We start from the raw sequence: 72,089 nt of genomic DNA on the forward strand, positions 1-72,089 counted from the left end.
CCACTAGATGTTGGGAACTTGACAAGCAAATGCCTAACAGACGACATTGCCCCCAGCCTAATTAGGTCTGATCTCCTGAGCAATACATTGTAGGCTGGCAGGGTGTCCACCACCACAAACTCCATCATCTTAGTAACCGAGATGTGATAGTCTCCCAAGGTTATAGTGAGCTCGATGGAACCCGTACAAGAAATCCCTTCCCTTGAAAATCCATACAACGTTGTTGCATAGGCTTTCAAATCTAGAAGTGCGAGTCCCATCTTTTCTAAAGTGGCTTTATAAAGGATATTTACAGAGCTCCCATTATCTATCAGGACTCTGCGCACCCTTTTGTTTGCGAGCTGAAGTGTGATGACCAGGGGATCATTATGGGGAAAATGGACATGTGAGGCATCCTCTTCTATAAAAGTAATGGGTTTACATTCAACCCTTTGTTGCTTTGGAGCTCATGGTTGAGGCTCGTAGGGAGAATAGTCTCCAGTTTTGAGCTCATTTACATATCTCTTCTGGGCATTTATGCTCGATCTAGCAAGGTGTAGTCCCCTGGAGATGGTTACCATATCCTTCCCATCTATTGGGGGAGGTCAATCATCCTCCATTGCTCAGGAATTGTTATTCTATTGGGCAGGTTGCGTAGAGGCTGCCCTTTATTCAAATGATGCTTGATTGGTATTCCAGTTTCTTACATATTGTCCGAAATATCCTCTTGAGATCAAGTCTTCGATCTCGTCTTTCAATTGTTGGCAGTCATTAGTGGTATCTCCGATGTCCCGATGGAATCTGCAGTACTTGTTAGAGTCTCTCTTTGACTTCTGATTTCGCATTGGGTCAGGTTGTCTAAATGGGACCTGATATTCATTGGCAAGAAAGATATTTTCTCGAGTCTCATTGAGATCGGTGTAAACCATATAAACGGAGAAATACTTATCTCATTTCTTCTTTTACCCCCCATCTTCCTCTGAATTATTCCCTTCATTTTTCTTCCTTTTTGAAGGGTTATCTTCTGAGGTCATGACGTTGATGGGGTAGCCAAGGTCAAGGCTGAGTTAACATTCGTCGTTGTAGTTATTGTGGGCTGAGGGGTCAGTTTTAATGCTAACCTCGCCTCCTCTACATTGATGAATCTCGGAGCCCTTTTTTTGAATTTGGTTATTTTTCTTATCGGTTTTTTCTGCATATCATCCCAAAGAGGACTTCCTGATAATATACCAGCTCGAACAACCATAAGATGACCACTGTCATCGATGTTGCGGGCTCACGTCACCTCTATGTTAAACCTCGCGAGGTAACTTTTTAATGATTCTACCGGATGTTATCTGACATTGGTCAATGTTGAGGTCTCGGGCTTGACGCCTACCATGGCTTTGAACTGGTTTTTGAATTCCTTTGCCAATTGATCCCAAGACGAGATCGAATGTCTTCTGAATATTTTGAACCAGGGTTTTGCTGGTCATATCAAAGTGGTTGGGAATAACATGCACCTAAGCTCGTAGCCAACGTTGTTGGCTCGCATGATGGTATTAAATGTGGTCAAGTGGTTGTATGGGTCTGAGTTCCCATCAAATGGAGTTGTGTGGAGTATCTTGAACCCATGAGGGAATGGCGTGTTTGAAATATGTGGAGCGAAAGGCTTGAGCTCCTCATCGAAGTCATCATCCTTGTCTCTGTTCCTTTCATCCTTAAGGAGCCTAAACACTCTTTCGAGCTAATTAATTCTCTCCTAGACTAAGGCCACTGGAGGCTAAGCTTGTGCTTGGGGTAGCTGGTTATTATTTATAAAACTCCAGCTCCCTACCCCGACATATGGTTATATTGATTCCCATATATTGGCTGCACAGGTTGTTTTTGGTTGTTCAAATGATCGCATAAATCAGGGTTTGCGAGATCGGCCTGCCCCGGTTCTGGTTCAGATGATCTTGAAGATCAGGATTATGGCCATAATTCCTAGTATTCCTGGGTTTGGTTTCATATATGCTTACAGACCTAGGGAGGTCTAAGCTCCCACTCATAAAACTAACATTTCTTTCTGGTTGTTGAGCTCGATGATTACGAGGTGGATCTTCCACCAGCCCATTGCTCTAGTTGTTTACGACCTTGACATGTGGCTTCCCGTTGGTTGGGCAGCCCTATGTCCTCAGATCACCTCTCTCGCTCACCCCCATGTCCAGGTCGAGTTCGACTGTTTCTGCCTTGGCTGCCACTGCGAGATGGCCTTTATGGTGCAGGCTCCCCTACCCAATTCCTATGAGGAGCTGGCTGGGGTGCCTCTCAGAGTTGTGAGGGGTGTCTTATAGGAGATGGAAAATACCTTATAGGCGATGGTTGTGGCCTCCCATTGTTGGGCCTAGACGGGCCAGAATTGGCCCGGACTTGTTTCGGGTTATTCCTGACAAATTCAGGGTTAAAGCTCTAAGTTGCTGGGGGAGCTCGGTTATTCCCTGTTTCTGCAGTTACATCCACAGTTGGGTTGCCAATAGTATTGGCTTGAGTATTCCTTCTAGGGCCTTCATCGCCAGTGTTTCCCTTGGGCCTCGGCTGGGCCTGCTGAGCCCCTTGTTCAGCCTTCCTGGCGGTCGTGCTCCCGTAGGGACGTCCTTTGGGCCTTCGGGGTGGTGCCTTAACCTCAACACCCTGCCTGGCCAATTCTTCACTGCACCTTGTGGCCTCTGCCAATTATTGATGCAGTTGGAAATTCTCTAGTTTCACGATGGGAATATACCTCTTAGGATTATAATAGAGGTCATCGTCAGGCCTAGGAGTAGGCGGCCCCCGGTAGTCAGATGATGCACTTCCCACGTTTGGGTCGTGGTCTGTCATTGGTTGCTTGCCTCCATGGGTAATCTTCAATGTGAGGAGTTTGCTCCTCAGGTATTTAGGGAAATGTTCTCCCACTAGCTCCTGGGTTGTTCACGGCGGCCATTGATAATGCAGGGAGATTTTGACTAAATAATCCAAAGATTTGCTTGATGCTCTCAATGAAAGCACCAAACTATTGACGCCGTTTTTCGTCAACTTAAATATGAAGAACACTAAACAAAGATTTAGAAAATAAGAAAAGAACAGTAGGATTTTTACGTGGTTTAGCAGTTAAGATCTGCCTAGTCCACGAGTCAATATTATTGATTTGTAATACTCTCTCAAAGCTTTTTTAGATCAATTCAACAGAGTATTCCTAGTACAATATTGTGCATGAGTACAAATGAAAAATACCAGGCTACTTATAGACCTAGTTAGGAGAATATCTTCCATTAATTCAGGGAATTACAATCAATTATACAGATTTGAAATAAATGTAAATAAATACATTAAATGTATAATATCCCATGATAATTGGGGATTTAATACCAGATAACAACAAATCCCCAAGGAATAGGGATCTCCTAACAGTTTTCGGATGCAAAACGCATTGTTGACCTCAAACGTAAGGTTAACGTGCTTTCGAGATCGACCAACACTTTGAGCTCATTATTCTAGTCAGCCTCCCCCTTAGCCAGTGATTTCATAGAGCTCAATCTTCAGAGACCAACATCTTTGAGATTGCAACTAAGGCTCGAATAACACCCATATACTTCGGAGAATATTTGCTCCTTCGATCTTAATGCTTAAGCTCGAGCCTTTTAAACTTATGCTCAATCGCAAACAAGAACAAGTCAGGAACATGCACATTTGTACAAGTGTCCAGCTACTGCTTGTCATTTTTCGAGCTTACGCTTAACAAGCCTTCATTTTGAGGCTCATTTATGACTGTGTCAAAATTTGGGTGTAACAGAAACGTCCAAAAAGGCTTTTGATTGACCAATGTATGATTTTTAAAAAAATTGGTGTGCAATCTCGAAAATGGTTTTTCAAAAACTAGGTAAACAACCAAATTTGGAAAATGATTTCCATGGGAAAATTATTGAATTTTTTGCTGAATTGGAATTAACATTATTTGGATATTTTCAATTCAATTGATAATGTTTCAAAGAAAAATGTTAAAAAGGTTGAGAGTTATAAATTTGCAAATTTAGACAAAAAATTTTGGAAGCTCAAAATAGTATCTAGACATCCAAGTTTGGGAAACTGTTTCAATAAGTAAAAATGGTTCAAATGACCTAATATTTAGTATGAATAATTTTTACATATCCTAGTATAGTACTAAGAAATTTCATATCCAAATAATGAACCAAAAGGATTTTATGATTTTCCAAAGTTCACTAAAAATGTTAGTCTTTTCTTAGACAGTTTTAAAGTGGGACTTTTGAAATAGTTTTCACCAAGTAAAAAGGGTAAGTTTTGTATGAAATTAGGCAAGAAACTTCTTGGACTATCCAAGTTTAGTTCTGAAATTTTTTGAGAGTTTTTGGAGCTATAGTCTTCAAAATATAATTTTCTAAACTAGGCTACATATAACTTAAAATTTACAAAGTTTACACTTAGGAAAAGAATGGGAATATTTCTAAGTATCTGGCTAAGAAAATATGTCTTAATCTTAGTAATTTTAAAATTGAGTTTAACACACTAAATAATTATTGAGTTTAATCTTAATATTAAGAATTTCATATTTTATCAATTAATATTTTATTAATTTAGTTTAAGAAAATTAGAAAGGGTCCAAAACCCTAATTTTTCAAAGTAATGAATTAAACAATCCTTTTCAAGATAAAATAAAATTTTACCTTAATTTCACCTAAATAATATAAACCTAATCATTATTTCTTATAATTGTTTCTTAATTAATTAATTCTACTAATATATATGAAAGTTTATAATTTGAGTAATTTTACTACAAAATGTGGGATTATTGGTAAAATCAAAACAAAGGGTAAAATTTGAAAAGTTGTAATGTCCCAAAATTCCCTAATGTGGCTTAGAGTCTGGATTAGGGGGCCAGGAGGGCCATAATTGATTTATTATGCAATTAAATGATTATATGCATGATTATGTGAGTTATATATTATATCATGATAAATGCATGCATGTGGGTCCACTTTTCATTGTAAGGGTATTTTGGTAATTTGGCCCGTTGAGGGCATAATTGTATATTTTCATGCATGTTTATGATTTATGGGTGAGGCCACATTATTATGTGGATATGTTCAAGCTATTCGGCATGAGACGATCTTAGAATGCAAATTAGCGGTTTGGTCATAACGGGGTTAATTTCCGGGCTCGGGTTGAGTCTCGGGGTAATTTGATGATTAGTGCATTACTGGGAATTAAAAGGGTAATGGGATATGATTTATTAATATTTGAGAATATTTGGAATATTGGGAATTGGAGGATGTTAATTATGATTAACGGGATTAGACGGGAAAGGACGATTTTACCCTTGGTGGCTGTTAAGGAAATAAATTAGACATGGGGGAATTTTGGTCATTTGACCTTAGGATATATTTAAACTAAATTGGATGGTTGTAGAAGGGTAAAAATCTGAAGCAAAAATAGAGTAGTTCTCTCCTCCTCCACGATCATCTTTTCTCTTCTTTCTTTTGGAATTTTGAAGCTGAGATTGAGGGTTCAAGCTAGGAGATCAAGGCTTGAGGTTCTAGGCTAGTGTTCAGCCATTGAAGGGGGTTCAAACCTGAGTTGTAGGTAAGGTTTCAGCCATGGTTTTGCTGGTTTGCTCTATTTTTCAGCTGGTTTTTAGTTGTTATTTTGGATTGAATAGATGGGAATTTGATGAGGTTTTAAATGGTTTAAAGCTTAGGTTTTGTTGGTTGAATGTTGGGTAAGTTGTGGTAATGCTTGGGTGTGATTTATGGGTTGATTTGATGAAGGTTTGATGAGGTTTGAATTGAGAAAATGGTAGGGGTGCTGTGTTCGTGGGGTCAAGTCGCAACTTGGTCCAGGCAAGTCGCGACCCACCCCTGGTACCCTGCTAGAGTGCTCTCTGACTTGGGGGCGCGCCGCGAGTCACTAGGCCAAGTCGCGGCCCGCCCTTTCCTTTTGTGTCAGGAAGGAGTTTTCAAGGGTTGAGGCTTGGGGGTTCAATTCCTAAGGCTCGAGATCGAATCTACTAACCGTTTTAGTACGATTCAAGATCCTGGGAGCGATGTTTAGACCATGAACCTTTTATGATTTATTTTATAAATGGAATTCCATATTTGGTTATGACTAGGTGACCGCTAAGGGACCAAACGATTGATCATTCTCAAAGGGTCGTTCTTTTATTATTTCACGCTCGAACCAGAGGTAAGAAAACTACACCCAATATGTGACATGCATGGTTATTGATGAGGCATGTTGAGTGCTCTATATGTGGACATTGATTGCATATTAAATGCTTAGCAGTCTTGCTTACTTGTGAGTGGTACTGACTTAATAGTCAGAACCAACAATGGTATCAGTATTGACTGTGAAGCTGTGACTTTTAGTCAAGTTTTGCAGTGGTATTGAGCACTGGTCGTGTGGAATTGACCTATGAGTCAAGAACGATATTAGCAAGTTTAATGCAAGCCGAAAAGATTAGATCTAATCGACATAAGCATTATCAAGATAAGTATAAAATGCTTGACCGACCTCAAGTTTGATGAAAGCAAAAGCGCTTGTCTAGTCTAAAGGCTAGTTACTTAGAGCCAGAGCCAAAAGGCTAAGGTGACTGATATGTCACTTGGATTAGGGAGAAGATCCCCAACAATGGACTTATTAGCCATCTATTTAAGGAGCAAAACCCTAGAGATGGACTTATTAGTCATCTATACAGGGAATAGATCCTTAGAGGTTGAGTTATTAGTCACCTGCACAGTGTGTGACTCAATAGTCACTTATCTGATTAGGGCTACAAGCCCCAGCATGATTACCAGAATCATCATTGATATTCACTTATCTAATTGGGCTGCAAGCCCCCGAATGATTACCATAATCATTTATTGATATTGTATACATGCAATAGTAATTTTTCTTGTTGAGCCTTGGCTCACGGGTGCTATGTGGTGCAGGTAAAGGGAAAGAAAAGCTCACCCAGCCTTGAGTGGAGAGCTTAGGTGGCGATGTGTACATATGCGACTGCTTGACCACCACGACCAAGGTGTTAATCATAGGAACTAGGGGTCAACCCTATTTTTTCCACTTAGGTCGGCGGGTTCTAAATTTTACACTGTAATGACCATTTTGGATTGTAAATAACATTGTAAACACTTTTGTGGGCCCATGTATAGTTTTATGTTTTAAATAAAATATATCCATTCCTTTTTAATCTAGATTTGTCACCTTAGCCTATTAATTACACTTAGATGCACGTTTATAACCAAATGATTGTTTAGCGAGTTAAGCACTGTTTAAAGTCCACAGTAACAGTCTTGGAGTAACCAGGGCGTTACAACTTGGTATCAAAGCGTGCCAAGGTTTAGGGTTCCTGTAGACTAGCTGGGCATGTACACTCACCACTGAAGACAAGCTTGACTTATGGTTTGGTAACTATTTATGTGGTTATGTGTTTAACTGCTTAAATAGAATATAAATGATTTATCGACTTACATGAGTGTTGACGGTAAGAACTCGTCAACGAAGTTAAGTTGGAAAAATTATCAAATTAAAATCGCTAATTGGAAAGCTATGAAAACTTGAACAATAACTCAAGAACAATGGAATAACAACAATGGAGAATTCAGTATCTCATTCACACTAATGTCTCTGCTACAGTAAAATTTTCAACCCCCTTTCAGGTGGCCTTGGAATTCATTTTATAGTAGGCTCTAATGGCCTTAGGTACATAGTGGTCCAGGGGACCAGGTGGTACAAACGTACTGTATTAGGGGTACGGTTTCAGTGGTAGTGGTTGTACATCCCGTACAGGAGCAGGTGTCAGGGGGATGTTTCCACTACTTGTCTGTACCCCTTCCTGAGGTGTGGCAGCAGGTGTATTGGTGCAGAGGGTAGTGGTGTCGGTTCTGACCCATGGCCATAGACGTACGGACCATGATCCTTACCCCAGCAACCTCACTGGCACTGGTATCCGTACCTAGTACTTGGTCGTACAAATATGTCGCATTCGACCCGTACGGGACCTCCTAAACATGGGGATCCCGAGGTGTAGAGAACGGGACCTTTGGTACAGGATGCCTGGAGCATCCTAAGGTTACCCACGGGCATGGGCGATAAGCGCTTGGCCTCGCTCTACGTCTTAGCGTACGAGGCAAAACGCCTCTGGGCCATACGTGTCAAGTTACGGGGCGTCGGCGTCCCGAGAAGATGGTGGGTTGATAGACTTTCAGGGATGCGCGTGCGGGGCCTTGCGCGGCCCCGCGTACAGGGCGCTGCTTATGGCCTCGCGCGGTTGGAGTGGCCTAAGGGCCCCGTGAGATAGGGGGACCTCGCCCACGCGACGGCTCCGTGAGATGGCCTCGCGAGGTGGAGAGGTTTTGCCCATGCGACGGCCCCGCGAAATGGCCTCGCGGGATGGGCCTCGCGAGATGAATTAACATCTCGCAGCCTCCCTCGGCCCCACGCATGGGCATGGTAGGAGTGGCCCAGGGGCTTCACGGAACGGGACGGCTTCGCCATATGAGGGCCTCGCCATATGATGGCCTCGCGGAATAGGGCGCCTCGCCCCTAGGATGGCCTCGCGGATCAGGAGGGCCTCGCCCCTAGGGTGGCCTCGCGGAATAGGGCACCTCGCCATAGGATGGCCTCGCGGATCAGGAGGGTCTCGCCCCTAGGGTGGCCTCGCGGAATAGGGCGCCTCGCCATAGGATGGCCTCGCGGATCAGGAGGGCCTCGCCCCTAGGGTGGCCTCGCGGAATAGGGCGCCTCGCCATAGGATGGCCTTGCGGAATAGGGCGCCTCGCCCCTAGGATGGCCTCGCGGATCAGGAGGGCCTCGCGCATTTGATGGCCACGCGACATGGCGCCTCGTGACTTGGTGGCCTCGCGGATCAAGAGGGCCTCGCCCATTTGATGGCCATGCGACATGGCGCCTCGCGACTTGGTGGCCTCACGGATCAGGAGGGCCTCGCGGATCAGGAGGGCCTCGCCCATTTGATGGCCATGCGAAATGGGGGGGCGGGGGGAGGAGTACGCCCAGGTGACGACCTTGCATTTTCCCTTGATGAGATTATGAGCATCAACACTTGCCCCCCTAGTCTAGGAGAGGGCCTTAAGGTGCTCTTGTAGACTATTCATCTTGGTTCCTATAAATAGGCCTTCATGCATGGCTTAATATTTACATCTTACCTCCTTGGCTTAGTGGTAGTTAGACCCTTGCTCCTTTCAAGAGGTAAAGGGTTCAATCCCCCACAACCACACTTTCTCTATTATTTTATCACTTTTCCATTTTTTCATCATTATTTTCATTTTTTTTTTTTTTAGCTAGTTTCTTGGTGTGTATATTTTTGGACTAACACACATTTCTGATTAATTCTTGCAGACGCGCATTTTCAACACTTTGGTGCTTTTCGCCTCCCGACCTTCCGTGGACTCCGACTTCGTTCTTTCAATCGCTTGAGGTAGATTTTCTTTTCTTCTCCCGTTTATTTACTTATTTTATCGGATTCAGACCAACAACACTTGGGATGGGGTACATTAGCCCGAGCTTGTTTTGACCATATGCGCGCCCCTCCTCTTTTTTTTATACATACACCTTGTAGTAGTCCATTTAGGGCGTTTGCACCTAGGGGTATTAAGCCTGTTCCTTTGTGTTTTGTAGTCTTCCCCTTGTTTAAACGTGACCCCCTCTTCGCTGTTGGGACGTGGCTTCATGGCCAGTGAGGGCCCGTCCGACATACCCTCGAGGGCTGAGTTTATCGACCTGTCTTCAGACCCCGAGTCCTCTGAGGGCAACCCTTATCAGGACTATGATTCTTTGAGGTAGGCCCGCATTCGCCACCTCGAGTGCATGGCTGATCTTAGGCATAAAATTTGGGTGGTAGAGAGCGAAATCGACTCGGCGTCGAGGGGAGACGGAGGACCTTCACCCCCGGGCCTTAGTGACCATATAGCGCGTCTTAGGACGGCTCTTTTTGAATTGCGGTGGGAGTTAGAGTTTATGGAGGGACACATTCCGCCAGAACCTCCCACTCCCCCTTCGCCTGATGACGGTCACGGGGCTATCAACTCCTCTCCTCAGCCCCTAGTCTCCGTTGATCCTGGCTTAGCGCTTCCGCCATCGCTCCCCCGATGGAAAACCCTTGCTAGGAGGAGAAAATGGAGGGTTAAGTGCTCTGCCTCTTTCTCACATGCTTCTTTTGATTTTGCAGATATGTCGAAGGCACGCAGACAGGTGTCCTTCCAGGAAGAAGACGACACCCCTCTATTGGCGTCCAGCCTAGTGTCTCACGTGTCTCCGAATAAATTGAAGGCAATCGTGAAACATTACCGAGCTCCTCCGGAATATGCCCTGCACGCTCCTCAAGAGACTTGCCGGGCTGACCGCCCTAAACGGGGCTTTGTGGCTTTGAGCGAACAAATTCTGAAGGCGGGTGGCACCATTCCTCTGCATCCATTCTTCGTGGCGGTTCTCAATTATTTTGATTTGGCCCCTCTCCAACTGTCGCCCAACAGTTGGCTGACCTTAAGTTGCCTCTTCGTCTGGTTTAAGGACAATGAGAAACGTGCCCCGACGGCGCAGGAGGTGCATACTTTGTATAACCTTATAGCATTGCCCAGGTGTAAAGGCTTCTACTACTTGCAAAAGGCCAACAGTGAGCTCCCCTTAATAGAGGGCTCGGTATCCAATACCGGACCATGGAAGCAAGATTTTTTTTGGGTAGAGGGGCCTCTCTCGGTTCGTGAAGGCTTCCGTGCTAATCCCAGTAAGTATCCTGATCCTTCCTTCTCTCTTACTAGAACTTACTGTTTTGCACTCTCGCTTGTATTGACATTGACGTGGTTCTTGTAGGGTACTTTGCGGATCCTTCGGTCATCGGGTCTGAGGCGGAGGCCATAGCCAAACTCATTGCTGCAGATTCCGCTCAGAAGAAGGTGACGGTCCTTTTTACGGTGGAAAATCTCACCCGCCACCAATTGTCCCCGGTCATTAACTCTAAGTTCCTATGGTCGATCACCGGGTCTAAGAAGGTTGTGGCTACGTCGGCTGGGCTATCACTGCACGAGGATGCGGTTGAGGTGGAGATGGAGGATGCCCCCCTGTCCCCAGGGGGATGTCCTCCTCATGACCCCCACGTCCAGGACACGGCCTTTCTCCATCTGGACCCGCAGGCCATGGCAGGATGCTATGCCCCTCCTGGCCATGATGGCGGCGATGCCTTCCCTCCGACCCCTCATGACCTCGGCGTACCGGATGCTGATTTTTTCGGGCTCGCGGAGCTCCCCGCTGATGCACCAGAATCTCAATTTTTCTCTTCTGCTGTGCCTCCTCCTGCCTCAGCGAGTGGGTCGTCTGTTCCGGTCCAACCAGATATTCCTAGCGTGGAGGCAGAGGCTTGGGTGACCAGGATGGCCTCAGTTTATGGGCAGCGTTTCGTTCCAATAGCTGCGAGTCTCCCTGTCTCCGACTGGAGGGGCCTGGGGAACGTGACTCAATCAGACCTCGGGGAGATGCTAAGGCGTGCCGCGGCTTGGGTGAGGCTTTGCACCTTGCGTTGATTAGCATTATGCACAGATGCACCTGCGTTCTTCTTTTTGTTACTTATTGTTGATGCCATTTGTTTTCTTGTGCAGGTCTATATCGTGTCTCTTCGACATGCTGACTCGACTGGCATCCTTTCCGCATCTACCACTGAAAGGGACGGCCTCATAGTCCAGGTCCAGGAGCTCGAAAATGAGCTTAGCGCAACTAAGGTCCAATTGTCAAAAGCCCAGACTAAGTATGCCAAGTCGGACTCGAGGAATGGTAAGCTGAAGACTAAGATCAAGGAGCTGAGGGGCAAGGCCAAATGCTTGGAGCGCGAGCTCAAGGGGGCCAAGGCCGCTGCATCCGGGTCGCATGAGATGGTTATCCAAATGGGGACTGAAGTTGAGGCCCTTAGGGCTGAACTACAGTCGGCTCAGGAAAAGGTCGCTTCCTTGGAGGCGGAGAGGGTCATAACCGAGCGCAAGTCTATAGACCGGGCTCTTTACAATGTGTGGAGGCAGGATCCCAACTTTGACTTCTCCTCTTTCGGCGAGCAAGCTGTTGCCCGAGCGGCCTGGTGGAGTGCCCACTACAGGAGGCCTTGAAATAGTCTCGCTCCTTTCTTGTTTTTTATTATGCCGCGTCATTACTAGTGCTACTTTTCCATTAGTAACCCTTGTATTATCTTGAGAACTCCTTTTTTTCTTTTAATGTATGAGTACACGTGATGTTGTTGTTTATTTCTTGTTCTATTGCATTTGAGGCCCTTTTATGCCTGTATGACGCGGTTTGGTTGGTTCCCTTCTTTTATTTGTCAGGCTGGAGGTCCTTTGGATCCCATGTGAGAGGGTTCACTGGGACCTCTTTTGGTGCCTCTTGGTGGTTTCTGTAAGGATATTTTGACCCCTTGGGTCTTAGTTATCCTTTTAAGTTTTTCTTGCGCGCGCTTATTATTTCTTTGCGAGAGGCGTCCCTCTCGTCCTTTTGCATAGTACTATTTCGACAAGGGTCTCTTTTGGGACCCTTTTTGGCTAGGCGGCTTGGTGGCCGCTCTAGACTTATTAGCGTTGTCACTATATATATATATTTTTCTTTCGTAAGGCCTTTTGGCCTCCTTGATGTTCACGAGGGTAGCTAATCCTCGTAAACTCAGGGGAGGCCTTGCAAGGTCTTTTTACTACTTTCTATGTTTAGGGGCTTCGTCTAGGGCCCCGATAAAAGGGGTCCTTCTCGGGTCCTCCTAATGCATAGGGGGTCGTTTTTAGGCCCCTCCTAATTGAGGGCCCTTTTCAAGATCCCTTATCAGGGGGTCTTTTTTAGGAGCCTCTTTTTTAGGAGGGCGAGGGGTCCTCTCCAAGACCCTCCGTTAGAGGGTCCTTTTCAGGCTTCCCTTGCTAGCTGTGTTACCGCCCCCTGTCCTGCCCCCCAAGTGTTTGGTGAAATTTATTTCGGCGGACACTTTGGCTGATGCCCGGGTACTGAAGAAAAAATAACACACGAAGAGGCTAACAGTTTTACTTATAATACGTGGTTTCATTCATTATATTCGTAACGTAATGGTCTCATACACGCAGTTGCAACGGTACATAGGTGATTTTCACATAAAACAAAATAAAAAGGCTCACGCCTACTTAGGAGGTTATCTAGGTAACCTCTTTGATTTCTTCCTACCATATCAAGGCAGCGCGCTACACTTGTGCTTTTATCCGTGGGCATGGGCGCCTTACTGGTAGTACTTCCTCAGGTGTTCCGCGTTCCATGCCCGGGGTACGATGGTGTCGTCCATGCGCGCCAGCTTGTAAGTGTTTGGGTGGATGCACTGAGCAACTTGGTAGGGTCCCTCCCAATTTGCCCCCAGCACTCCTGCACCTGGGTCTCGTGTGTTTGGGAGCACCTTCCTCAGCACCAGGTCACCGACTCTGAAAGTTCTCTCTCGCACCCTCGAATTGTAGTACCTTGCGGCGCGTTGCTGGTATACCGCCACCCTCATCTGCGCTTTTTCTCTCTTTTCCTCCAGGAGGCCTAAGCTTTCGGTCAGGGCTGTGTGGTTGGCTTCGTCTTCATACGCCTGCACCCTGCGGGACACGACTCGCATTTCGACTGGGAGCACAGCCTCGCATCCATAAGCCAAGGAGAATGGGGACTCCCCAGTTGTCGTGCGTGGGGTGGTTCTGCAAGCCCACAGCACATTTGGTAGCTCATCTGCCCAGGCTCCTTTCATCTTCTCCAGCTTTGTCTTTAGGTTCTTCTTTAGGACCCTGTTGATGGCCTCCACCTGCCCATTGGCCTGGGGGTGTACCACCGCGGAGAAGCTCCTCCTTATACCTCTTTCCTTACAGTATTCATCGAAGGCCCCTCCTTCAAATTGGGTGCCATTGTCGGAAATAATTTTGTAGGGTACCCCATACCGGCACACGATGAATTTGTTGACAAAAGAGGTGATGTGCTTAGCGGTTATCTTCACAAGGGGTTCCGCTTCTACCCACTTGGTGAAATAATCCACTGCCACCACCGCGTACTTCGCTCCACCTCTGCCTGTAGGAAGAGCGCCGATTAAGTCTATCCCCCAGATAGCGAAGGGCCAGGGGCTGGGCATGCTGGTCAGTTCGCTTGGGGGTCTTCGAGGGTAATTGGAGTGCCTCTGGCACTTGTCGCATTTCGTGGCAAAGTCCTGTGCGTCTTTCTCCATGGAAGGCCAGTAGTATCCTTGTCTTATGGCCTTCCTAGCCGTGGAGGGTCCACTTTCGTGGTTACCACATTCTCCCTCATGGATCTCTTGTAACACCTTCCACGCCTCCTCTTCTTCTACACACCGCAGGAGAGGCATGGAGAATCCTCTTTTGTAAAGGACCCCATCTATCAAGGCGTACCTTGCGGCCTTGTACACCAACCTCCGAGATTCGTTTTTATCCGCAGGCAAGACTCCTTCCTCCAGGTACCTCTTGATTGGCTCGGTCCATAATTTCTTTGGGACGTCGATCATGTGCACATCTGCGCCTTCGATGCTGGGCTTTGGCAAGTACTCCACGAGTATTGATTCCAAGACATCACCATCCTTGGTAGATGCCAGCTTTGCAAGTGCATCAGCATGGGTGTTCTTTTCTCTGGGGATTTGCTCTATAGTATATGCCCCCATTCGTCCCAGGTAGCCCTTCACCTTCTCCAAATATGCTGCCATCTTGGGCCCCCTGGCCTGGTATTCCCCCTTTATTTGGCATACCACCAATTGCGAGTCACTGAAAATATGAAGGCGCGTTACTTTCAATTCCTGGGCTAGGCGCAGGCCAGCTAAGAGCGCCTCGTACTCCGCCTCATTATTGGAGGCTTCGAACCCAAATCGGATCGCGCAGTACATTCTGTGTCCCTCGGGCCCAGTCATCATGATGCCCGCTCCTGATCCTCCTTCATTTGACGCCCCATCAACATGCAAACTCCACTCCTCTACATCTCCCAGTTCATCCTTCACAACAGGCTGGGCCCCTCCTTCACTCTGTCCTTCATTCGGCTGATGGGTGAATTCTACTATAAAATCTGCCAGCACATGTCCGTTGATGGTGGCCCTTGGGGTGTAGACAATATCAAACTGACTTAGCTCAATCGACCATTTCATTAGCCTCCCTGAGGTCTCTGGCTTATGTAGGACTTGTCTCAAAGGACTATCTGTTAAGACATCAATCGTATGCGCATGGAAGTAAGGCTTCAACTTCCTTGACGCCACTACTAGCGCATAGGCCAGTTTTTCGATCTCTGGATACCGGCTCTCCGCGTCCACCAGACGCTTGCTGATATAGTATACGGGCTGTTGTTGCTTCTTCTCTCCCTTAACTAAGGCTGCACTGATGGCATGCTCCGACACCGCCAAGTATAGGTACAGCTTCTTGCCCTTCTCTGGCTTTGCTAACAGGGGCGGCTTCCCCAGGTGCTCTTTCAACCTGACAAAGGCTTCCTCACATTTTTCATCCCAAGCGAACTTTTTGCTCCCTTTGAGGATGTCAAAGAATGGGAGGCACTTGTCGGTGGATCTTGAGATGAACCTATTAAGGGCCGCCACCCTTCTTGTTAGGCATTGTACCTCCTTCTTATTCTTCGGCAGGCTCATTTCTATGAGTGCCTTTATCTTGTCGGGGTTGGCCTCGATTCCTCTGGAATTGACCATGAAGCCCAAGAATTTTCCTGAGGATACCCCGAAGGTGCATTTGGCTGGGTTCAGTTTCATCCGATATTTCCTGAGCGTGCCAAACATCTCACCAAGGTCTTTGTTGAGCTCTGCTGCTACTTTGGTCTTCACTAGCATGTCATCCACATACACTTCCATATTCCTTCCTATCTGATTTGCGAACATTTTATTCACCAGCCTTTGATAGGTGGCTCCCGCGTTTTTGAGCCCGAAGGGCATCACCTTATAACAGTAGAGCCCTTTGTCTGTAATGAATGACGTGTGTTCCTCATCTGCAGGGTTCATTGGGATTTGGTTGTATCCCGAGTAGGCGTCCCTAAAACTTAGTAACTCATGCCCCGCTGTTGCGTCTACTAACTGATCTATCCTGGGGAGTGGGAAGCTGTCCTTGGGACAAGCCTTATTCAAATTCGTGAAATCAACGCAAGTCCTCCACTTCCCGTTTGGCTTCGGCACGAGTACTGGGTTTGATACCCACACAGGATAGAAGGACTCACGGATGAACCCGTTGGCCTTCAACTTGTCAACCTCCTCCTTTAACGCTGCGTACCTTGTTGGATCGAGTGCCCGCCTCTTCTGCCTGACAGGCCTTGCTCCTGGGGAGATGTTCAGGTGGTGGCACATTACGCTGGGGTCTATGCCCACCATGTCCTCATGACTCCATGCAAACACGTCTAGATTATCCTTCAAAAATCTTATCAATTCTTCCTTCACGTCACCTTGTAAGCTTCTCCCTATCTTCAATTTCCTTAAGGGCTCTTCTGTCACCGTAGCCTCCTCTACTTCTTCTACCGGTTCTGCTCTTGCCTCATCCACGACCCGAGGGTCCAGCTCCTGCGGACCCCCTGTGGGCAAGCTTATCGCCTCATGCACCACCATGGCCATCGGCTCACGTGGCTTTGCAGGCGCGCGAAGTGAGGTATTATAACACTCCCTTGCTTCCTTCTGTTCTCCTTTCATACTCGCGATCCCCCCTGGAGTCGGGAACTTGACAACTAAGTGATATATTGAAGTTATGGCTTTCAATTCTCTCAGGGAGGGCCTCCCTAATACCGCGTTGAAAGCTGATGCGCAATCTACAACAACAAAGTTAGACATGACTGTGGTTTGGCGGGGTTGTTCCCCCATGGTAAGTGTCAACTCAATCATCCCAAGGGGTTGCACTGAATCCCCTGTGAATCCGTATAGTGACGACTGGCAAGGCTTTAGGTGACGAATGCCCAGTCCCATTTTTTCCAAAGCTGGGCGATATAGGATGTCCACTGAGCTCCCGTTGTCCACCAGGACTCGATGTACACGCATATTTTCCAACTGGACTGTCAGCACCAGCGGATCATTGTGGGGGAAGTGTACCCCTCGTGCATCTTCCTCAGTGAACGTTATCGAGTCGTTTTCCCCCTTGAAACTTTTCGGGGGTCGCTGTTCTAAACTCATGACGCAGGGGGGCGGACTTCGTCGAGCCTCTCTTGCATATTTATCTCGTCCCTTCCTAGAATCTCCTCCAAATCCTGGGCCCCCAAAAATGGTGCGGACCTCCCCTTGTATCTCTGGGGCTCGCTCCTGTGCCTGGGGCGCTGTGGGCTCGTTTTCTGGCCTTTGCCTTTCTCTCTTGACATAGCGGCCTAAGTGCCCCCGGCGGATGAGCTCCTCAATTTCCTCCTTCAAGTGGATACACTCTGCCGTGGTGTGTCCAATGTCCTTGTGGTATTGGCAGTATTTACTGGGGTCCCTCTTGGACCGATCCTTTCTCATTGGTGGGGGCTTCTTGAAGGGCACTCGATCTTCGTTGGTGACGTAAATATGCTCTCTGGTGTCAGTGAGGTTCGTATAGTAAGTATAGGCCGTTGGCCTATGATCACCCCCTCGCTTGGTCTTCCTCTGTGGGTCGTCTCTCGACCCCCCATACGTCCTCTTCTTCTTAGCTATATTCGGCCCGTCGTTAATTGGGGGCTTTGCGTGGGGCTCCTCCTTTCCGGCCTTCAGGTTCGCGTGGCCATCCTCCACACGGATGTACTTCTGTGCTCTTTGATAGAAGTCATCCAAGTCGGTGACTTCCCTCTTTAGCATGTTGTCCCATAACTTGCTCCCTGGGAGCACCCCAGCAGAAATGGCCATTTTTAACTCCCGGCGCGTTAGGCTCCCCACTTTTGCGGCCTCCATATTGAACCGGTGAATGTAGCTTTTTAGGCTCTCCTTCTCCCCTTGCTTCACATTGGCCAAGCTGGTACCTGGCATCGTGTAGTCCCGCACGGCATGGTGCTGCTGGAGGAACTCGTCAGAGAACTGCTGCCAGGACCTGATGGACCCTGGCCTTAGCCTTTTGAACCATTTGTATGCGGGTCCTTTCAGGGTAACAGCGAAGCAATGACACCTGGCACCACTTCTAATCCCCCTCAATTTCATGAGATCGTTAAACGCATCCAGGTGGTACTTTGGATCCGTGTTCCCTTCGTAAGGGGTCATATTGGGCTCCTTAAAATTGGTAGGGAGCCGGATCGCCTGAATTTCTCGCACGAAGGGTGACTCATGGTCGAAGTCTTCCTCAAAGGCCTGGCCACGCGACGCGGTGACAATCTTGCTCCGCAAGCTCCGCATCTCCGTGTCTAAGTCCTGCCTCCTTTTGCTGAGGGAGTCCCTTAGAGTGGATGGGCTAGGATCTGCCTTTCCCTTGCCTTCTCGAGGCGCCTCAGGGGGTGTGGTCCCTTTGCCTGCCCTCTTCTTGTTGATCTCCTCCCGCAAGTCTGGGGGCGTTCTTTTGGAGGTGACCTCATCCTCACGTCGAGGGGCAGCGGTGGTTCTCGGCGCTGGCCTTTGGGCCTGCTTAGGCGGTTCGGGGTGATCATGTTGCTTCGCGTGGGGGGTGTTGCTAGTTGAGTGTCGGGTTCTTCCATCATCCACTGGCACAGTGGTCTCCACCCCACCTTTGCCTTTCTCTTTTCTCTTAGGCAAGGTTATGCTGGACTTACCCTGCAGTAAGCCGTTAAGGACCTCTTGCATGTTTTCCAAGGTAGTTTCTAACCTTTGGTTTTTACAGTGGAGCTCACGTATCTCCTCTTCGTAAAATCGGGACTTTGAACTCGAGCTCACGGAGTGGACCCAGGGATGTTTGTCAGGCCTATGGGCAGAAGGGCCCGGGTCTTGCCGGCCGGAGTTCGATGCCCGCGGTGGTTTTGGAGGAGGGAACTCATCAGCGTGCACCGGTGGTGCTCTGGGAGGACTCCCCCAGGTGGAGCAGCCGGTGATGAGGCCACCCTGTCTCCTCCTTGAACCTCAGGGTCTTTCGGGGGCTCCACGTCCCTGGGTGGAGGAGCGTCCTTCATGGAGGCCTTCAGCTGGACTCCGTTTAAGTGAACTTCGACCTCCTGCGTCTCCCTTAGTCGCTTCGAGCGTCTCGGCATCTTCTTCTTGTCGGAAATAATGGTGGAACAGTAGCTTAAAACTAACGTTCCCACAGACGGCGCCAAACTGTTGACAGTAAGAACTCGTCAACGAAGTTAAGTTGGAAAAATTATCAAATTAAAATCGCTAATTGGAAAGCTATGAAAACTTGAACAATAACTCAAGAACAATGGAATAACAACAATGGAGAATTCAGTATCTCATTCACACTAATGTCTCTGCTACAGTAAAATTTTCAACCCCCTTTCAGGTGGCCTTGGAATTCATTTTATAGTAGGCTCTAATGGCCTTAGGTACATAGTGGTCCAGGGGACCAGGTGGTACAAACGTACTGTATTAGGGGTACGGTTTCAGTGGTAGTGGTTGTACATCCCGTACAGGAGCAGGTGTCAGGGGGATATTTCCACTACTTGTCTGTACCCCTTCCTGAGGTGTGGCAGCAGGTGTATTGGTGCAGAGGGTAGTGGTGTTGGTTCTGACCCATGGCCGTAGACGTACGGACCATGATCCTTACCCCAGAAACCTCACTGGCACTGGTATCCGTACCTAGTACTTGGTCGTACAAATATGTCGCATTCGACCCGTACGGGACCTCCTAAACATGGGGATCCCGAGGTGTAGAGAACGGGACCTTTGGTACAGGATGCCTGGAGCATCCTAAGGTTACCCACGGGCATGGGCGATAAGCGCTTGGCCTCGCTCTACGTCTTAGCGTACGAGGCAAAACGCCTCTGGGCCATACGTGTCAAGTTACGGGGCGTCGGCGTCCCGAAAAGATGGTGGGTTGATAGACTTTCAAGGATGCACGTGCGGGGCCTTGCGCGGCCCCACGTACGGGGCGCTGCTGATGGCCTCGCGCGGTTGGAGTGGCCTAAGGGCCCCGTGAGATAGGGGGACCTCGCCCACGCGACGGCTCCGTGAGATGGCCTCGCGAGGTGGAGAGGTTTTGCCCATGCGACGGCCCCGCGAAATGGCCTCGCGGGATGGGCCTCGCGAGATGAATTAACGTCTCGCAGCCTCCCTCGGCCCCACGCATGGGCATGGTAGGAGTGGCCCAGGGGCTTCACGGAACGGGACGGCTTCGCCATATGAGGGCCTCGCCATATGATGGCCTCGCCCTTGTGATGGCCTCGCGGAATAGGGCGCCTCGCCCCTAGGATGGCCTCGCGGATCAGGAGGGCCTCGCCCCTAGGGTGGCCTCGCGGAATAGGGTGCCTCGCCATAGGATGGCCTCGCGGATCAGGAGGGCCTCGCCCCTAGGGTGGCCTCGCGGAATAGGGCGCCTCGCCATAGGATGGCCTCGCGGATCAGGAGGGCCTCGCCCCTAGGGTGGCCTCGCAGAATAGGGCGCCTCGCCATAGGATGGCCTCGCGGAATAGGGCGCCTCGCCCCTAGGATGGCCTCACGGATCAGGAGGGCCTCGCCCATTTGATGGCCACGCGACATGGCGCCTCGTGACTTGGTGGCCTCGCGAATCAAGAGGGCCTCGCCCATTTGATGGCCATGCGACATGGCGCCTCGCGACTTGGTGGCCTCGCGGATCAGGAGGGCCTCGCGGATCAGGAGGGCCTCGCCGATTTGATGGCCATGCGAAATGGGGGGGGGGGGGAGTACGCCCAGGTGACGACCTTGCATTTTCCCTTGATGAGATTATGAGCATCAACAATGAGATATATTGATAAGGCTGGGCCTTGACTACTGCATCATAAGCAAGAACGTGCTTATTAGTACTGATATTGCTTAAACATGCTTATTAGTATTGTTAATCGTTGAACTATTAATGGATAAGTGTTAAATGTTAAATGTTATGATCATGTATCCATTTGTTTATCTTCATGATTGTGGAACATGGGTGATTATCTGTTTGATCTTGGACCGTGAGGCGGCAAGAGGTTTAGTTATCACTGCCTAACTGACCGCATTGATTATTTCAGCACAGTACAAGCTGTAGTTATGCTTCTAAGATAGATGATGGACCCAAAATGGGTATGTTTTAAATATTTATAACTCGCAAGCACACGAATCGTATTTATAGAATAGTGTTCGTGTAAGCACGAGGTCGAACCCAAAGGAGTTGTCTAAAATCGAAAAGGAAACTATTTTAAACCAAAATTAACAAATTCTAACCTAGCTCCAAAGATTGAAGAGATTTTTTAATAATGAAAATACAATAAAAGACAATAATATAGAAATTAAAGACAATATATATATAAATATAAATTAAAAGTAAAAATCAAGATAGTAAAAGAAAGATTATTAAGGATTAGAATCCACAAAATACAAGTTCAATAATATATATAAGTACATTGATTCCCAAGTTTTAGTGATAGTTAAAATAAATCAAACTATCATTTTCCAAATATATTTATAATTTTAAGCACAAATTACTTCTAAAAATATAAGATTTTTCTTCACTTTTCAAAATTATAATTTCAAAGCATTTAGTGTAAATCAATCTAATGAAATAACAAATAAATCAATGAACATTATTTATAAGGAAAAACATAATATTTTTGTTCTAAGCATGGATGTGTACAATTTAATGACACATCTTACAAAAGCATATTATGTTCTTGCACTAATGAAGAACAAAGTGTAAATATGTGCTAACAATCCAAAATACATGATATTAAGAGAATAGAGAGGTTTTGAAATGTGTAGAATTTTTGGTATGGTAACCTCCCCCAAAAATTGACCCTAAACTCCCTTATTTATAGCCAAAAAATTAGCATTAAAATAATCAATTTAAAATAATTAAATTGATTAAATTAATTTAATTAATTATAATATGACAAATAAGGGTAAAGTATAGGGTGTAATAATGCTGTTTTGGGGTAAAATGTGTAGAAAATGGGGTAAAAAGTGGCATTTTTTAACATAGGGGACAAGAGTACATTGTGGCATTTTTATGGGCTCAAGAAAAAAAATTCTTTGTGGCTGCTTTGCTGAGGGGCAGCTGTGAGGTGCTGGGTTGAAATGGCATTGGGCCTTAGTGGTTTGGCTGGCAGTTGGGCGGGCTTGCTGCTGGGCAGAGGAGAAATGGTATGTCTCGGCTGGGAGGAGACAGGGAGCTGCTAAAGGCTTTGTTGATGGCAGGAGCTTAGGGGAGGTGCACGACTGGGGACAGCTTGGGTGAAGGAGTGTGATGGCTACGGCTGGAGGCACAGCTGGGCTTCTGGCGGTTTGGGCCTGGCATTGGGCTTGCTGGAGGCTTGGGTGTGATTGCAAAAATACCACTTTTATTTCTTCTTTTCCTCACTTTTCAAAGCCCAAAAATACCATAAATTCCCTACAAAATAAATATAAAATAAATCATAATAAAATATTTTCAACTATAAAATAAATAAATTTAATTCTTTGAAATATTAATTATCACTTAATTTATATTTAACATTTAAGTTCAATAAAACAACATTTTTTTTACCTCAAACTAAACAACAATAATTCAAATAATTAACTACAACATTTTACAACAAAATAACTATAAAAATACACAAAAATCTATAAAATTAAAATAAACCTAATAAATTCAAAATTACTTAAAAACTTAATAAATCAATTAAAAACTCAAGATCTAAGCAACAATTAGCACATAAAAAGTGGTAAAATAACTCTATTTTGTAGAGTTATCAAAAGATAGATTCATCAGTTGGCCAGGAAGATCAGGGCCAGAATAACAGACAAGGTCAAGAGAATGACTAGAATCAGATTCCACAGCCAGCTCTTGATAACTGATAGCAGTTGTTTGTTGATTTGCAAGCAAGATTTATGAGGCAGGAAGAAGAAATCTGCCTCCTGAGACAACAACAAGTTCTTGCAGGGAACGTTTTACCTGAGGCACCACCTGCAGCAATGCTAGTAGTTGAGTAGCTGCCAGAGGCTGGAAGAAAATGGGAAACTCTTTATGAAAGGTTCAGGAAATAGCAACCTCCAGTTTTTTAGGGTAGTGCAGATCCAGCTAAGGCATAGCAGTGGATGAGCATGATTACCACCATCCTTGACTTTATGAGGGTGTTTGGTAATGAGAGGGTGGCCTGTGCCACATACATGTTGCAGGAGGATGCCCAAATTTGGTGGGAAGTGCTATCCCAGACCAGAAACATCAATGCCCTAAGTTGGAAAGAGTTTCAGACTCTGTTTAATGAAAATTATTACAATGATGCAATTAGGGATGCAAAGGTTGAAGAGTTTCTCAGATTACTTGAGGGGAGTCTGTCAGTGACTAAATATGCTCTAAAGTTTGACAAATTGGCAAAGTTTTCCATGGAGATGGTGCCCACTGATGGGACCAGGAGGGAGAGGTTTCTCCAAGAGTTATAGCTTAGATTAGCCCGGGATGTTTGTATCACCACCGTGGCTGGAGTTATTACTTATGTACAGGTGGTGGAGAAGGCGCTCACAGCTGAGAGCGCAGAGAACAACATCTGGCGGGACAATGCAGCCAAAAGAGAGTTGAGGAGGATAGGTCCCCCATTTGTGGGTTCAGGTAAGGGCGGAGGCCCTAATGATCAGAAGAGGAAGCACTACAAGAAAAAATACTTTCAATAAGACCGAAAAAGTATTATCAAATATATACCATAACACTTTTTGATGTGTTAAGGAAAGCGGTGTTATTGTAGGTCGGAGCACTTTGCATAACACTTTTCCGTAGTTATAGACATGTGTTATGGTATAGCCTACAATAACACTTTTGTTGTGTTATTTTAATAGTTAGATAAGTCTTTCATTATGTTATATATAAATAGATTATCTAACACTTTTTTGTACTTATAAAGTAGTGTTATAATACACTTTATAACAACACACTTTCTGCATTATAAAAAATAGTTTGCATAACATAATTTTATGCTTATAAACCAGTGTTATTGTAAAAGATACAATAACACATTTTTTGTATTATTCTAATATTTGGATAAGCTTGAATTATTATTATATAAACCTGTACATTATAATTATTTTTTATTGCTTTAATTCAAGCCCGCTTCATTTAATATACTTAAGAGACCCTTAACATTGTGCAAATATATTTTTTAGTACCAATTATATGGTTCATAACACATATAACAAAATAATTGTGTCAAAATACATTCAAGATTGTCTAAAAAACAATCCAAAAGTCTTAAGATATTCAACACTGCCTATTAACATAAACCAAACATTGTCACAATAGTAAAAAAAAATGGTCTTAAACAGTTGCATATTCAAAAGTAAAGGTAGGAATTCATGATCTTCCAAATGTCAGCACACTGAAGCCTTCCAAATCAGTTTTTCTTTTGCACTTCACTTGTTGAATCTAGTAAATAAAACATAAAAGAAAAACTAATGAGGTCATGAAATATCATATCATTCATCTAAAATAGTCAATAATATCATGACACATAACCAAATTTACAATAATTGAGTTTGAATAATAAACAAGTTATTATATTACACACAACAGATTTAATCTAAATCAAATTTAAACTCTAAAAAAATCAAATTTAATCTAAAACATCATCCCATGCCCCACAACAAAGAAATGACAAAATAGTCGTACCTACTTCTACGCTAAAAATATTCATATCTAGAACTTATATACCCATAAAAACCCCATAAATCAATCGTCCCTGACATAAAAAAAAAACATATAGATAAATATACATATCCAATCAAAATGACTAAGACACACAGAAATCTCAGATTTATACACAAAAAGAAGTAAGCCTTAGATAGAACACAACAGTAAAACTCAAATCTCAAACCCATATATATCAATATCGACTCATGCTGACCCATATCATAAAGTAGATTCTTGCTGAACAATGTGTAATTTAACTAAAATCAACTAACATTTATGATTAGAAATTATACCCAATGGTGATGTTTGGAGCTCGAAATAAGTTTCCATAGCCCTTGGAAAGACACTATATTTTTTAGGAGCGTAAGACTTATCAAAGGTTGGCTTAGAAACAATCAATCCATAACAAACTAGCATTGCGAGTCCTAAAAAAGTTTTTACGACTCACGGGGCATGAGTCCTCTATTTGAGAGCCTTAAAAACTGAGGTAGGGGATTGTTAAATGTAGGTAATTTTAATAGGAACTAAATTCATTTGAACATTGGTGTAGCGCCTTAAGGTACTGAGTAGTTAACGAGGATTTGTCTTCAAGTCCCTTCTCACCAACGACCTCTAGTGTTGAGATTGGACTGTTTAATGTTTATTACTTTGTTTTAGTGTTAGTTCTATGTAATTTCATTGATAGCATTTGCACACTTACCCTAGAACATCTTATATGGTGGGTTGTAAATAAACTCTCAATTACAATTGATTATGTATATTATAACAACTGTTGTTCAGTTGCATGGTGTGAGAAGATAAGAAATTTAGTTTCTGTATTTGTTTTTCCCTCACAAAGTTTAAATAGTTATACAGTTGCCTTTTTCAAGCTTTAATGGTGTGTGTTAGCATAATTTTAAAGGCTACTAAAGAAAATTTCTGTGCAGATAGGTTTTGGCTTTGCGGGTATGTTTCTATAAATCACTTATAAAAATAAAATAAAACTAAACAACACACACAACAGAAAAAAAAACAAACAGGAAAGAAAAAATTACTTTGCGCTGAATTGTAGTAATGTGCCAATGGTTGCAAGTGATTAGAAGTTGAGGGTCAGTTATTTTTTAAATTCAACATCTGGGTGGAAGTTGAATGATATAGATTAATCCTTTTCACAAGGAATTATACTTGAATAATGTAAAGCTTGTTAAAAAAAAGTTCTTTATCTTATACTTCGATGTTAACAGAAGTTGTTCAGTTTGATGTAAAATAGAAATAGTCATAGATGATAATGCAAGAGAAAATGTACTTTCACTTTTAATTTTCTTTTCCAATTAGTTTTCTCTCCTAACCATATTGAGCATTTTCTTTCATTAATTGTTTGTCTTGCAAAACTTCTGGTGGAAATAAAGGTTGAACACGTGATATGTATTCTTTTCTGTAGAGGTTAAATGTTAGGTTAGGCAATATGATCTTGTAGAGAACAAATAGCCAGCTTTGTGACATAAACCTTACCACTAGGTAGGACAATCTAAACTTAGACATTTAGCTAAGAGTCACCTTTGCAATCCCACCTTGGATTCAATAAAAAGCAAATATGTATGTTTTTATTTTCTTCTATGTAACCTCTAAATCTATGAGAAATTATATAAACAAATTACAAATAAAAGAAGATGAAATTTAAATGGAGGGGGTTACAAAAAACCAAAAAGAATGGGGTTCACCTCCCTTCTTGAAAATATGATGGGTGCCTAATAATGCCAACAAGTTTTGTTGGAGTTATTAGAAGTCCACCTGGGCATCACTCATTAATCAATGCTCTGGCTGACCACTCTGAGAAAGAAATGACCGCAGACAGAAAGGGTTCTAACTTGAAGATAACAATAGTTCAAAAGAATAAAATCTTTAAAAGTATTTATAACAGAAGCATAATGCCATTGTGTTTTTGGCATTATAGTTTGTTATTTGGAATTAGTAGTTGAAATTCTCTTGTAGTCTGTGACAGGTTCTCAGTTGGGATTAGAAAGAAATGGATGATTAAATGTTAGTAAATTGTCAGAAATATGGTGGGGAAAGTTAGTTATGGAGTTGTAATAAATAGTGAGGGAGGGTGTGGATTGTTTGTTAAATTTGGGAGGCTTAAGGGATCCTCGAATTTCCCTTACTATCTTTCATTACCTATATTTTCTTGGAATGAACATCAAGGGAGAAGGCTCAATAGCCATTTTCATATTTTGTCTCTTATTCAACTGTGAGCAAAGCAAATAGATTTTTTGTGGTTTAAGAGGCAATACAGTAGTGAATATCATTTTCATGAAATCTATCTGTTGTGACTAAGATTTGACAACAATACTTATAGAACAAAGAAAACTTAGCTAGATGAATGAAATGAAATTATCACAGAAAACCAAAACATCATAAAAATCTCTAAAACTATAGTTGTATTGGATTGTGAAGAAGCTGCCCTTTTTCATTTAGACACAACATGTTTAAACAATACATTACATTTTTTTGCGTCAATTCCAGTGTTTGAAACAGAAAAGTTGATGTGCATTACTTTCTTTTTTGTATTAGCAGGCGACTAATTTGGTCTGAAGATAAATGGGCAAAGAGAAGAACAGTTGGGTTTTAACTACATTGCTCAATGGTTTTAACTAGGATTGTTAAATTATTATTATTTGTAAACATTGAAGTTGATTTTGGTTTACTATAAAGGAAGATTATTTTCCTTAAATCAATTACCTACTAATATAAATTGGCTAACATTTTACATATAGTATAACTTGCTTAGATATATTAGTGATTTTATATAATCTGAAGGATTTTACTTTTTGAGGCCACTACAAATAAACTGTTTTAATATAGCAATCTTAAAAGAAAAAAGAGCGCATAAATTGATTCAAATGTCAATCCTAATTTAGTCCTAATATATGATATCAATCTCCCCTTTAAAAATATACCATAGTGTAGATTTTCATTGCCTTTTCCCTTCACAAATTGCATTCAAATCAAATAGTTTTGATAAATTAAGCATCTTTTAAGAGACCCTTTTAATCATAATTCACCTCTTAATCTCTAATTTCGTTAAAACTTTAATGTCGACTTATTATTTATTATGATGTTATGGTTCAAGTGGGAATGAGTTTAAGTGATAAGACATTAGTACTACTTAATTACTTGATTAATTAAGAAAGAAACATCACTAATTTGAATCCTTTCTTGGATGTATAGTGGGTTTCAACTAAATATAATTTTTGTAGCCTATTCTAGTAATTAAAAATTTATCTCAGATCTAAGTATGTATTTAAAATTCTATAATCAACTTAATTATTAATTAGACCGTTAAATGTTAAATATCGGGATCACAAATTTATCATTGTGGCAGTCATCTTTTTCATATTTCCACACAAAACTAAGTACAAAAATATTTATAGAAAATCAGACAGCATATCCCCTAATTTACTAGCCTAGCCATCTGTCACAATCAACACCAACATGTCAATCAAATCAAACAGCACAGGTTTTCATCCATATATCACCGCAGCACACAAAATTCTCATAACCTACTTCACTAAGACATGAAAGTTCTCAATCTTCTGTTATCACCGCAGCACACAGAATTCCCATAACCTACTTCACTACGGATGAATATCTAAGATATTCAAACTCCACTAAAGTAATACAGTTATCATTCAAATTTGTAAAATATTGAAATTTTTTAAAACTAAATCAAATACGACACACCTCTTGCAATTAGCTACCAATCCAATGCTTTAAGACCAATCAAAATCCCCAAATGTGTGCCGTCGAGCGCCATTCACCTAGCCGCCGCCATTCAAAGCAAACCATCCCTAAATGGTGTGATTGAATAAATCCCCAAATGTGTAGTGCTGATGGGTTTTCTCTTGTGTTTTAACCGTATAATTTCGGGAAAAAAATGATAGTTTTTTAAGTGTTTTACTTAACAATTTTAAGGACTTTCTTTGGGAGTCCTTAATACTCATTAAGTCCTAAATAATGTCTTAAATACCAATAATACTCTCAATGATTGTCCTAAAAACTCCATAAATATTTTTAAGGACTTGCATTTAGGTGCATGTCCTAAAAAAGTGTCTCGTAAATTGTATTTTGTGTAAGTGCTATTATGCTAGGTACATCTAAGTTCTAGAAAAAAAAAACCAACAACTTTATCTGAGCAGTAAGAATAGAGAAACTCCATGCCAACGAAAAAGTTTTTTTTCTTAAATCTATTATACTCCTTACCATATACATATGTCGGAATCTACCACCCAATGTTGAAGTGAAATAATAATATTTAAAGTTATAAATCAAGTATTTACATAAAAAAAATAGAGGGAAAAGACCCCAAATTTAGGAAATCCAAAAATAGAAATCACCAAATCCAGAGTAGGGAGACAATTGTAGAGAAGGCCATTAAACAAAATAAAACATGAAAAGATGATATAGATGACAATTGTGAGCTGCTATTTCAAATAAATAGCTTATGCAAGCAATAATGACAACCTACACTAACCTATACAAAATCCAAATTTCTATTGAAATCCAAGACTTGTCAAAACTGATTAAGCTATTGAAATCCTAAAAGAATCAGACATGACAAATAATGACAATACATAGATACTTGAAGGTAGAAAGTTCAACAACTTTAGAAGACAAATATATATAGTGAGCCAAACATGGAATGAGTCACAGATAAAGAAACAGAGGCATATATAAAAGATTGGTATCACCACAATATATATATATAATTTTACCTTCTCCTTTTGTGTGAATGCATTATCGTGCATCTCTCTTGGGGACTCATCCTTCAAAATCTACAATGTGACAATTAAATTTCAATTGTCAGCCACAAAAGGCATAAATTTAAATTATTAGTCATTCAACATGTTACTTCATAAAGAGTCATTGTGCACATAACTAAAGCCTTTTGCCAGGTGCAAGTCTTTCTCAATCATTTATTTCAAAAAATATGACAGCCAGTTCTATATTTTCAACCTTCATATTTTTTTGTCTCTTGTTAGTTCAGTGGCAAAGATACAATACAGCAAAAACAGATACAATACAGCAAAAATAATGTAATTAAAGATACAATATATTTTCACCCTTCTTAATTTTGGCCTCTTCATATTTATTTTTTATTATATTATTGTAGTGACAAAATTCTATATGGTATGGTATCTAATTATAAACAAGTATTTCCCTTTTACAAATAAAGATAAACAAGTAGTTCCAAGTATTGGGAACATCCCTCATCTCATTTTATTTGCTACTATATATTTACATAATAGAAATAAATGATAGAAATATGTTGCAATCACATAAAAACATATATATATATATGTTATATGCTATATTTTCCAAAATGGCTAATTGTAGAGCTACAAATAAAATGAAGAATGTCAAAATGAAAGAATAATGATTTTAGCTCAGATTTTTCCTCAAACAGATGGTATGTTAAAAAAAGTTGAGTACACTTAAATGAATTAATCCATGCTATAATACACACCTAGAAAGCACTAGCCGTGTCCACTCAATAATTTAGCAAGCAAACAAAGATCTAAAGACAATATACAAATATAAGTTCATAAATATAGCTCTGCCATCATTTGATTAAATAATACCACTTTATTAATTTATTTTGTTCAAATATCACTCATAATGTAGAGCAATAAATGGAAACAGTAAAATACCTGCAATGAAAAGGAACAAGTTTCACACTCACAAAATGCATTATGTATCCATCCATGACACTCGAGTCATCTTCCAAGCATTTGAGGTAAAATGGCTTTTTATTGCAATGCAATATATCATATTTTTTTAACTTGAGTCATCCCACCTGTAAGATACATGTGGGCTACATTACAATTTAATATGGAAAAAAGAAAAGAAAAGAATAAGCTGTGCATGGGGGAAACCTATATCAACAAAATAAGTGGCCCATCTTGGCCCATAGGAGAGTTTGACATACAACTTAGGGCCAACTTTAACCTGGAGCAGCCAAAAATAATAATTATTTAGTACTGGAAATGTGAGAACTGAAATTTACTTTACCCACGTTTTAAAAGAAAAAGAAAAAAAATAAAAAATAAGGCGTACAACTTATTGAGTACAAATTTTACATGTTAAACCATATATATCGCCGTTAGCTTTTGAGAAATTATTACTGTCAAACTAGATGTCTTAAATTAGATATTTATCATCTAAATTTATTGTCCTAATTTATTTTCTTCACTTTTCTCGAGCATTTTCCTTGTATGAACAGCATACAAAGTAAAAGTGTGAATAACTGATAAAATCAATTCTTACCTGATTAGAACCAAGATTGGTTAAGATGGCTACATTCCCCTCAGGGAATAAAATTTGCATGCTACAAGACCCTTCACTGACATTGCATTTGTAATTGGCTTCACTTGTATCATATTGGGAAGCCCTCATTCTTATTTTTAGTTTCACCTGTTAAGTTCAGATGTAAATATATATGGACCAAGAAATCTAGATTAAATAAATTCCTACATTAAAATAGTAAAACTAAGAAAAGAAACTAGCTTCTATTTCATAAAAATAGAGTCAATGAGATTTAAAGTGTTGTGATTAGTACTCATTATAACTACCCTTAAATCAATTTGGAGATGCACTGATACTAATTGATAGGCCCCAAGTAGGGATCCTCTAATTAATAGACAAAAAACAGAGATAAACTAAATGATGAAGAAAGTGGAAAATAGGCAAATCTGATCATTGCTATAGAATGATTAAAGAGATAAGAAGACATTAGAAGACCTCAACTCTCCCTAGACACATATGAGAGACATCAACTCTCCCTAGAGCAAAGCTCTCTACATCATATCACTCAATATCCTCTCCTCATTCTTCTTAGTTCTGACCCATCTATATATACTACTCTATTCTAGCTCATTTACTGCCTCTCTCTACAATGACCCATATACCCTTTAATTTCCTATATCCTACCAATATCTAATGTCTATCATACACGTGCATATATTACATGAGCTTTGGCAATTATCATTCCACCTCCCATGAAAAACAATATGTTGATATTACAATTTCAATGTCATTGATAAGTTCTTATGTTGAAATAACAGAACTGTTGGAGTCTAACTATAAGACAATTGATGTAATAGATACAAATGAACAGATTGTGAGAACATAAGATAACAGATCCTTTATTTTATTTACTTTAAATCAATTCTCTATTCCCATAATGAACTAGAAAGGAAAAAAATTCACTGCAATGAAAATTCATGCAAAATAAACAAACATTCAGCTGCACCTCCCAGGAAAATATATACATATATAAATGTATAATATAAATATCAGATATAGGTATATAAATTTTCCTTCCATTTTTGTGGCATTCATCATTATAACAGTTATAAGATATTAATTTCATAGGGCTTTACTTGTTAGAACTGATCATGCTGATGAAGTTGGAGAGCATTTAAAACTTAGTCATTTTCAAAAGACTTAGCACTTTTAAGCAACAAACTTTTAATTCATTAACCACAAGTTAGAAATGCTTATAATTCTCATAACTGTAATCGACTAGTAAACAAATTATTTTTGAGATTATAGAAATATCAAACAAGAACTTGTGCAAGTAGATTACGCGGCCAGGCCTTGTAGGTTTGATTCTTAAGGGGTCTTACTTAGCAATATGCTAGAGTTTCTTGTCTCCACAAATTTTACGGCTTAGCAAGAGACCAAAGAAACAACTATGAAATATTTACATGTTCGAAGAAATACCTCCACATCTTCTGAATTCAAGTTACCCATTGCAATATAATAACTAGAAGACTTTGAGATATCTTGGCTAATCATACCACTTCCTATAAGAAAATAATTGGTCATATAAGGACATAATAATATATACATAACAGACATACGTGTTGTATAAAATACTAAAATTTGGATTTGAATCCAACTATGAATGATATTCCATGATAATGTAGAATTGACATATGTTGGCTACAATTAGGAGTTCTGGGTTGATTATTCTAGAATTGAGGATTAAACTGAGGAGTCGAAACCGAAAAATACAAAGTAAAACCCAAAGTTGACAAAACATGTAATTCAAAACAACAAAATATATAAATAACATAAATAAACTAATAAAATTTAAGAATAGTTAAGAGAGAGAGCTAAATACCACACGAAAATTTGTTTATAGTTACCAAAAAATCACAAAAGAAAAAGAAAAATAATGAAAGAAATAATTCATAAATGAGAGAGTGATTACCAAATCTGCTCTTCACCCGTCGAAGATTGCTGATGCTTGACCCTGCAGCATCTTCTCCCTGGCTGAGATCCCGAGTCCCTTATCGTCGAGGTGAGGGAGAGGCGCATGATGTCGTCGGTGTGAGGGAGAGAGGCCAACGACTGGAAACGGAGTGACTGAGAGAGGAGATTTGAGGGATGGAGGAGATTTGAAGCCGAAGCAAGGATTGACTTTGGAGACACCGTGGCCGAAGAAGAAAAAAGATGGCAGAAGCTGAAGTAGGGGATTGACTTCTTCTTCTGAAAAACGAAGAAGGAATTAGTCTGAAAAAATATAACTTTTACAAGTGGCGGGCAACCAAAATAAATTACCGCCCTTTTTCACATATATATATATAAGTATATCATAATACTTTTTCATTAGTATTATATTCATATGTTATGAAAATGGGTATTTGGTGTAGTGAAGGTTCCTGATACCTTCCTAGCTCCAGGTCCTGATAGGCGACCACGTGGTATTCCAATGGGCCACCAGGGTGGCAGTGAGGCTTGGAGGACTTATCCAGACTGCCCTAGGTGCAAGAGATGCCATTTGGGGGAGTGTAGGGAAAAGGCTTGCTTTTTATGTGAGGCAGTGGAACATCTCAAGAAAGATTGCCCAAAACCAAGAAAGGAAGAACCCAGGAAGGTGGACAGCTCGGCCTCAGCTCGAGTGTTCGCATTGACTCAAGCAGAAGCTAAGGCTTCACCCTCAGTAGTTACAGGTCAGTTTTTTAGTGCTAGAACACCTTATACTATTTTGATTGATTCTGGTGCTACACATTCTTTTGTTGCTAGTAGAATTATTGATAGACTGTGTAGACCATGTGATTACTATGTTGTGGAGTTCAGAACCTTATTACCCACTGGGGAGTTAGTAGTATCTAGGAGGTGGGTAAGATCTTTGTCAGTGATAGTGGAGGGCAGAATGTTGTCAGTTGATTTGATAGAGTTAGTTATGACTGACTTTGACATGATTCTGGGTATGGATTGGTTAGTGAAGTATGGGGCAACCATAGATTACAGAAGGAAGATGGTAACCTTTAAGCCTGAAGGTGAGGATCATTTTGTATTTGTTGGCACTGTGCATGGACCCCATATACCTATGATATATGTTTTGAGGGCAAGAGATCTATTGCAAGGAGGTTGCATAGGATTCTTAGCCAGTGTGGTGGTACCACTCAGGCCATGCCAATGGGACCAGAGGACACCAGATTAGTGTGTAAGTTTCATGATGTGTTTCCAGAAGATTTATCAGGGTTGCCACCACACAGAGAGATTGAATTTGTGATAGAACTGGCACCATGGACGGAGCCAATGTCTAGAGCACCTTACAAAATGGCCCTAGCAGAGTTAAAAGAATTGAAAGTACAGTTGCAGGAGCTGTTAGATTTGGTTTTTATCAGACCTGGTTTCTCACATTGGGGTGACCTAGTTTTGTTTGTGAAGAAGAAGGATTGTTCTCTGAGGATGAGCATTGATTACAAAGAACTGAATAAGTTAACAATTAAGAACAAGTATCCTCTACCAAGGATAGATGACCTGTTTGATTAGTTGCAAGGTAAAAGGGTATTGTCAAAGATAGACCTTCGATCTGGTTATGATCAGCTGAGGGTCAAGGAGGGAGATATACCGAAGACTGCTTTTCGCACTAGATATGTTCATTATGAATTCTTAGTCATGTCTTTTGGATTGACTAACTCCCTAGCTGCTTTTATGGATTTTATGAACAGAGTGTTCAAGGATTATTTGGACCAGTTTGTGATCGACTTCATCGATGAACTTCTGGTTTATTCTTAGCTAGAGTCAGAGCATGAGCAACATCTGAGGTTGGTTCTACAGAGACTGAGGGAAGACACACTGTTTGCAATGTTTTAGAAGTGTGAGTTCTAGTTATCTCAAGTATCTTTCCTTGAGCACATTGTCAGTAAGGAGGGGATTAAAGTGGATCTAGCCAAGATTGAGGCTGTCAGAGATTGGCAAAGGCCAAAGAATGTTTCTGAAGTTAGGAGTTGTAATGCCCCAAATTTCCTAATAAGGTTTAGGACCTTGATTAGGAGGCCGGGAGGGCCATAATTGCTATATTGTGTTATTAAATGATAATATGCATGTTTAGGTGTATTAAATATGCATGTGAACCCATTTCTGAGTAATTGAGTGATTTTCATATTTTGGCCATTTCGGGCATATTTGACATATATGTGATATGTGTGTGGTGCTTTATTATTATTTGGTTATGCCAGGGTTACCCAGCACAAGACGATCTTAGGAGGTAAGTTAGTGGGAAAGTCACAACGGGATTTATTCTTGACTCGTAGTGAGTCAAGGGGTATTTAGAGAATTACCGGGTTATTGGGTAATGGGAATGAATATTTGGTGATAAACTGGGAGTTAGTAAGATCAAGGGGAAATTCTGGAGGTTTTGACTATTTTGTCCCCGGGGGTATTTTCGGGACCCCGAGTGTTAGGATTTGGTTGAGACTACTTAAGCTTGAAGTAACCTTTTAAAAGAATAAAAAGAGCGTTCTGTACGTTCTCTCTCCCTCTAAGTTTCCTTTTCGTCTCCCAATCGTATTTTCGAAGGTAACTTAAGTTCTAGGACTCGGGTTTAAGCGAGGATCGAAGCATAGCGATCCTAGGAAAGATTAGAAGCCTATTAGCTGGAGGATTTAGTTGGAAACAACTCAATTGGAGGTAATACAAGTTTTAAGTTTTAAGCTCTTAAAAGTTTTTAAGCTTGAATTGGACTTTGTGTTTTGATGAGTTTTTGGGTGATTTGAGACTTGGGTTTTGTTGGTTTTGGATGATGGGAATGTTTGGGAACTTTGATTTTTGAGTTTGGATATGTTTTTGGGAGGTTTTAAAAGGTTGAAAATGGGGAAAATGGCTGGTTCGAGGTAGGGCCACAGCCCTGTTCTTGGGCATCGCGGCCCAGGCTTGAAGAAGCAGGTGGAGGTTCTGTTTTGCCTAAGGGCTACGGCGCTTGGTGATGTTTATGGGAAAATTGATGTTTTGAGCAGGGGAACTTAACTCTAAGGGCCTGGGATCGATCCTACTACCTAGTTTAGTGGGATTTGTTGTCCCGGAGGCTTGGGTTGGGTTTGGAAGTATTTATTTACCCATTTTGATGAGGTTTTATATCATGGTTGTGACTAGGTTATCACTAGGGGCTTGGAATCAGGGTTGTGCTTGTAGCTCATTTATTGGTAACCTGTGCTTGGACCAAAGGTAAGAAAATTGCACCTTGTGTATATGTGACATGCATGGTTATTATTGATGCATGTTGGATTATTAAATGTGGCATGCATGATTATTGTTGAGGCATGTCAAGTGGTTAAATATGATGTATATGATGCACGAGAAACATGTGATTAGGACATGCCTTGTATACTGAGTATGATATTGTTCAGAGCTTGAGCCTCTGTGTTTATGCATGATCCTAATTGTGCTAGTAATTATTGAGTAAGCATGTTGAATGCCCTTTATTTGGATATTTGACATATGACACATGTTTGGTGGCATGGCTTACTTGTGTATGGCACTGACTTATTAGTCAGAATCGGCAATGGTGTTATATCCATCTGTGAAGCTGTGATTTACTAGTCAAGTTCACAATGGGTTGAACACTGGTCGTGTTTTACTAACCTAAGAGTCAGAAATGGCATAGCGTCATGGACGCTGAGCCAAATGAAGATTAGATCTAATCGATATCAGCGTTGAATGACTCATATGGGGTATTAATGCTGGACCGACCTGAAGGTCGATGAAAATTATAAGCACTTGCCTAGTCTAAGACTAGTTACTAGAGTCAGGGCCTAAGGCCTAGGTGACTACTTGTCACATGGCTAGGAGAGTATGGGACCTCCGAGATGGACTTATTAGTCATCTAATCGAGATGGACTTATCAGTCATCTAATCGAGATGGACTTATCAGTCATCTAATCGAGATGGACTTATCAGTCATCTGACCAAGATGGAATTATCAGTCATCTGACCGGGATAGACTTATCAATCATCTAACCGAGATGGACTTATCAGTCATCTATCTTTTATCCAGGGCTATCAGCCCGATATGGTTACCGGAACCACCAGTGTTAAATCACTTATCTGATTAAGACTGACTTGATAGTCGTCCATTCAGGAGGGCAGGGTTCTTTATCCTGGATACCCATTGCTACGTGGTTTTTCTTGCCTGCTTGGCTAGGGCTATATCTATTAGGCGTGTGCCTTATGATTTGATGGCATGTTATTACTGTTCATGAGCATATTGAGTTTTCTTGCTGGGCTTCGGCTCACGGGTGCTATGTGGTGCAGGTAAAGGCAAAAGGAAGCTGGACCATCCTTGAGTTGGAGAGCTTAGGTGATGATGTGTACATATGCAGCTACTCGACCACCACGGCCGAGGTTTGAAGGAGAACTAGGGTCTAACCCTGTTTTGCCGCTTAGATCGGCCTGTTGTAAATATTCTCTTGTAATAGACCTTTAAATGATATTTTCGGGATCCCAATGTATAGAATAAACGTTCTAATGAAACGTTATATCTTAACCAAAAATTTTAAATCCCTAAACCGCTAATCATACTTAGTTACACTATTTTGGCCAAATGACTCGATTAGCGAGTTTAGCACTGTTTACAAGGCACACCGTAACGGTCCCTGGAGTTTAGGGCGTTACAGGAGTTTCCTTGGATTGGAAATTTATTACAGACGTTTTGTGAAAGGATTCTCAAAGATTGCCACTTCATTGACTGAGCTGACACGCAAGAATCAGAAGTTTGTATGGTCAGACAGGTGTGAAAATAGCTTCCAGGAACTGAAGCAGAGGTTGATTGCCGCTCCAGTTCTGAGTCTTCCTACAGATCAGGAGAAGTTTATGATATACTATGATTCCACACATCAGGGTTTGGGTTGTGTTCTGATGCAGTCAGGGAAGGTAATTGCCTATGCCTCACGTCAGCTGAAGGAGTATGAGTAGAGATATCCCACTCATGATTTAGAGTTGGCGGCTATGGTCTTTGCATTAAAGGTACGGAGACATTACCTTTATGGAGAGAAGTGTGAGATTTATACTGACCACAAGAGCCTGAAGTACTTCTTCACATAGAATGACTTGAATATGAGAGAAAGGAGTTGGATGGAGTTAGTAAAAGATTATGATTGTGAGATCTTGTATCATCCAGGAAAGGCCAACGTGGTAGCTAATGCTTTAAGCCGAAAGGGTCCGGGACAGATTTTCAGTGTGAGGCTGATATCCAGCGAACTAGCAGAGGATATGACCAGAGTTGGTATAGAGTTACTGGTGGGCCAGTTGGCCAACATTACGCTGCAGTCTACGCTGTTGGAGAGAATCAAGGAAGGTCAGTTGGGTGATCCATAGTTGACCAAGATTATAGAGGATGTTTTAGCTTGAGTGTCCAGAGATTACACAGTGTCTGAGATGGGCTTGTTTGGATACAAGGGTCGGATATGTGTTCTGTTAGACACTGCTATGAGGCAAGAGATTCTGGATGAATCTCATACTACTCCTTATTCTTTGCCTCCAGGCATCACGAAGATGTATCAGGATGTGAGATCATTGTATTGGTGGCCTGGGATGAAGAAGGATGTAGTGGAGTATGTGGCTAAGTGCTTGACTCGTCAATAGGTCAAGGCAGAGCATCAGAGGCCAGTAGGGTTACTGCAGCCTCTAGATATCCCAGAGTGGAAATGGGAAGACATCACAATGGATTTCATGGTGGGGTTACCCAGGACTGTTGGTCAACATGATTCAGTATGGGTTATTATGGATCGATATACCAAATCAACTCACTTTATTCCAGTGAGGACTACTTATATAGTTGACCAGTATGCAGATTTCTATGTGAGAGATATCGTGTGCCTCCATGGAGCACCAAGGTCGATCGTGTCAGATCGGGACCCCACTTTCACTTCCAATTTTTGGGGAAGTTTACAGAAGGCCATGGGAACATAGTTAAAGTTCAGTAGTGCTTATCATCCTCAGACAAATGGACAATCTGAGAGGACGATTCAGATATTAGAGGACATGCTGCAAGCATGTGTGCTGGACTTTGGTGGATCCTGGAGTAAGTATCTACCTTTGATGGAGTTTTCCAACAACAATAGTTATCAGTCTACCATTGGGGTGGCACCTTATGAGATGTTGTATGGTAGGAAATGCAGATCTCCCATTCATTGGGATGAGACAGGAGAACGGAGATACTTGGGTCCTGAGGTAGTTCAGAGCACCAGTGAGGCCATTGAGAAGATTAGAGCACGAATGCTTGCTTCTCAAAGTAGACAGAAGAGTTATGTTGATCCCAAACATAGGAATGTGGAGTTCCAGGTAGGAGACTATGTTTTCCTTACAGTCTCTCCATGGAAAGGGGTGAGAAGGTTTGGGAAGAAGGGCAAGTTGAGCCCTAGACTTGTAGGTCCATTTGACATCCTGGAAAGGATTGGTCAGGTGGCTTACAGGTTGGCCTTACCACCGACATTGTCGACCGTGCATAACATGTTTCATGTTTCGGCTCTTCAGAGGTATGTATCTCATGTGACTGATGTTTTGAGTTACAAGGATCTGGAGCTTGAGGTAAATCTCTCCTATGAGGAACAGCCAATCTAGATGCTAGACAAAAAGGAGAAGGTCCCCAGGAATAAAACTATACCTTTGGTTAAGGTATTATGGAGGAATAACAAGGTCGAGGAAGCGATCTTGGAGCTGGAGTAAGATATGCATAATCAGTATCCCGAGTTGTTCAGATAAATTTCGAGGACAATATTTCTGTAAGGAGGGGATAGTTGTAATGTCCCAAAATTCCCTAATATGGCTTAGAACCTGGATTAGGGGGCTAGGAGGGCCATAATTGATTTATTATGCAATTAAATTATTATATGCATGATTATGTGAGTTATATTATTGTATGATGATAAATTCATGCATGTTGGTCCACTTTTCATTGTAAGGGTATTTTGGTAATTTGGCCCATTGAGGGCATAATTGTATATTTTCATCCATGTTTATGATTTATGGATGAGGCCACATTTCAAGCTATTCGGCATGAGACGATCTTAGAATGTAAATTAGCGGTTTGGTCATAACAGGGTTAATTTCCAGGCTCGGGTTGAGTCTCGGGGTAATTTGATGATTAGTGCATTACTGGGAATTAAAAGGGTAATGGGATATGATTTGTTAATATTTGAGAATATTGGGAATATTGGGAATTGGATTGACGGGATTAGATGGGAAATGACGATTTTGCCCTTGGTTGCTGTTAAGGAAATAAATTAAACATGGGGGCATTTTGGTCATTTGACCTTAGGATATATTTAAACTAAATTGGATGGCTATAGAAGGGTAAAAAGTTGAAGCAAAAATAGAGTAGTTCTCTCCTCCTCCACGATCATATTTTCTCTTCTTTCCTTTGAATTTTTGAAGCTGAGATTGAGGGTTCAAGCTAGAAGATCAAGGCTTGAGGTTCGAGGCTAGTGTTCATCCATTGAAGGGGGTTCAAACCTGAGTTGGAGGTAAGGTCTCAGCCATGGTTTTTTTGGTTTATGCTCTATTTTTCAACTGATTTTTAGTTGATATTTTTGATTGAATACATGGGAATTTGATGAGGTTTTAAATGGTTTAAAGCTTAGGTTTTGTTGGTTGAATGTTGGGTAAGTTGTGGTAATTCTTGGGTGTGATTTCTTGGTTGATTTGGTAAAGGTTTGATGAGGTTTGAATTGAGAAAATGGCAGGGGGTATTGTGTTCGTGTGGTCAAGTCGCAACTTAGACCAGGCAATTCGCGACCCGCCCCTGGTACCCAGCCAGAGTGATCTCTGACTTGGGGGCGCGTCGTGAGTCACTAGGCCAAGTCGCGGCCCACCCCTTCCTTTTGTGCCAAGGAGGAGTTTTCAAGGGTTTAGGCTCAGGGGTTCAATTCCTAAGGCTCGGGATTGAATCTACTAACCACTTTAGTACGATTCGAGGTCCCGGGAGCGATGATTAGACCATGAACCTTTTACGATTTACTTTATTAATGGAATTCCATATTTGGTTATGACTAGGTGACCGCTAAGGTACCAAAGGATTGATCATTCTCAAAGGTCGTTCTTTTATTATTTCACGATCGAACCAGAGGTAAGAAAACTGCACCTAGTATGTGACATGCCTTGTTATTGATGAGGCATGTTGAGTGCTCTATATGTGGACATTGATTGCATATTAAATGCTTAGAAATCTTGCTTACTTTTGAGTGGTACTGACTTATTATTCATAATCGGCAATGGTTTCGGAATTGACTGTGACTTATTAGTCAAGTTCGGCAGTGGTATTGAGCACTGGTCTTATGGAATTGACGTATGAGTCAAGAACGATATTAGCGTGTTTAACACAAGCTAAAAAGATTAGATCTAATCGACATAAGCATTATCAAGATAAGTTTGAAATGCTTGAGTGACCTTAAGTTTGATGAAAACAAAAGCACTTGTGTAGTATCAAGGCTAGTTACTTAGAGCTAGAGCCAAAAGGCTAAGGTGACTGATATGTCACATGGCTTAGGGAGCGGATCCCCAAAAATGGACTTATTAGCCATCTATTTAAGGAGAAAACCCCTAGAGATGGACTTATTAGTCATCTATACAGGGAACAGATCCTTAGAGGTTGACTTATTAGTCACCTGCACAGTGTGTGACTCAATAGTCACTTATCTGATTTGGGCTACAAGCCCCAGCATGATTACCATAATCAATATTGATATTCACTTATCTGATTGGGCTGCAAGCCCCAGGATGATTACCATAATCGTTTATTGATATTGTATACATGCAGTAATAAGTTTTCTTGCTGAGCCTTGGCTCACGGGTGCTATGTGGTGCAGGTAAAGGGAAAGAAAAGCTCACCTAGCCTTGAGTGGAGAGCTTAGGTGGCGATGTGTACATATGCAACCGCTAGACCACCATAACCAAGGTGTTTCTCAGAGGAACTAGTGGTTAACCCTATTTTTTCCACTTAGGTCGGCGGGTTGTAACTTTTACACTGTAATGACCATTTTGGATTGTAAATAACTTTGTAAACACTTTTATGGGCCCATGTACATTTTTATGTTTTAAATAAGATATATCCATTCCTTTTGAATCAACATTTTTCACCTTAGCCTATTGATAACACTTAGATGCACGTTTATAACCAAATGACTCATTTAGCGAGTTAAGCACTGTTTAAAGTCCACAGTAACCGTCTTGGAGAAACCAGGGTGTTATAAAAGCTTTCAAGCTTCTGATACTATATTTTCTCAGCTAGGCTCAGTAGTGAGAATGGAGTGGGAAATGTTTTAAAAAGCCGACGTTCAAACAACTAGACCCGTCGAGGGCAGTTTTCTGAAAATTTTAATCGTTGTTATGGCTTAAAACGTGTGAGGATGAAAATACCCTTGGTAGGTATTTTGTAGTGACCTTAATGCATAAAGTACAGTGCTAATCTACAATAATGCCATAATTAATCCTGGTACACTGTATGTTAGTTACATTGGCCTTCTTTTTTAGTTACAGGACTAGCCTGCTGAGTTTGATCGGTTGGGGCCGGTGGAGATGGTGTCGACCCGGCAGGAGTAGGGGGAGTCTGCTGCTTGAGAGGAGAAGTAGGTGGTGTTGCATTTGCTGAGGGTCTGTCGGCCGGAGGGCCTATAGTGCGGGCTTTCTTGGCTTGAGGCATTTTACTGCCTTCCCGGGATGCCTCTTGATCGTTTTCTTTTTGCTCAAGGGAGCTTCAGGAGCCTCAGGGGCACTGTATATGTCAAACACGTACTCGGATTCCATGTCTGAAAGAGAAGCAAATACACGAACAGTGAGATAGTATAAACGATTGAGTATGTTACGTCAGGAAAAGAAACAAAGAAAATTGTAAGTGAAATACCCGAGCTATCATTACTGGTCGCTACATTATACACTCTACTAGTGTTACACTCACTCTCTAGCATGAAGAAGTCTGAATCTAAATTGGGAGCATACTTAAAATTGCCGTCCCCATCAAATAAGTGACAGGGAATTGGAAAACTATCTAAAATCGAGAAATCAGTACCGTTCTCGTCCGACGATTCATCAAGGGGCTCGAGAGGGACAGTGGCCTTCTTTTTTCCCTTTCCTTGAGGGGCGGGGGGAGCAGTAGCTCGTGGGATGTTGGAGGGTTCCCTGATTGTCCCTCCGGTTATCCTCCTCTGAGGTTGTGACACATCTGGGTGCTGCTCGGGAATCTCCTCGCCAGTGGCACTTCCCGCTGTTGACTCCCTCATGTCTTGATGGGGAGCTAAAAGCCCGACCAGCCTCAAGTTAGCCTCTGTGACCAGGTGTTTGACACTTTTCTCTATGTCGGTCATGCTTGCTAGGAGGGCTGATCGTATCTCCATGTCTGGAGTAGGGTTTGGTCGCAACCATGGGCCTGAAATGCACTAAATTTCTAAGGAAATGCAGCAAAAATTTGAAGAAAGATTGGCGACCAGTGGTACAAAGACTTTACCTCCTTGAGTGAAGGCCAGGTTGTTCGCGACCATATCTGTTGTCAGGAAATACTCCAGATGGTACCTCCCCACGTTCGAGATGTAGGTGGTGTCAGTCAGGAAAGTGTGACCTGTTTCCTGGTGACAAAAGTGGAAAAACCCCGTGTTTTCTTGGTTGGGGTTAGATTTTAGGTCGAACAGATAGCTGACCTCGTGTGGAGTGGGGACGGGCCATTTTTTGTGGCTGTAAAGGATATAGAGTGCAGTGAGCATTCTATATCTGTTGGGAGTTATTTGAAAAGGGGCGACCCCGACGTAATTGGGCACCCCCTGGAAAGAAGGATGAAGAGGCAGAGTCGCTCCTGTCTCAATATGGTACCTCGACCAGGTGCTACAGGCAAGTTCGCCTGTTGGTCTTGAGTGGGTTGAACTAATGTCACCCTAGGGAGTCCATATTTTTTTATGTAATTAGCAATCATCCTAATCGTTACCTGGCTGACAGGTGCGATGTACCATTCAACATCTAGTTGAACGGTGTTTCGGGGCTAAGCATGAGTTTGAATGTTTAGGTCGAGGGAATTTCTTTCCCGACCACTGGTCGAGGGAATACCAGCCTGAGGAGCAGGCTGGTCTGAAGGTTTGGAAGATTTCTTTTTATGGGCAGTGGATTTTACTCTACCCATGGCTGGAAGGTTTATCTGAGATCTATTGGGTGGGGTTCGAGAAAAAGGAATCTCTGGCACCAGCTGCGACGGATGTTCCTCATCTTTAAGTAATTGGGCAAGCAAGTCGTCATTGATAGGTTTCTCACCTCCCCAAGGATCTTGCATGAAGAGCTGCGAACAGAGAAAGAGGGAGGTGAGAACGTAAAGCCTAAAAATCTGTGTTGAAAGTTAGAATAACGTTGCTCGCGTATAAAAGTTAAGCTTTTATACGACCAGCAGCATTCTAGCAAAAACACTAAGTTTTATACGAGCAGTTTGAAAAACAGATTGAAAAGCGGAAGTAAAAAAAATTTCGGGAAAAAGCTTTTTCGACTCCGAAGGGGCGGGAAAAACTCAGTTTTTCAACTAGCCTAAAAATCAAATTTTTACTTCGATTTTACGCCCTAAATCTACAATATCGATGACCAAACTGGCTCCTAACTCCTATAAGATGTTGTTTCATCACCCTTTCAAGCATCGATTAACATTCCCAATTTCCCCAAAACAATTTCAGCCAAGAATAGTAAAAAACTCCAAGAACTCAGAAATCAGGAATAGATACAAATAAGTGTTGCATGGCCTATTAACAATGGAAAGGTTCGAGGAAACGTATTTTTATGAAAGATGGAGTGAAGTTCTGAGGCACTAAGTTTATTCGGCTGGGTAAGAGCTTCGTGATCCGTATGAATTTCTGGGTTTCTAGAAGTATAGCTCCTGGTTCTTCAGTTTCTTGAAGACAAAGTTAGAGTGTAAAAAGTAAAAACTGATTCTGGAGGGTTATTTATGTTAGCCGAGGAGTGGTTACCGAGGTAATCAAAAAGGGTAACTTTCCAAGGCATGGGGAAATGTGCTAGCCATCAGACAAGTTATTGAGAAGCCGAAAAGACTTGATTGGACATAATGGATCACCTTTTTTCGAGAAAGCATGGGCGGCTCTGACAGATTTCGTGGATTATTTGAAGAGTCAGCTTCCTAAGTTTACTTATTGCTGGTCGCAATAAATAAACTTGGGGGGAAAATGTTTACCCTAAAAACGGCTGCAGATGATGTGGCAAGGATTTCTCATACGTGGTTGACACGTGGCAGAAGTACTGCTCAACTATCAGAAGTACTGCTCGACTATCGACCAGAAGCATATCGCTTCGCCAGGGGTTAATTTTTAGATACGACCAGGCTAGTCATATAACCTGACTTATTTCCTTCTTAAACTATAACCTTATAATAATTGTGTGGAATATTTCTTCATTATTATCTTGATACGCGATTATTAAGGAAAGATAAGGCACGTTGGCATATGTAACCCTCCTTGAGCCTATAAATATACATGAAATAGCTCAAGGAAGAGACTTTTGACTCCTGAATCTTTTTGCTGAAATAGAGAAAAAGAGAGAGAGATATAGTGCAATTATCCATCGTTTTATTATATTTCTTCCAAGGTTTGTGAAACTCAAGAACCCTAGTTCTTTGATCACTGCTTTGAGATTCAATCTAATAATAGCACTAAGTGGACGTAGGTCATTACCATCTTTTGGGGCGGAACCACTATAAATCCTTGGTGTTTTCTTCTCTTCCATTAGATCATCTTTCTTACTTGCCGTTTTATCCTTTGTCGTATATTTGACTCCGTGTCGTTGGCCAAATCGTGGGTCAACAACGAATATAAAATTGTGTCATGTGGATACTTAACAAACAGTTAACGGTGAGTACTAACGGTTATACCAAAATTGTAGATTTATGTATTATTACCGCCAACAAAAAAAAAATTGAGTAATAAAGTGTAACTTTTGAAAAAATTTGGACATTATCGCCACCAATATCCCTTCTTCTTCTTCTTCTTCTTCTTCTTCTTCTTATTATTATTATTATTATTATTATTATTATTATTATATGTTTTGTGTGGTTTTTTTTATAAAATTTAAATTATGTATATGAAAATTATATTTTGTGTAAGACTTTTTTGGATGATTACCCGTTTGACCCCTTTATTTTTAAAAATTAACTTTAGATCTCATGTTTTGTCAAAAGGTTAAAAATAGGAATGGATAGGTCGATTATTTAAACACTATATTTTGACCGAGTACCCGTTTGGACACTTTATTTTTAAAAATTATATTTTGGACCATGTATGTATTTATTTAAAAGGTTCAAACTTTTATAAAAATTAAATTATATATATGTTTATATAATTTATGTTTTCTGTAAGGGTTCACACCATTTTGAACCTTGTATTTTAGCTGATTATCCATTGTGACCTTTATTTTTAAAAATTAACTTGTGGACCATTAGTTTTGTCAAAATGTTAAAATAGGAATAGATAGATTGATTATTTGAACGCTATATTTTGGTCGATTACTAGTTTTGATTATTTATTTTTTAAAATTAACATTTGGATCATGTAAATATTCAAAAGGTTAAAAATTCTTTATAAAAAGTCAATTATATAAATATATTTATAATTTATGTTTTCTATAAGGGTTCACACCATTTTGAACCTTGTATTTTAGCTTATTACCCATTTAGACCCTTTATTTTTTAAAATTAACTTGCGGACCTTATGTGTTTGTCAAAGTGTTAAAAATATGAATATAAAGATAGATTATTTGAACCACATGTATTTTGGTTGATTACCGTTTGGATAATTTATTGTTAAAAACTAACAGTTGGATCCCGTGTTTTATCAAAATGTTAAAAATATAAATAGATAGATTTTATTATTATTATATATAGATATTTTAATTCACATCTATTATAATTATTATTAAACTAAAAAAGCGAAAATAGATAGAGTTTTTTCCTTAATTGATTAATAGTCATAAATTAGAAAAGTAAAATAAAAAATGAGAAAAAATAATGTTTATTTATATTTATAATTTAATTAAATAGTTGTCATAATTAAATATCTAATTGAATTTGAATTCAAATTATATATCGTTTAAATCAATTAAATTTAAATTATATATGTTGTTAAGATATATTTTTATAAAACTATTACATTTAAATAAAAAAACATAAATAATTTAAATAAATATTTATTATTATTATTATTGCTCATAAATTAGAAAAATTAGAATAGAAAAATGAGAAGAAAAAAAACAACAACAAAAATGTTTTCATTTGTTTAAGCACATAAATATGTATAACTTGAAAATAATTTATTCATTTTTAAAAATTTTAAATTAATTAATTTATTTATTTTTATTAATATTCTTTTTAATTCATAATGAGTTCGTTGTTTCTAAAGGGATTTTTCTTGCTTCACATCAACCTCCACATCTTTTGTTGCTGCTAGAATGTCCACTAAAATTACATTCTAGAAATAACATTTATTTACTATAGAAAATAAATCACAAATCCAAACAATATTGTTGTACCATAATTTTAGCACGAGTTCACTCACTCAGATCAGGTACAGCTGGCATGTAAATACGTGGAAAAGATAATCAAGTAGAATATCTAATCATTAACCACCTGAGTTGCTTGAAGTTCATGGTGGTCAAACCCGATATTGGGCGTCCTGGACCATTACAAGCTAGAAGTCAGATAGCTGCCAAGCTTGAGCTCGTATGAGATATTCAGCTCATGAGGACCCAGATATAATGCATACTAAAGGATCCCAAGAGACTTGGGGATTCTTTATACTTTCATTAATGACCAGGCTGCATCATATTTATGTCATTTATCACCCAAGATAGCAGGAACGTGTTTATTATGTTATTTGATCATATCCCAATGTACATGGGAATAATCTGTATTAATTATATACCATATATGTAATTACGTGGTTTGTTTACACGGTTACCCAAACATGTCCATGGAATTCCCCTATAAATACTGGGAATATTGGCCAGGAAGGGAGACCATTATTCTGTATTACCGAAACTCTGCCAAAATAGAGAGAGAAACAACAATAATATTGACTCGTGGACTAGGTGGAATTTAACCACGGAACCACGTAAAAGTTTGGTGCTTTTGAGTGAGTTCTTATTATTTCATTACATTTTATTACTAAGCACTAATCTGCCCTTTTTACTTCTTAATTTCTCATTGGCGAAAAACCACGTCAACAGTTTGGTGCTTTCATTGAGAGCTCATTAGTGCTACTCAAATTCCAGCCCATTTTCATCATGGTGGACACTCGCTCAATGCAGGACAATGAGGCAGAACAGCCTAGTGGGCAGGAGGCCCATCATACTGCTATTCCCAATGAAGGAGGTCCGGATGTTCAGCAACGTCCGTGAAAACAACCAGTAGGTCAAGGCGATACTAGGAGTTCGGCGTCGTTACAGCCAAATCCTAATCCAGGTTATCTGACGACCATCGAGATTGAAAATATGCAGCTGAGGAGCATCTTGCTAGGGAAAATAAGCAGATTGAGGAGGTCTTGGCTTGGTTACCCTCTCTTGTAACCGACGTTAATGTCGGAAAGAGGCAAAGTAGGTCTCATAAGTCCCACAGGAATAATCGATCCAAACCAAGTCGATCAGTCAGAATGGCCACTCTAAGTTCTGTACCTGCGGGGCGAGATCACTAGAATGCTCGACCCAGCAACCATCACAGGGGTTGTCAACATGTCAGTCATTCGGTCAGGACTGCAACCCCAAGTTTGGTGCCTTCTTCACAGATCCCCAGGAATGCCCATGACAATCCACGAGGAGGGCTAGGACAGGCTCACGAAGACAAAATGCTCCAACAAATCCTCCTACGACACGATCGGACTGCCAGGCATAGAGACCTAGGGACATTGGAGTAGAGAACGAGGATAGCCTCACCAATAAGGCATCCCCCATCACCTATAAGACATCCAACACCACCTTGTCCTCAACAAGATATTCCAGCTCATGGGGACACCAAGAGAAATCTTCCCCCATCTGTGAATACTTCTGCTCCATGAACGTGTGTTGAGAATCCAAGCCCTTGTTTTCAACCGCGAGTTGTAAGCTTTACAAACAGAAGTTACTGGACCGAAAGTCATTGTAACGGCAAGTCCAAGAGTGACCTAAGAAATCACTTGAGTTTAGCGCAAAGCCCTCGGTATGACCTGCAACCCCACTTGCAGAATCATCTGAACTCATAGAGAAGGTATCCAGCTCGAGATGGAGGTGTTAGCTACACTCGACAAGAGAAAGTTCCGTCCATAGTACACGATAACGGGAATGCCTCACAAAACCAAGCTCGAGCTTGGAAGGACAACAACCCATCAAACGCATATGATAGAATGGGAGTTGTTGAACAGCCCCCAGCTAACCTAGGGACTAGGGACCAAACCCTCGAGAGATTAGCTCTAATGGAAGAATAAATGAAAAGACTTTTATCCGGAAAAGAAAAGGATGATTGCGACTCGGATGAGGAGCTCGAGCCTTTCACTCCAAACATTGCGGCAGCAACATATCCCATAGTTTTTAGGATGTCACACATGCCAAAGTTTGATGGAGAAGGAGATCTGTCTGATCACCTCATAATGCTTAACACCATGATGATGGCCCACAATGTCGGGCTCAATCTAAGGTGTATTTTTTTCCCTGCAACTTTGGTCGGGCCTGCCAGGCAGTGGTTTAAACAATACAAGAGGCATTTCATAAGCTCGTGGAAGAAATTTTCTTCTGATTTCAAAAAAGCAATCCGAGCGTCGCAGGCAGCTTGAGTTAAGGCTGATTCATTGGCCAACGTAAAGCAACAACCTGGTGAGACGTTGAAGGCATATCTGAGCAGATTTTCCAATGTCACTACACGAGCTAGGGATGTTGATGATAGCTCCAAACTCATGGAAATGTGGACATGAATCCTCGTTGGGGGAGATTTGTGGCAGGAACTCCAAAGAAAAGGAGTTAAGAGCGTAGACGAATTATTGGGCCCAAGCCCAAGAATGGATAAATCTAGAGGAGGCACGAGCTTCTATCGCAGGAACCAGCCATACCCTTGTCCAACCCGGTGGAGTGGTAATGGATGTTGCACCTACGGCTCAAACCGTTACACAGAATAACCAAGGGGGAATAAAAAAAGGAAGGGGAATGGTGAGGGAGACCAGAGTGGGACAAAGAAAAACAAGCCTGGGGAGAAATTCAAGCCCGTCTACGCTACCTATACCAACCTAACGAATACCCGGGAGCACATTTTTCTGGAAAACTCCAATCTCCTTCCATGGAAAAATCCAGAACCATTGAGGAACTAGAGGGCGAAGAGAAATCCCTCAAAATTCTACCAATTCCATAATGACATCGGTCATAACACTGATGATTTTTGGCAGTTGAAGGATGAGAACGAAGCTCTCATTAGAGCTGGACCGTTGGCCAGTACGCCCAAAATCGAGTAGTCCCTAGTCAGCCCACCGGGCGAAACCCTCAATCAGTCCCTGAAGCTTCGATAGGCCAAGTCGGGGCTCAAGCAAGTCAGGTCGAACCTCCTCCGATAGTAGGGGGAGACATAACCACTATTGCAGGAGGACCTCATTTGGCAGGCACGAGCAGCGGGGCCCAAAAGAGGTACATTAACGAACTGAAGTCTCCTAACGGGATGGAGTTCATCCTGGAGCAACAATTATCGAAACATAAGCAATTGGAAAAGCAACCAATCATTTTCACAGAAGAGGACGCTAGCCACGTCCAATTCCCACATAATGATCTGATGGTGGTAACCGTTCAGCTCGCAAACTGAAGGGTCCGAAGAGCACTAGTGGACAACGGGAGTTCTGTAAATCTACTTTTCAGGACCACCCTAGAAAAATTTAGGTTATCCGTAACTGATTTGAAGGCGACCTCGATGACTTTGTACGTGTTTTCGGGAGAAGGGTCAGTAGCCATCGGGACGAACGAACTGATGGTGACATTGAGAGAAGAGTCAGGAACTATTTCCAAATTACTCGAGTTTGTTGTAATTGATTGTCCGGCTGCATACAATGCAATTTTGGGTCGACCTGTGTTGATGGCATTTGAAGCCATAACCTTTATCCGCCACCTGTCAATGAAATTCCCTTCAGCTATGGGGATATGTACAGTTAAAGGCGATCAGCTCGCTGCCAGGGAATGATATAGCACTTCTATGAAGGGAAAATCACAACCCGGGCAGCAAGCGATGGTAATAAGTGACAGAGATGAGGAATTCTAGGAAGTAGAAGTTACTCATGGGACGGAAGAACCTCAGCAGAAAGAGGATAGTGAGGTCGCCCAATGCGACGACATTGACCTGCGGGTAGGCGAAGACAGATCAGAGCTCAAAGCCATAGAAGAGCTCGAGGAAGTAAACATCGATCCCAAAGAAACTTCAAGAGTCGTAAAGATTGGAAAGAATCTTGACGACAAAAGAAATAAGGAGCTGGTCTATTTTTTACGGGAAAACCTGGGCGTCTTCACTTGGTTGCATGAAGATATGGTGGGAATCAGTCTGGCTATAATAATGCACACCTTAAATTTGGACAAGAATGTGCCTGCAAAATCCCAAAAACGGAGACATTTGGGAACTGTCCGAGCTGAAGCCCTTGAGGAAGAAGTATCTTGGTTTCCAAAATGTGGGTTTATCCAGGAAGAAAAATACCTGATCTGGGTTGCCAATCCCGTGCTAGTCCCGAAGCCGAACGGGTAGTGGAGAACTTGTATCGACTTCTCCGACCTAAACAAAGCTTGTCCCAAGGACTGTTTCCCACTACCAAGGATTTACCAGTTGGTAGATGCCACGGCAGATCACGAGCTCATGTCCTTCATGGACGCATACTCTGGATATAACTAGTTCGCGATGAACCCTGCGGACCAAGAACATACTAGTTTCATGACCGAGCATAACGTATAGTGTTACAAAGTTATGCCATTCAGATTGAAGAATGACGGGGCTACATACCAACGCTTGGTCAAAAAAATGTTCGCTAACCAGATCAGGAGAAAAATATTGAAGTGTATGTCGATGATATGCTTGTCAAGTCAAATACTGACAATAACCATGTGACCGATCTGGAAGAATGTTTTGGAATATTAAGGAGATATGACATGAAGCTAAATCCCCAGAAATGCACTTTTGGGGTAGCATCTGGAAAATTTATGGGGTTCATAGTCAACACGAGGGAAATAGAGGCGAATCCCAAGAAAATTAGATCGTTGTTGGAAATTCCCTCACCCAGATCGCGTAAAGAAGTTCAAAGCCTAACTGGAAGGGTGGCGGCTTTGAACCGCTTCATTTCAAAATCCACTGACAAGTGTTTGCCTGTAACGACCCAAATTTACTAATGAGGCTTAAGGGCCTTGATTAGTGTGCCAGGAGGGCATAATTGGAATATATGTGATTTAATGATTAAAAACATGTTATATGGCTATTTGAATATTTGAGATGCATGACTACGTGTATTAGTATGCATGTAGGCCCTGATTATGTTAGAAAGGGCATAATTGTAATTTTGGCCTGTTGAGGGCATAACTGTATATATATATATGTGATAATTGTTGAGACCACGTTATTATGTGGATATATTTGTGATCTGTGATTCGAGACGATACTAGTGAGCAGGTTAGCGAAAAAGTCACGGCGAGGATTTATACCCGGCTCGGGGCGAGCCTGGGGGTATAAATGGGAATTTAGAGAGTATATTGGGATCTATTTTGATATTGAGGAATATAATTGGTGATTAATTAGGTATCGGGAAGTAAGCATAAAATAATAAAGACACTCGAGAAATTAGCGGGAATTGGGTGAAATGACCAAAATACCCCTAGGTGGATTAAAGGAGTTAGAATTAAAGGGGAGGGTATTGTGGTCATTTGGTCTTATAAAGGATATGCATAACTGAGGCTTTATGTTTAGTGAAACTTGTAGAAAGAAATAGAAGTCTGTAGAAAGAAAAGAAAGGAAAGAAAGAAGGGAAAGGAAAGGGAAAGAGGAGCAGGCCATTTCCAAGGTCGGTTTAGGCATACCTCCATCAATTCTTGAGGTATTTTGGAGCAGAAACCCAGGGGAAGCCAGAGTAAGCTTGAGGCAAGAGTCCTTGGTCTGGCTTGAAGAATTGGCAAGGGTTTAGCAAGAACAAACCATTCAGTTGAGGTAAGACTTTGAAGTTTCTTCAGTTTCTGGTTTTGGTATTGAACTAAGGTGTCTAAGCTGAATTTGATGGGAATTCTAGGGAATTAAAGCCAAGGGTTTGAGGAGGATTAAGCCAAGGAGGTGCAGAGGCTGACTTAAGGTCGAATCCCCATTGAAGGTATAAAGTTCTAAGCTCTAAATTCTGAGGTTTTGATTATTGTGCTGAAGTTTCCGAGTTTGAGGTTCAACCATGGTGAATTTTGAGATTAGGGGTGCATGTGATTGGGTTTTGTGTATTTGGGATGCTTGGGATGAGTGGAGTATGTTGATAAGCTTTTTTTTAAGTTTTGTTGAAGATTGGAAAAGTTTTGGTAAGGGTTGGCTCGGGGAAATCGCAGGAAGGAAAAATGCAGGGTGGCTGGTTCTGTGACTAGCACTACAACGCTAGCCTTTGGGCGCTGTAGCGCTAAGCTAGGTTGTCTGGGGGTTTTTGGGTTCTGCTTGTAGCACTGTAGCACCCTCCAAAGAGTGCTGTAGTGCTACCCTATTTCCAGAAAGGGGTTTTTGAGTTATTTTCAAGGGTTTTTGCCCGGGGGTTCGGGGTTCAATTCCACCACCCCGTTTGGTGGAATTGGGACTTCTTGAGGGCTCGGGATTGGTCCCGAGGTTAGGTTTTGGACTTGAGGGTTGGTGATGATTTTGACCTATGGTTGTGACTAGGTGTGCGCTAGGGCTCAAGAGGGATCATGCTCAAGGATCAAAGTGAACAAAGCTAGCGAATTTAAAGGCAAGGAAACTGCACCCGGTTATATGTTTGTGATGGGACTAAGTGCTCTTGATATCTGTATAATGTCATAGATGGTATTATGCCATGGGACATGTGATAAATGGCCTAAGGGTGTCGTATTCAATATTTGCGCACAGGGCGCGGCTTGGCCACTTGTAGCCGAGGACAGCTTAATATTCACTGAGCTCGGTTTAAGCGGGCCGGAGTCAGTGGGATAAACAAAGGGTGCGTCCTAAGGGCGCTAACCCTAGTTAACATTTGTAAATTGATTATTGATATGAGATGATATGTTTGCTATGTTGAATACTTGGTTTTCATGAATGCTTAAACTTTTGAGAACATGTTTATGTGATATGAGATATTGGATTGTCTATTGATTGTTTATGCTCTGTTGTTGTGTTTTCTTGCTGGGCCTCGGCTCACGGGTGCTACGTGGTGCAGGTAAAGGCAAAGGCAAGCTGGACCAACCCTGAGATGGAGAGCTGCGGGGCTGAATGTACATAGTCAGCTGTTCGGTCGTCATGGCCGAGGAGTGGATCAGGAGAAGGATTGCCTAACTGTTTATTTTGCCTTAGTATGGCTAATACTGTATTTAAATCTCGAATCTTTTGTAAATGGTTTTAGTCCTATTATTTTTGGGATCCCGTGTAAACAGAAAGTGTTTGTTTATAAGAAACGCGACTTTTAAGACCAAAATCTTTTAACCCTAGCTCCACTATAGTTTCAGTAACACGTTTTAATTAAACGACTTGATTAGCAAGTCTAGCACTTTTATAAACACACAGTGTAACGGTCTTGGCTATCCAGGGCGTTACACTGCCATTCTACAACTTGATCAGAGGAAACAAGAAATTTGAGTGGACCAAGGAGTGCGAACAAGCATTCCACGGCCTAAAAATGCATCTATCTGAGCCCCCGGTACTATCTAAACTAATGTCTGGAGAGTCTTTGTTCCTTTATCTAGCCTTGACAGAGAATGCAGTCAGTGTCGTGTTAGTTCGAGAAGAAGACCGTGCTCAGAAACCAGTATATTATGTGAGCAAGATACTTCTCGAAGCTGAGTCACGATACCCACTAATAGAGAAGGTGGCATTCTGTCTAATATTGGCTTCCAGAAAGCTCCGCCCATACTTCCAATCCCATTCTATCAATGTCTTAACCGAGCAACCTTTAAGGCAGGTTTTGCGAAAACCTGAAACGTCGGGATGTCTATTGAAATGGGCCATCAAACTTAGCCAGTTTGAGATATTGTACATGCCATGGACCTCAATCAAGAGTCAGGCCCTTGCTAATTTTATGGCAGAATGCACTGATTTTCAAGAAGAGCTCTTGAGGGAGTCGGTGCAGGAGTTATGGAAAATCTTCGTTGATGGATTGTCAAACGAGAACAGATCAGGAGCTGGGATCATCTTAATCTCACCAGAAGGGTTCTAGTTCCATACAACTCTGAGATTCGGATTTGAGGCATCCAATAATGAAGAAGAATATGAGGCCTTGCTGGCAGGGTTGAGGGTTGCAAGAGAGCTGAAGGCGAAAGCCGTCCAGTGCTATAGTGATTCCCAGCTCATGGTGAATCAGGTATTGGGAGAATACCAAGCTCGAGGCATCAAGATGGCGGCCTATCTAGCTAAGGTAAAAGGGGAACTTTCTGAATTTGAGTACAGCTCTATTGAACAGATACCCCGCGAGTAGAATTATAACGATGACGCTTTGGCACGACTTGCTACGACGAAAGAGGCTGAAACATTACATGTAGTGCCAGTGGAGTTCTTGGAGAGCCCAAGTGTAACAGGAGAAGCAACGGAGGTTGGAATGATTGATGTAAGACCGACCTGGATGACTCCTATAATGGAGTATCTCGCAACTAGAAAGTTACCTGATGACAGAAAAGAGGCGAGAGAAATACTCTATCAAGCTCCAAGGTACGTAATAGTTGACGGGACCTTATATCAGCGTGGCCATTCGTTGCCTCTCCTACGATGTATTCCGCCCGAGGAAGCAAAAACCATTTTGCAAGAAATACATGAAGGTTTTTGTGGAGATCATGCTGGGGGCAAAACCTAGCACTGAAAGTATTGAGACAGAGCTATTTTTGGCCCACATTAATGAAATATTCGATCTCGTATGTCCAGAAGTGTGACAAATGCCAGCGTTTTGCCATAGTTTCCTAAGCTGCTCCAGTCGATCTAACACTGATTACCTCCCCGTGGTTGTTTGCAGCATGGGGAATTGACCTGATAGGTTCCCTACCCATGGGAAAGGGAGGAATTTGATATGTGGTGGTAGCAATCGATTACTTCATGAAGTGGGTGCAAGCAGAACCTCTGGCAACCATCACCTCAAAGAGGGTCCTAAATTTCGTGGTGAAAAATATCATTTGTCAATTTGGACTCCCTAAGAAGATCATGTCAGACAACGAGACGCAGTTCGATAGTGATCTCTTGACAAACTTTTGTGAAAAATACGACATAACGAAGAGTTTCTCGTCGGTAGCATACCCACAAGCCAACGGGCAGGTCAAGGTTGTAAATAAGACCCTTAAGGCGAGCTTGAAGAAGAGGTTAGACGAAGCCAAGGGCTTATGGCCCAAACAACTCTCACAAGTACTTTGGGCTTACCAAACTTCTCACAGGACCACCACAAGGCACACTCCTTTTTCCCTAACCTTTGGAAGCGAGGCCATGCCTCCAATTGAAGTAATGGTAGCTACTCACAGGCAAAGGTCGTTTGATCAAGAACAAAATAATAGGCTACTTAACGCATCTCTCGACCTGATCGAAGAAAAACGAGAGGAATCACAATTACAACTCGCCCATTATCAACAAAAGGTCACTCGCTATTTCAATTCAAAAGTCAAGGGGCGTAGACTGGGATTAGGCGACCTAGTTCTTCGAAGGGTATTTTTGGCGAATAAAGACCCTAAGGATGTTGTGTTGGGCCCGAACTGGGAAGGACCATTCCAGATTGTAGAGGTCTTGCGCGAGGGAACTTTTAAGCTAGCTCGGTTGAATGAGGAAGTAGTCCCATGGACTTGGAATGCTCTTCACTTGAAAAAGTATTATCAATAGTACTACTATCAATGCAAGGTTTGTTTATAGAAGTCATTTCAATTAAATAACAGATGGATTATTAAATAGCCACTTCTTAGTTTTATTATTACAAGCTCGTGTTCTCATAATTGTAAAAGCAACTAGGAAAGTTTATACATTCTGGTTGCTTGGGGGGCACATAACCGAGGTCAGTGAGTTTATTATTACTAAGCCTACTCGGATAAGGTTAAAAACTTTGAAGCATGGAAATATTGATTATTTGATGGCTTTTTAAAGCTCGAGTTTTCAATAAACCTAGCACAAACTAAGCTTGAATTCATCAAAAACGATGTAACCCAGTCCGAAACTTAGAAGCTGGAAAAAATTGATTATTCAAAGGCTTTTTAAAGCCTGAGTTTTCAATTAACCTAGCGCGAACTAAGTTTAAGTCATCTAAAACCTTTGATATAACCAGGTCCGGGACCTGATTCTCAACATGCATAACGCTATTAAGCTTATTAAAAATCCTGGACATAATCAGGTCCACGGCCTGATTCTTAACATGTACGATGCAAATAAGCGAGCAGAACCTTGGATACACCCAAGATTGAAATAATCTACCTCGATCTAAAGACGATTCTTATGATTTTCAATGTACAAGAGTCTAAGAATTCATAAACATGAGAATAATAAAGAAGAGAAATAGATTACAAGTCAGATGTATATTTAGAAGAAATCCTCAGCTAAGCTTGGAGGCAATTGTTTTTTTCCCAAGGATTGTTGAAAAATGATTACAAAAGAAAGTGATAAATGAGATCATTGGGCTTCATCAGTGTAACACCCTGGATAACCAAGTTCGTCACACTGTTTGATTTTAAAGGTGCAAGACTTGCTAATCAAGTCATATAGTTGAAAACGTGACCCTAAAGTTGTAATTAGGTTAGGGTTAAAATATTTTGGTCATAAACAGGAAATTTCTCATTAAAATAAACGTTTAATACATGGGATCCCAAAATAGGTTTTAAAGAACAGTTTACAAAATTCAGAGTTTATGTACAACCACAAGCCACTCTAATGGAAAAATATGCACTTTAAGTTCTCTTGTCCTTGTACCATTCCTCGGCCATGGCGGCCGATCAGCTGACTATGTACATTCTGCCCCAGAGCTCTCCAACTCAGAATGGGTCCACTTTGCCCTTGCCTTTACTTGCACCACGTAGCACCCATGAGCCAAGGCCCAGCAAGAAAACCATACTACATAGCATAAACAATAATCAAAAGTCAGATAATTCACAAATCATCAATCAGATACTCAGCGGGTCACATTATACACATAATCAATAATATCAATCCACAAACCAACATTCAATCATCCAGATAATGAACATGCCATAATTATCAGACTAATAACAATAAACACATCACACAATATCTAGGGACGACACCCTTAGGCTGCACCCTCTGATTATCTCACTGACTCCGGCTCGCTTAGGCCGAGCTCAGTGATTATATACTTAACCTCAGCTACCAGTGGCCGAGCCGCGTCATGTGCACAAATATTAATTTCGGCATTCTTAGACCGCTTATCTCATGTCCCCATGGCATAATAGCATCATGTGACATCATATACAAGTATAGGGAACTCTTAGTCCCAACATAATCACATAACCCGAGGAAACTCTGAACTTCCGAGGCATTCCTTGGCCTCATCCAATCTCTCACTGCCTCCACCTTAGATGGATCCACCTTAATTCCATCTTCGCCAACTATATGTCCAAAGAATTTCACTTCTGGTAGCTAGAACCCTCACTTCTTAAACTTGGCGTACAACTGATGCTCTCTCAACCTCTGGAGGACCTGTCGAAGATGTCGCTCATGCTCTGCCTCTGAACTGGAGTACACTAAAATTTCATCTATGAAGACAATGACGAACTGATCCAAGAAGTCCTTGAACACCCTGTTCATTAAGTCCATGAAGGTTTCTAGGGCATTGGTCAAACCAAACGACATAACCAAAAACTCATAGGGCCCATACCTTGTTCGGTAGGCCGTCTTCGGTATATCCTCTGCTGGTGATAACCAGATCAAAGATCAATCTTTGAGAATACTGTCTTTCCCTACAGCTGATCGAACAAGTCGTCAATCCTTGGTAGAGGATACTTATTCTTGATAGTCAACTTGTTCAACTCCCTGTAGTCTATACACATTCTCAGAGTCCCATCCTTCTTATTCACAAACAAAACTGGAGCAGCCCATGGCGAGTAGCTATGCCTGATAAACCCTAAATCCAGAAGTTCCTGCAGCTGTATCTTCAATTCCTTCAGTTCTGTCGGTGCCATTCTATATGGTGCCGTAGACACTAGCTCTGTTCCCAGTGCTAACTCAATAACAAACTGAATCTCCCAATGTGGCGGCAACTCTGGTAAGTCCTCAAGGAATACATCCAAGAATTCACGAACCAATCTAGTCTCCTCCGGTCCTGTTGGCAACACCCTAGTAGTATCCACAACACTAGCCAGGAAACATATACATCCCCCCTGTAATAGGTCCCTAGCCCTCAATGCTGATATCATGGGTACACGGGGTCCACATACCGCACCCACAAAAACAAAGGGATCCTCGCCCTCCAGCTCAAAAGTCACCATCTTCTTTCTACAATCAATAGTAGCTCCATATCTAACCAGCTAATCCATCCCCAAAATCATGTCAAAGTCCTCCATACCCAACTCAATCAAATCTATTAACAACTCCCTACCGTCAACCATCACTAGCAGTGCTCTAATCCACCTCCTAGAAACTACCAGTTCCCCTGTATGCAATATAGTCCCAAACCCCGCAGTATAATACTCACTGGGTCTACACAGTCTATTAATCACCTTACTAGAAACAAATGAATGTGTGGCACCAAAGTCAATCAATACATTAAAAGGAGAGTCAGCGCTAGAAAGCTGACCTATCACTACTGAGGGACAAGCCTCGGCCTCTGCCTGAGTCAAGGTGAACACTTGAGCTGGAGTCAAGCTGTCCACCTTCCATGCGTCCCCTTTCTTCACTGTTGGGCAGTCCTTCTTGAGGTGTCCCACCACCCCACACACATAACAGGCCTTAGCCCGAAATTCTCTCAGATGGCGTCTTCTGCACCTGGTGCACTCGGGATAGCTCCTCCATGTATCACCTCCTCCCTGATGGCCACCCTGAGTACCCCGACCTCTCCTATCAGGACCAGGAGCGGTCAAAGTATCAGGGGTCTTCCTCTTCATATCACTGGGGCCTCCGCCCTTACCGGACCCAGAATATGGAGGCATCGTTCTGCAACCCTCTCGCCTTCCAGCACTCTCCCTCCAGATCTTGTTCTCCGCTTCCTCAGCGGTAAGAGCCTTCTCAACAGCCTGGGCATAAGTCGTTCCCCCAGGTACTGTTGTAATTCTCACATCCCGGGCTATCATAGCATTAAGCCCTCTGATAAATCTATCCTGCCTAGCTGCATCTGTAGGCACAAGATCTCATGCGAACTTCGCAAGTCTATCGAACTTCAGGGCATACTCTGTAACTGTCATGTTGCCCTGAACCAATCCCACAAATCCATTAACCTTTGCTACCCTGATGGCAACATTGTAATACTTCTGATTGAACAAATCCTTGAATCCATCCTAACCTAGGGTAGTAACATCCCTGGTCTGCAATACCACTTCCCACCAAATGTAGGCATCCTCTCTCAGCATATATGCGGCACATGACACTCTGTCATGACCCTCTACCTTCATGAAGTCTAGAATAGCAGAAATCATAGTCATCCACTATTCGACCTTTAGTAGATTTTGTCCACCCTCAAAAGTTGGAGGGTGCTATCTCCTGAACCGCTCATACAACAGTTCCCACCTATTCCCAACCTCCACCGGCTGTACAACTAGTGCCACTGCAGATGGCACAATGGGTGCAACACTCCCTGATGGAGCCTGCTGTCTCAGAAGTCGGATATGTTCATCTTGGATATGAAGCCACATTTGCATATCTGCCATAATCTGCTGCCATTTCTCAGGGACTGGCAGAGGGTTCTGGCCCTGGTCATCATCCATTGCATTAGACCCAGTGTCGGCTAGTCGTACATATCATCTTGGACGCATAACTATCCAAGTTAATCTGAAATCAACAACTCGGCGGTCAGACTATGATGACAAGGTAATAATCCTTCCATAATCCATCATCGGAACACAACCAATCACAAGCAGTCAAGGTATAACAATTTATTCAAATATTCATTCACATACACAGCAATGCTAATAAGCATGCCTCAATATCATCACACAACAGTCAAGGGCCAGGCCCTATCAGTATCTCATGCGCCCTAATAATCAAACATATATCAGCATTCATATTTTTTCCAATCATTTAAGCATTTAAACATGTATACACAATTACCAAACCCTGAGTTTAAGCTTGTCTTTAGCGGCGAATGTACATGTCCAGCCAGTCTTCAGGAACCCTTAAACCTAGGACGCTCTGATACCTAGTTGTAACACCCTAGATAACCAAGGTCCTCACATTGTGTGATTATAAAGGTGCAAGACTTGCTAATCAAGTCATATAGTTGAAAACGTGACCCTAAAGTCATAATTAGGTTAGGGTTAAAATATTTTGGTCATAAACAGGAAATTTCTCATTAAAATAAACGTTTAATACATGGGATCCCAAAATAGGTTTTAAAGAAAAGTTTAAAAAATTCAGATTTTATGTACAACCACAAGCCACTCTGATGGAAATATGCACTTTAGGTTCTCTTGTCCCTGTACCATTCCTCGGCCGTGGTGGCAGATCAGCTGACTATGTACATTTCGACCCAGAGCTCTCCAACTCAGGACGGGTCCACTTTGCCTTTACCTGCACCACGTAGCACCCGTGAGCCAAGGCCCAGCAAAAAAACCATAATACAGAGAATAAACGATAATCAAAAGTCAGATAATTCACAAATCATCAATCAGTACTCAGGGGGTCACATTATACACATAATAAATAATATCAATCCACAAACCAACATTCAATCATCCAGATAATGAACATGCCATAATTATCAGACTAATAACAATAAACATATCACACAATATCCAGGGTCGACGCCCTTAGGCAACACTCTCTGATTATCCCACTGACTCCAGCTCGCTTAGGCCGATCTCAGTGATTATATACTTAACCTCAGGTACTAGTGGCCGAGCTGCGTCCTGTGCGCAAATATTAATTTCGGCACTCTTAGGCCGTTTATCTCATGCCCCCATGGCCTAATACAATCGTATGACATCATATACAAGTACAGGGAACTCTTAGTGTCAACATAATCACATAACCAGGTGCAGTTTCCTTACCTTTGATTCCAATTGCTTTGGTTAAAAGAAACGATCCTCGAGCACGATCCCGTCCGAGCCCTAGCGTACACCAAGTCACAACCATAAAATTGAACCCTCATTAAAACTCAACTCCGTAACCCAACTTCAGAACCAATCCCTAGCTCTCGGGAAGCCCAATCCCACCAAACGAGGTGTTGGAATCGACCCCCAAGCCCCCAAGAAAAAACCCTAAAAGAAAACCCAAAAACCAATTTATGGGGCAGGGTAGCACTACAACGCCACCGGGTGGGCGCTACAGCGCTACAGACAGAGAAAAATGCCCCCCAGAAAACCAAGCATAGCGTTGTAGCGCTCCAATGCTAGCGCTACAGCGCTACAAACAGCAACATGCAACCTTCTGGGTTTTTCCTTCGAACTTCCCCGAGCCAAAGCTCCATAAACCCACTTCAAATCTCAACTAAACTCCAAATTGAGCCTACCATCCACTATATCTCACCCAACATGTCCTAACAACATCAAAACTTGGCCACATGCATCATTAAACACATAAACCAAACTTGAGCTCAAAAGCTCAAGAACATCATCAGGAAACCAGAAACCCAGAACTTCTAAGTTAGAATTGGTTACCTTAGCTGAGAGAATTCTACCTTAGGTTATCTTCTATGCCCTTCCAACCTTTAGTCCCTCAAATCCCCAAGCTCAAGTCCCTTGATTTCCATCCAAAACTCAAAATCAGAATCAACTTCATCAAACTTAGACCAAACTCTTAAACCTTACCTTAGTTGGTAGTTAATTCCAGTTGAACCTCCTAGCTTCTCCAAGAATCAAAGTGCCAAGCTCTAGCCTAAACTTCCTCTGAGTTTACAGCTTCAAAATTCAAAAGAAAGGGTGAGAGGAGAAGAAATCGTGTGGGAGAAAGAGAGGTCTCTGTTTTCTTCTTTCTTTCTTTCCTTCAGTTTCTAACCCTTTCTACAACTTCCACTAAATCTAAATAAGCAGAATAACACTTATCCCCTCTTTCACATAAAAAGACCCTTTTGCCCCTCCCAATTAAACCTAAGTCTTTTAATCATTCTAAGGGCATTTTGGTCATTTGCTCCCAATTCCTGCTAATTCGTCAAATGTCCCTAACGTTTACCACTTAAATCCTGTCATCTAATTAATCACCAATTATTTTCCCCAACGCCTAATAATCTCCCATATAGTTCCCAAATTCCTAGAAATACCCCAGGCTCCCCCGAACCAGGTATAAATCCCCATCGTGACTATAACACGCTAAACAGCTCACTAGGATTGCCTCGAGCCTTATGCTGCATATGCATCCACATAATAATGTGGTCTTAACAATTTATCACAAATAATCACATTTATGCCCTCAACGGGCCAAAATGACAAATATGCCCCAATAGCTAAACAGGGCCTATATGCATACTAATACTCGTAGTCATGCATTTCACATATCCATATAATCATATAAACATGCATATCACATAATCATGCATTAATTCATTTAAATCACACATAAACCAATTATGCCCTCCTGGCACACTAATCAAGGCCCTTAAGCTTTATTAGTAAATTTTGGGTCATTATAGTCAGCTTGTCCCGCTGAAGTAACCTCCTCACCATCTCCCTCCGCTGCTCCGAAAGCCTCACCTATTTCCGAGGGTTCATGCAAAAGTCGAGCCTTGAATTTAGCAAGGTATGGATCCCAAGACCCGGACTCCATGAAGGAGAAGTTCCCGTCTTGGTTGAAAGCCTAGCAATGGTAAAGCATCTCCTCCATGGTTTATGATGACAATGTCGCTTACTCCTTGTCTTTAACTTTGGCCTCGAGTAGTTTCTCTTTGAGTTCACCATTCTCGCCCTGAAGCTGTTCAGCATGGCGGTTCGCCTCTATGACCTGAGCTTAGGAGGCGGTAATGCAATCTTTGCGGCCCGCTCGGCTTCTTGGGAAGAGATAAGAGCAGCCTTAGCAACATGCTCATTCTTCTTAGAAACTATCAAGGCAGCTTTGGTGAGATGCTCACTTTCCTTAGCAACATTCAGGGCGACCTTGCAGTGGCCAGCTCAGCTCAGATCTCTTCATTTTTGGCCTTAGCATGAGCTATGCTTTGGTATTGGGCCAGGACGGAGTGTAGAATAACAAAACAAGTTAATAAAAAAAAAGAGGAAGAACACATAGTAAACAAAAAAGAATCAGATGTAGGAGAAGGACTCACGATGAGGTTCATCCCCATGGAAGATTTGAGGACATCCTTCGGGATGCGCTCCTCTATGGCCCTTAGATCCCTCGCACTGGCTTTATATGCGTGGCCCACCATGTGACTCGCTGTCTCATACACTATACCCCGAAAGGGCTCAGGGATCTTTTCCAGGTCTTGTGGCTCAACCAGTATTCAGAGGTTGGGGGCCCCAGCATGAATTTCTTGGGGAGGTGGAGGCATGTGTCGAGGGGGAGGAGGAGGAACTTGCCCAACGATGACAGTAGTCACCGGAGTTGGCTCCCGAGCGGAGCTCGTGTCTTTACCCTTAGAGGGGGATTTTGTAGTATCCCCCGTTTTAGGGGTGGCCTTCTTCGTCACCCTGGGCCTCTTCACAACGTGGCCCCAGGGCCGGCCCTGGGCATAGGCGGGCTAGGCCCGTGCCTAGGGCCCACCCCTACCCAGGGCCCATTTTATTTAAAATTAGTTTAATTTTATTAGTTTAATTTTATATTACTAAATATTAGTTTAATTTTATTTAAAATTACATAAAAAAAAATTACATATACAAAAGGGCCCATTTTTTTCAAATTTATTAAAACCGTCTTAGGCCCACTTTTTTTCAGGGCTGGCCCTGCGTGGCCCGTTCCAGACCTTTTAGCTTGAAAGGCAGTCCTTAGGTCGGGAGCTCCTATCGATTTCATCTCTTCACCTGAAAAGAACAAAGGGAGTTAATTCACAAAAGTAATGTTTCAAAGATATATATATATATATATATATAAAGGGAGAAATAAAGATCCTACCCTTCGGGTTGGCGGAGGAATCTATTACCACCAGCTCGGGTGTATGAACTAGGCTAAGCATGACCTTTGGCTCTGGGATTAACAGAGGGGAGGGGGAATCAAAGGATACATTCTCTAAGATCCTAGGGGGTTCAGATCCCTCCTCGGGGCTGGATTCGTCTACATACTGCCTAAACCCAAGAGAAAATGCTCCCTGGAGCAGAGAATGCCAAGTCCTGAGGTTGGTTTCGTACTCTTCAAAGACAGAAGATCTAAAGTTCAGCGTGTTGTCAACTACAATGGTGCCTTTGGGATAACTGTGGTCGTAGCGTAACACATCATCTATAAAATGAATAAAAAATTAGATTAAAGGAGAAAATAGATAGAGTAGTTTGAAGATATTTTAGAGTGTCACATCATCTCCTTAATGCTATTCTTTATATAAATATACATATATAGATTTTTAAAATTAATTTTGTTTTTAATCATTTTTAATGATAAGTAGTTAAGAAGTAGAATTAGAATTAGAATTAATTACTATTATTATAATCTATAAAATGAATAAAAATTAGATTAAAGGAGAAGATATATAGAGTAGTTTGAAGAGATTTTAGAGTGCCACATCATCTCCTTAATTCTCTCACTTATATAAATATATATAAACTGGTGAAGATACATAGATTAATATGTCGATTGGCATTCACAATATGTTAGTTTTAATTATTTACTTTGGGTAATAGAAAGTTGAAAAACAAGTATTTAACATTTACTATATTTCTAATTTAAGAATTTTTTTTAAGTTGAAAAAATAATTATATATTAATTTACAAATGCATTATCTATGTGTTGACTGCGTTTTTAGCCAACGACGTGAGAACGTCAAATATGACGAACCTTCAAGAGAATGTAAACGACAACAGACGGTATAAACAAGAAAAGTAAATAACACAGAATTTTTATAGTGGTTCAGCCCCGATTGTCGGTAATAGCCTAATCCACTTAGAGTTGTGATTTATAAATCTATACTCAAGATCAGATGGACTATGCCAACTGAGTTTCTTCAGTATAAATTGTGAAAATACAAGAATTCTCTCTAATTTCAGCACTTTCTCTCTCTAGAATAGACAGACCCAATTTTATCTCTCTAGAAAGAATAAGCAGAAGGGGTCCCTCTCTCATCTCATAAGCTCTCTATTTATAGAGATGGGATCCTCAACTGATATCCCCTTATAATAGGGATATTTTATTATATTTATTACATTTATATTACAAATAAACATTCAAAATTCAAAATGTAACAAATTCTCCATTTGTGGGAAGAATGAGAGATTCCCGCGCATGTTGTTGAAGTTGTGTCTGACTTAGTCTCCTCTAGCTAGTTGGTCCACCTCCTACTCACTACCCATGCAAGTGCTGGTTAAACATGCATGGTGGTAGGACATGCTTTGGGTGGGTTGAACGTGCATGGTTCTCCTCGAACATGTACTCTCCTCTAGCATGCCATGTTCCTCCTTGAACCAATCTCCTTGGCTTCTCCTCGGACCAAGGTGGTTCGAGGCAACTTCCTTGGCACCTCACCTTGAACGACATTGAGGCAACCTCACCTTGGACAACATTGAGGGAACCCCACCTTGGACAACATTGAGGCAACCCCCTTTAGCATCTCCCAAACATGTCCGATCGAACAGTGTATAGACTTTCCTTATGAAAGTCTAAGTCTCCATTCTCTTGCATGAGACTCCTCCTCCTTAGCTATTTACCTTGGGCACGTTCGAGCCAACACTTAGAAAACCTTGGGAGGCTTACCTCCTACACACCCTTGGGGTCTCCTAGGACCACACCCTCCTTGGGGTCTCCTAGGACCACACCCTCCTTGGGGTCTCCTAGGACCACCCTCTTAGCCCTCCTAGGAGGCACTCTCCTAGATGCATTCTCCTTAGCCTCCTAGGATGCATTCTCCAATTTTTGGGTATAACACTATGAAAACAATAAAATAAAATAAATAAAATAATTTTATTTTTATTAAAAAATTCATTTTTCCCTCTAATTTTATCCAAAAATATATATGGAATTTATTTCTATATTCATTTTTTTATTACCAAACATAAGAATATTTTTTTAAATTACACATAACACTATAAATTTAAGAAAAAAAATTAAAAAATACGAAATTTTACAAATAAATTATAAAAGTACGGATAATAGTTTGTAATTGTCCTGTTATGACCTGTTACAATTTTTTATTTAGTTTGTTAATGTTGTTTACAAAATTGTAACATAAGATTACAAACTTGTAAACTCTAATTATAAATTTGTATATTTGGTTATAAATAAAGTGTATTATTACAAATTTGCAAACTTTGTTAGAAAAACACTTCATATTTACAATTATGACCCTCTATATTTTTGTAATATTTTTCAAATTCCTTATTTTTAGTATTTTTTTTTAAATATTAAGTATTTTTGTAAACCTCAATTTTTTCACATTTTTTCCTACCCTTTTCTTGAGCTTTTTCTTTCTCAATTAGAATTCCAACTCCAACAACCCTAATAACTCTTCCAAAAATTATATTGACAAAAGATACTTTATGCATTCTCTAAAAGTAATAATAAGTGCCCCAAAAAATTTACCAAAATATTATAACGGAATCTCTAAAATAATAATAATAATAATAATAAATAAATTCCGAGGTGGCATCTTTTATACCTCTCCCATTCCAAGGAAATCTGGACTCTTGTTCTGAATTCTATCCACAAAAGATGCAATCATAATCTGTTATATGCCAATCAAAAAATTCATCATTAACATTTTCCACCGTTAAATTTCAACTTAAAACTTAATACACCAAAAGGAGGAACGCTTTCTTTCTTTCTACTCCTTTTTCTTTTTTTGATAATATAGAAAAAGGAAAAAGAAATCGTGAAACGCAGTTGGGATAGTGTGGCTAAGTCTGTGGTGGTGGTGGGTTTTCTCACACTAATAATTCAATGGTGGGTGTAGTCTCAAAACCAGTGCCAACGACCGTTGTCTTGTATAATACATCTCTTTCTTCCACTAAAACACCTTCATCTTCTTTTTTAACTTTATTCAAGGTATACATTACAGTTCATATTATTTGTCTTAGAATAGCCAAAATATAATGTATTGATACATGTATTAAAGGATTAGATTTCACATTTTCATGTTATTATTATTATTGTTGGGCAGAACTCCATTTCAGATTCCAGTGGATTTTCTTCAAAAAATACCTATTTTCTCAGAGGTCAATTTTGTAGCAGACAGCTCATTGGGTTTTATGCTCCAAGAAGAAAGCAAGCAGGTACGCGTTGTGAACTTACTACTACGAACCTCTTTACTTTATACACAGATAATGAAATTTGTATTTGATAATGTTATGCTCATTGCTCAGTTTTGGCATATGATTTTCACTCTACAAATAGTAATAATATTGGTAGTGTCGAGTGAAAGTGTGCCACGTGTAATTGGTAGGACCATGCCAAAATATAAGAAATAGAGTCCCAATTTAATATAACTGGTGACCCTTTCAGTTGTTTTAAAATAACTTTAAGGTGAATCAAGAATTTTCATAACTTTGGGTTACTCTGAACAGTATAATCAAACGTGTGATTTAATTAGTCTTATCTCCCTTTTTTCTCTTTCTGGAGTGTAACAATTATAAGGTATGGATCAGTAAAATCCAAGGAAAGTAAGGGAAGGTCATTATTATTAACAAATTATCTATGGTTGAAGAAGTATTGGGGGCACCATCCCAAATTTAAATGCCCTTACTCTTTCTTTTCTTGAAGTAACATCCATAGTGTTATTATCATGGCTATGTTGAGACTTGATCTCAGTGAACTTATCTCAAATTCAAGCATTAACATGGTTCCTAGATTTTCATTTTTCTTTTGATAAATTACAAAGTAAAGAAAATGACATTCAAAACCTTTTGGGTACTTTTGTTTTGAATAATGAAGGATTTGTGGTGTCACCAAGCTGTGTCCTTCCATTGACTGAAGAGAATGTGGAAAGGGTTTTGGATGAGGTACGGCCTGGGTTGATGGCTGATGGGGGTAATGTGGCCTTGCACGAAATTGATGGCCTTGTTGTGGTACTCAAGTTACAAGGAGCCTGTGGCTCATGTCCGAGTTCAACAATGACACTAAAGATGGGAATCGAAACTCGCCTTCGAGATAAGATACCAGAAATAATGTCAGTGGAGCAGATTCTGGACACTGAGACTGGTCTCGAGCTAAATGAGGACAATGTAGAGAAGGTGAGACTACTCACCATTGGTTCTAAGCGCTATAAGCTTTTTGTTCAAGCTCCTATTGCCATTTGTCTTACACTATAGTTTACAAAAGATAATACTGGTAGGGATTATAGAATCACTCTAAAATGATGATTCTGTTATTCCATAAACTGGAAAAGTTATTTAGGGAATAAATATTTGGCCGCGCCACATATTTTCATATGTACGAGGCTGCAAATCACATTTGCCAGTTCCTTATTGTGCTATGTGTAGTTGAGCAACATACATAAACCAATGTGTATGCTACTATGAAAAGACTAGCTATCTCATTATATGTATAGAAGTTCCTTTATACTAAAGCATTATGTTAATGTATGCTTTATTTGAGCCTTCCAATGTTCTTTTTTTTCCTCTTAAAATGTCTCCGATGAATTTAGGCAAGGTACTAGTGAGTTGGCTACAAATGCTAGATACTACCATTAAGCTAAATTCACTGGATTAAATTTCTAGAAATCAGTCCTCATAAAGTCGTTAGCTAGAGTAGTTAAGAACTCATTAACAAATAGTTCGTAACATTTTTAAAAATTTCTTGTAAAATTTTTTTTTTTTTTATATACATGTCTATTTGATTGCTTGTACAAACATTGATAGCCACTTTAGTTTCAATGTAAAAGTAAAACAATTTTTATATATATTTTCTTCTTCAGATTCTTGCAGAGATTAGACCTTATCTTGCAGGGACAGGAGGAGGGATACTTGAACTTGTACAAATCGATGACTATGTAGTCAAAGTTCGGCTAAACGGCCCTGCAGCTGGGGTTATGACAGTTCGGGTTGCACTAACTCAAAAATTAAGGGAAAAAATTCCGGTCATTTCAGCTGTCCAGCTTATGGAATGATATACAGAAACACATACTTTATCTACCACAACCAGAGTGTAAAGAACCATTTACTATTCCAATTTCTTCAGAAGAAAAGAGTGTAATTGAACATGTATTCATTTTGTTATGGCTCTTAATATCTGTTTCCCCTCTAACTGGGAGAGGGTAATTTTTGAGAATGAGACTAGTGATTGAATGAATATCATGCGTCTTATTGCTTTGTCCCACAATATTTCTCTTTCTCAAAGTTGAGTGCTTTCTGCCAATGTTTTAATGCTATAAATGAGGAATTGTCTGATATTTTATTATTGAAAAAAAACCAAATTGATTATTCATATCAGACTGGTTAAGCCATATATGCAATTTGGTGTGGACATTGAATGTTTTAAACACCTCATCAACTACTAGATTCTTTGTACTTCGTGATATAATTTCCATGAGTAGGCTTTCTAATTTCAGTTAACAGCATCTGAGCTGAGAATCTTGCGTTTCGACAAAAGACCCACGCCCAAATTCCATAGCTTTGGGTCCGCAATCCCGATCATGATTTTTCTACCCCAAAGGGAAAGGTCCTTCCCTTTTTGGCCAGTTGTGGGCGAGGAGGGATTCGAACCCCCGACACCGTGGTTCGTAGCCACGTGCTCTAATCCTCAAGGGGGGGAATGGAAAGGCAAGAGGGTATTTAACTCTTTAATTAAAAAATTATTTTTTGAAAACAAGTTAGTTGTTTGACATTATTTTCATAAAATAATTTTTAAAAATAAAGTTACAAAAAATAGAAAATTTTGTAAATAATTTTTTTTTTCTCATATCACTTTTTCTCTTTCCACTTTTATCTTCTTTTTTTCTCTTTCATTACTTTATTTCTTCTTACCTTTTCTCTCTTGTTATTTTCTGTCATCTCACTTTTTATCATTTTATTTTCTCTTTCATCATTTTCTATCTCCTTATTTTCTTTTCTTTTTGAAGAAATCGTGAATAGCTTGATCTTATTGATATATTTTAGTCGTATATATATACAAAAGAATAGAAAACAGGAAACTAGAAAAAAGGAAACTAGAGCTGTAATTCTAATCTAATTCCTAAACTCACGGTTATCCATATATACAAAATATTAAGAGAATATCTCAATAATATCTCAATACCCCCCCTCAAGTTGGAGCATGAGGATCATAAATGCCTAACTTGGAAAGCAAAAACTGAAATTGACGGGTCCCCAAAGGCTTGGTAAAGATGTCCGCAAGTTGAACAGTTGTAGGAACATAAGAAGGAAGAATAGTGCCGTCTTGGATAGCATCACGAACAAAGTGACAGTCTGCTTCAATGTGCTTTGTTCGTTCATGGAAGACTGGATTCCGAGCAATATGTAAAGCCGACTGGCTATCACAATATAGCCCAATAACATCAGTATGTTGAATCCCCAAGCTAAGGAGAAGACCCTTCAACCATTTCAATTCACAAGTAAGAGAAGTCATAGAGCGATATTCAGCCTCTGCCGAAGAACGTGCCACCGTAGGTTGTTTCTTGGTTTTCCAGGAAATCGGGGAATGACCAAGAAACACAAGCCAACCCGTGAGAGAGCGACGAGTAAGAGGACAAGCTGCCCAATCAGAATCACACCAACCAGTCAGGGAAAGAGAGCTATCAGCACGAAGTAAGATTTCTTGTCCAGGAGAGCCTTTCAAATAGTGAACAACACGCAAGGCGGCTTCCCAATGTTCCTATCTTGGTTCTTGTAGGA

At 41.2% G+C, this 72,089-nt stretch overlaps 1 protein-coding gene and 1 long non-coding RNA gene across 3 annotated transcripts; one reads left to right on the plus strand and one right to left on the minus strand.

Moving 5' to 3' along the window:
• Positions 1–24,079: 24,079 nt before the first annotated feature.
• Positions 24,080–30,449, minus strand: LOC133784097 (uncharacterized). The gene is made up of 3 exons (XR_009871130.1): positions 30,311–30,449; positions 29,375–29,434; positions 24,080–24,359 (listed from the first exon to the last, which is right to left on the minus strand). It is a non-coding gene; the product is annotated as an uncharacterized LOC133784097 (long non-coding RNA).
• A 37,556-nt stretch (positions 30,450–68,005) lies between these two features.
• Positions 68,006–70,578, plus strand: LOC133782337 (nifU-like protein 3, chloroplastic). 2 transcript variants are annotated; one of them, XM_062221605.1, is made up of 4 exons: positions 68,006–68,205; positions 68,423–68,534; positions 69,193–69,491; positions 70,175–70,578. In XM_062221605.1, the coding sequence occupies exons 1-4, from the start codon at positions 68,203–68,205 to the stop codon at positions 70,364–70,366; spliced, it is 606 nt and encodes a 201-aa protein (XP_062077589.1). In that variant the 5' UTR covers positions 68,006–68,202; the 3' UTR covers positions 70,367–70,578. The 2 variants fall into 2 exon arrangements, with proteins under 2 accessions (XP_062077589.1, XP_062077588.1); XM_062221604.1 differs by having other exon boundaries at positions 68,008–68,307.
• The last annotated feature ends 1,511 nt before the right edge of the window (positions 70,579–72,089 follow it).

This window comes from Humulus lupulus, chromosome 6 (genome assembly GCF_963169125.1).
Source record: "Humulus lupulus chromosome 6, drHumLupu1.1, whole genome shotgun sequence".
Classification (NCBI taxonomy): domain Eukaryota; kingdom Viridiplantae; phylum Streptophyta; class Magnoliopsida; order Rosales; family Cannabaceae; genus Humulus; species Humulus lupulus.

What these genes read in the sequence shown, in the direction of transcription:
- LOC133782337 (XM_062221604.1), top strand. Translation starts at nt 68,203, where the DNA reads ATGGTGGGTGTAGTCTCAAAACCAGTGCCAACGACCGTTGTCTTGTAT. An exon ending in CTTTTTTAACTTTATTCAAG is followed by an intron (nt 68,308 to 68,422) that starts GTATACATTACA and finishes ATTGTTGGGCAG; the next exon opens with AACTCCATTTCAGATTCCAG. An exon ending in TCCAAGAAGAAAGCAAGCAG is followed by an intron (nt 68,535 to 69,192) that starts GTACGCGTTGTG and finishes TGAATAATGAAG; the next exon opens with GATTTGTGGTGTCACCAAGC.